General features: G+C 44.2%; 1 long non-coding RNA gene across 1 annotated transcript; it reads left to right on the forward strand.

The window, feature by feature from the left end:
- Nucleotides 1-39071: 39071 nt before the first annotated feature.
- Nucleotides 39072-58827, forward strand: LOC116973973. Its single transcript, XR_004412226.1, has 3 exons — nt 39072-39107; nt 41187-41189; nt 58817-58827. It is a non-coding gene; the product is annotated as an uncharacterized LOC116973973 (long non-coding RNA).
- Nucleotides 58828-72089: the final 13262 nt, after the last annotated feature.

A 72089-nucleotide genomic window follows, 5' to 3' on the forward strand; every position in this document is an offset into this window, starting at 1 on the left:
TGTATGTGATGGCTGGTAACGTGGAAGGTGAGGACAAGGGGGATTCTGTTCTTGTTACGAGTGGGGGGATGGGGAGTGAGAACGAAGGTGCGGGATATAGAGGCGACCCTGGTGAGAGCCCCTGTTCCTTAAAGAATGAGGACATCTCCGATGCCCTGGTTTGGAACACCTCATTCTGGGTGCAGATGCGGCGTAGATGGCGGAATTGGGAGTAGGGGATAGAGTCCTTACAGGAAGCAGGGTGGGAAGAAGTGTAATCCACATAGCCATGGGAGTCAGTGGGATTGTAGTAGATGTCGGTCAGTAGTCTGTTACCTGCTATGGAGATAGTGAGGTCTAGAAGCAGTAGGGATATGTCGGAAATGATCCAGGTGAGTTTGAGTGCTGGATGGAAGTTAGTGGTGAAGTTTAGGTGTGAGGAGAAGTTTCGTAGTGAGGTATCGTCGAGGAGAGGGGATTAGTCGAGGTGCAGGTGTGCAGGTGAGGAGAGGTGAGGAGAAGTGGATGTCTGACCTCAGGAAGGAAGACCGAGGTGCTGCTGAAGTAGACGAGACCACTGCCTTCTATGGCAGACAATTCCACAAGTTCACAACTCTGGATGAAAACGTTTTTCTCATCTCGGTACTAGGCAAAGAGACATTTCAGGGAAATGTTTAGCTGTTTGAGGCCAATTATTGAAACATATAAGATTATTAAGGGTTTGGACACAGTTGAGGCAGGAAACTTGCTTCCAATGTGGGGAGAGTCCAGAACCAGGGGCCACAGTTTAAGAATAAGGGGTAGGCTATTTAGAACGGAGATGAGGAAATACTTTATCACACAGAGTTATGAATCTGTGGAATTCTCTGCCTCAGAAGGCAGTGGAGGCCAATTCTCTGGTGGCTTTTAAGAGAGAGATAGATAGAGCTCTTAAAGATAGCAGAGTTGGGGGATATGGGGAGAAGGGAGGAATGGGGTACTGATTGTGGATGATCAGCCATGATCACAGTGAACTGGCATACTTCTGCACCTATTGTCTATTTTATGAAATATATATCTTTTGGGGGTTATTTTACTGCTTATGCGTTAGAAAAATTCTAAGCTTCAGTTATGTAAACTACCAGCAGAAAGCTTGAGATTCACTTTCAATTTATTGAAAATGCAGGAGCTTGTCCCCCAAACCCCCACCGGGAAGTGGCCCCTGGACCCCGCTGGGGGCCTAGCCAACCTCCTGGACCCCCAGCCAATACTTCCTACTTTTTTTCCGGAGGTGAATATTATGCTTGCAATCTGACCTTTCTGTCCTAGGCCTCCTCCATTGTCAGAGTGAGGCCAAGTGAAAATTGGAGGAACAGCATATTTCACTTGGGTAGTTTACACCCCAGCGGTATGAACATTGACTTCTCGAACTTGCCCTTGCTTTCTCAAATAGTCCTTGCTTTCCTTCTCTATCCCCTCCCCGTTCCCAGTTCTCCCACTAGTCTTACTGTCTCCGGAATTACACTCTATCTTTGTCCTGCCCACTCCCCTGACGTCAGTCTGAAGAAGGGTCTGGACCCGAAACGTCACCCCTTGCTTCTCTCCAGAGATGCTGCCTGACCCGTTGAGTTACTCCAGCATTTTGTGTCGTACCAAGGAGGTCTAACCTCTCTTTTATAACTACAGCCTCTAATGGAAATAGCATTTGGGTAAACCTCTTCTGCACAATTTCCAAAGCCTCTACATCCTTCCTGTAAGTCTGACGAAGGGTCTCCACCAGAAACGTCACCCATTCCTTTTCTCCAGAGATGCTTGCCTGTCCCACTGAGTTATGTCTATCTTCAGGAGATTTGTTTCCCTCCATCTGCGGAGCCTGCCCATGCAAAACCGCTGTTGACATTCAACTGACCAGTTTTCACACTGCAGTATTGATACCTGCACACTTGCCTGTTATGCAGTTTCTGTCAAACTTATTTACATATGTTTGAGCTCTGATATCCTTAACTCTTAAATATCCTGTTATCCACCAACACTGGAAAAGCAAGGGCAGTTTGCCAATTTAAGCGAAGTTCCGCATTAGTATAGTCTGACTTATTCCAGTGACGTTGAGCATGCACCATGTTCAGTATATCACCACAAGGCGATATGGTGGTGGAGCAGTACAGTTGCTGCCTTGCAGTTGCTGCCTTCTCAATGGCAGAGACCCAGATTCGATCCTGACGAAGGGTGCTGTCTGTACGATCTCCACGTGACCATGTGGGTTTTACCCGGGTCCTCTTGCTTCCTCACGCACTTCAAAGAAGTACAGGTTTGTAGGTTAATTTGGCTTGGGTAATAATTGTAAATTGTCCCTAGTCTGTAGGATAGTGATCGTGTATGGGGATCACAGGTCGGCGCGAACTCAGTGAGCTGAAGGGCCTGTTTCCGCACTGCATCTCTATACTAAAAGACTGTCATGATTTTTTTCAGTTAACCCCACATGAAGACCTGTACATTTAGATTATAGCAGGACTTTGAAAGTGCGCTATAGAGGGAAAGGATTGATTATGTCATTCTTTTTAAGTGTATTGAAAAGTGTATTTAAGTGTGTAGAATTAATTCTTGTGTATTGATTTCCATTTATTGCAAATAAGCAGAAAACAACATAATGCAACCCAAGTGTTGGACAAATTAAAGTTTGAAGAAGCCAAAGGAGGTCTAAATGAAAACGGAGCCATAAATGAAAGTTCGTTTGAGATGCCCATTTTTGATCACCTTGTTTGTGAATGTTGCGAACAAACATTTAGTGCCCTCACATCTGTGAAACCGATTTCCAGATCTATTTCCTGTAGCACTTCCCAATGTGCTTTAAAAGGTGGGGGAAAGAACTGTCCAACGTCATCGGACTCTCGGCAAACATTCTTAAGACAGAATTTGCTCAGGAGGCATGCTTCAGTTGGAACAAACACTTCTGACCAATTTTCTTCAGAAGAAATATGGCGAATGACTCCTAGTATTTCATGGACAAATACTGAAGATCAGTGTATTGTTACTAATAACTATTTAGACAAAAATCATTCAGATTCATCAAGAAGTAGCACCACATGGAAAGAAAATTCTGAATTGTTTCTCAGTAACAGTGTGCAAACAGCTAAACCTTACAGTAATGCATCATCAGTAAAAAAGCTATCTTGTGTTAATGCAAAGAGGCTGGCATCCCATTCGGCATTACAAACCCCAGTTTGTTCCTCATTTACTCCAGTGTCTACACCTGTGGGGTTTGAAATCATTTCATTGTGCAGTAGTGATGGAAGTACAGCGATGAAACAAATGGAATCATTAGCATTTTCTAATGATGTCCATCATTTGGAAGAAAAATATGCAGAGATGAAAAACACTGATTCTCACACATGTCCATTAGCTCAGGAATTTGCTTTACTCACACAAGAAAATATTGAAAAATTTGAGTTACTCCAACTCAGAAAGGATTTTCAAGGAAATCAGGTAATAACTGATAAAGATTGGCAAATGGAAAATGAGGTTTATCAAACAATGCCTTCTGAACAGAATGTTGCTCAGATGGCATTAGAAAGTCAGTGGGAATTGCCATGCATTAATAGGAAGTCACTTTCAATGATGGTGCCTCCAATATCACCACTACCAAAAATTGCTACTGATCCCACAATGAAGGAAATAAAAATGCCTAACCTTACTGAAAATGAGTTCAATCTGCAACAGAGGATTGGAATGCAGCAGTGGGGACCAGCATCAATCAAGAAAGTTAATTCTGCAGATTGGATTAATGCAAACATAATGAAATCTGAAGTACCAACCTTCAATAAAATGCAGGCCACTTCCCTGAAGTTGCATCTGGGAAAAAATGTGACTTGCAAATTGAATGGTTTCGTTCAACATTCTGCTGAAACACACAAACCCCCAGAAGTTCGACTTGAGGATGATTATGTTGAATTAGTTGAAATGAAAGCTCAAGGTGTTGAAAAATCACCATTATATCATAATCAAATGACTCACTTTGAAGTGAAACCAAGCAAAGATGAAGTAAACTCCTTTGAAGCCATGAGAAAAATTGGTACAGCCAGATTCAGTAAGCACAATGATTATCAGGAATCTCATTTGGGCAAGCAAATTCTACAGAAGGGATCAAAATTTTTGGGGATTAAACAACGATTTGAAGAGTTGCTTGGTTACCATTCGTCCCAAACCTTTAATAAACCTGATGTATTTCAGCAACATCAATATTCAGCACATCAGCCATCAAAAACAGAGTCTGAGCTGATGAATGAATCTGTTCTACAAGAAATTGGCATTGCAAATGAGAATATTGAATTTATTCAATTAACAAAAACTGAAAACATGCCACAGCTGAACTGTGGAGTACTGGAAACAAATATGAAAGCATCCACAAAACTAAATTGTATTTCTGAGACCATGGAGCCTAAAGGGGGACTCACGGTACAAACTGATGTACTATCTAAAACAAATGAAAAAGAAAAAATCTATCAAGCTATTGCAAGACACGAGTCTATGACTCCAAATGTCATAGATATGCATACAGATACAATTCAGTATATTATGAATGAATCTGAAATGTTTATTGCTGAGAAACAGGTCAAAATTCCGGCTCGTGTTCAAGGATCAATTAACAGAGTTGATAAGCAGTACAAAATGTCTTCAGTTAGGTTTAGCTCTTCTGACATGAATCAGAGGCAAAGACCTGGAAGTTTACCATTTATTAAGAAGGATGCTATAAAATACTTAGAGATGGACTTTAAGAACAGACTTACGGCTAATTTCTGGGAAAATCCAAATAATATTGAAAAATCAACAAGACCATTAACTTCAGAAGGAGCCAGCTTAACTATGGGAAGGGATGTCCAAATAGCGCCAATTGTTGTGGAGTCAGCTTTCATTGATGAAAAAATGAGAAATTGTTTTGAATGGTATATCACACAACGAAAGCATCAAAACCGATGGGGTTTATCCTCAAGTTTTGAGAGACCTACAGAGATACTAATTTCACCTTTTCTAAAATGTATTCCTTCGCAGCTAATTGATAGTGTTGTTATTACAAATGAATTGCCATTCATAACTGAAGAACATAAAAATATGATCGAAAGAAATGTGAAGGAGAAAATCGCAAGTAATAACTTGCAACTCCAGCAATCTTTAGATTACATTGTTGATGCACCACTGCAGTCAGAAAGCCTGGAACAGAATGATTCATTGTTGAAGAACACTGACACGCCATATCTTTTAAAAACAATTCCTCATCAGGAAGATGATATTAAGGGACTTGAAAAATTCTTCCCAACTCATGATGGTGGGATGAGGAATGAAGAGATAAACAAATTGAAAGAACTATGTGTTGTCACCACATTAAAGCTAAAAGAGAAAAGACAATTACATTTCTGCTTAACAAAACAGCATGTGGAAATTATATCAGATTGTTTACCAAATGTGGTCATGGAATCATATGAACAATACTATCACCCAGTGGCAAAGAAATGTTTACCCAAGTTGATCAATGTTGGGAAAGGATATAAAAAACCAAGACCTTTGTATATACCTTTTATGAAACGTGATGTTATCGACCGTTTGGAAATTAGCTTAAGACAAAAACTTATTTTGAGTTTGTGGGGATCTCCAAATTCATTTGAAAAATCATTGGAGACAACAATCCCAAAAGCACCACCTGTACCTTCCCCGTGCAAAGTAAGAGCAGCTAAAATAGACCCCATTGGTATCAAAATAGATTTCATTGAAAAACAAACTATAAACCATTTGGAAAGGCACATTGCGCAAACAAAATCTGAATTTAATTGTGTTATACCAACAGAAATTCAAAGATCAAGAGATATAATCATGCCACCTGCCCCAGTATTGATGGATTCTGAACTAAAGTTACAATCTTATGTACACTCAGTTATGAATGATAGTTCAGTTAGAATAATAAATGATGAGCATAAAAAAGCATTGGAGGCCAATTTAAAGAAGAAGATAATCAATCATAAACGTGGTCTCCTTCCTAATTTTGTTCAGAAGTCTTTAATTGATGTTATGGATTCTCATTCGTTGAAAGATCCCATTGAATCATCGGACATCATAAAAGAAAGAAATATATTAGCCGGTAACTTGGAGAGTTATAAGAGGATATTAAGAGAAGATAACAGGAAGAGTTCTGCATCAACCAAAGTATTTAAAGATAAACTAGAAATGTGCAGCAGAAAACAGTGCTTAGAAATTAACATGGATTCTCTTCCAGAAATAGTAAAAGAGGCGTACAAAGTCGCATATTGTTTAGAATCAAAATATACATTACCAAAATTAATTTCTATTGGAAGAGGTTATACGAAATCACGACCAAAATTTCTGCTATTTATTGAACGCGATTTAATTGACTGTTTGGAGCTGAACTTGAAGCATAAACAGATTTCCCATCTGTGGAAAGTTGAAACCTTGCATGAAAGATCATTAGGAATGATTTTTAAGGAACAAAGCATTTTGCCATCCAACATGATAATTGTTAAGGAAGTAGTACCTGTTGCTCTAAAAACATATTTCATTTCTAATCATACCCGTTCACTTTTAGAGTGGCACATTACACAGAAAAAGCTTCAACACATCTGGAGTGTGCCATTACATATTCAGAGATCCCAACAAGCATTCAGTCCACCTGCTCCAAAACTTATTGCTTCACAACTGAAACCACAGCCTGATTTTGATGTAAATATTATACCAATTGAACATTCATTTTTATGTGCTGAAAGTAAGAAAAGATTGGAGTTGAATGTACTGAAAAGGATAATAAATAATCATTGGGGTCTTCCAAAGTTTGTTCATTTGTCATTGGAGAGCTTTATTCCTCACGCTCCATTTGTCAGACCACAATTAGTGGAAGAAAAGAAATCATTGGTTAATTGTAACTTTAAAACTGTTTGTTTGTCAAGCAAGCTTCTGCGACCGAAGGGCGGAAAAATTACTACTCCACAATGTGAACAAACTATCAAATTTGTGAAGGCAATTAAAAAAAGAATCCTGCCTATATTTGATTACGATAAATCAAAACATAAAGATAAATTAGATATGTGTTTATTTAAACAACGTCTAGAACTAAAACTGAACCACTTGCCCTCAATTGTACAAGAGCTCTATGAAAATACGTATCCCTCAGAACCAAAACAAAGCTTATCAAAACTTCTCACACTCAGTGAAAGTCTTAAAAAAACAAGGCCAGAGTATATCCCATTTTTTGAACGTGATGCTATTGAACACTTAGAAATGAATTTGAAGAATAAACATATTTCACACCTTTGGGGATTTCACAGTTTACATGAGAAGTCAATGGAATTTATGATTCCTAAAGCTCCACCTGTCCTTCCAGCAATCAAAGCAAATAGAGCCCAAATGGAGGCTGTACCAATGGAAGCTGGTTTTATTGGCAGAGACATCAGAGATAAATTGGAATGGCATATAATTCAAAAGAAACTTCAGCACAATTGGGGCTTACCATTTCATTATCAGAACTCAGTGGAAGCATTAATTCCAGCTGCTCCAAAGGTGCTTTCATCGCAGTTAAACTTGCAATTTGATTTCATTATACTTAATGCACCATGTGAATTATCATTTGTTGATATTGAAATTATTAAAAAATTAGAGTTAAATATAAGGAAAAAGATCATCAATCAAAGATGGGGACTTCCAACCCTTATTCAATCATCTTTAGAAGTTTTTATAGCTCCTGCACCACAAATGAATATCATTAAGCTCCCAGAACCTGTGACTAATAAAAAGTTAAAGGCTAATCACATTGAAATTAAAGAGCCTTGTAAAAATGAAAATCCACAGAAAACATTAGTGCAACTAAAAAGAAACAAGTTGATCTCAGCATCATATGAGAGAACGAGAAGGAATTCAAAAACAACAAGAGCAGAGGGGATGTTTGTTTTTGCTCAACTCAAACAAGAGGATAAACATAAATTGGATATCTGCTTGACTAAACAATGTCTAGAAATTCACATGAACAGTATTCCAGAAATAGTGATGAAGTTTTATAAAATCACCTATCTCCCAATATCAAAAAAATCATTACCGCACCATATTGTGTCTAGAAGTGATTTCAAAAAGCCAAGACCAGTATATATATCTTTTATTGAACAAGATCTTATTGATCAACTGGAACTTAATTTAATACACAAACAGATTAACCATCTCTGGAGACTTGCAACTCTGTATAGTGAATCTTTGGAAATGCTGATTCCTTCAGGACCACCTGTACCTCCATCAATCAAAGCAAGTGGAGCTCAAATAGAACCTGTAGGTAGAGAAATTATTTTTTCTACTGAAGTTCGAAAAGATCTTCACTTGCACGTAATACGGAAGAAGCTTCAGCACAATGAGGGCTTGCCATTGCACATTCAAAAATCTGAAAACATATTTATTCCATCTGCTCCAAAACTAATGTCGAAGTTAAATCGCCAGCCTTATTTTGACATTATCTTTATCCCATCTGAACTGACATTCCTAAATGAAGAACATAAACGAATATTGGAGTTCAATGTAAAGAAAAGGATTGTAAATCAGAAATGGGGCCTTCCCAAGGTTATTTTGTCATCTTTGTGTAATTTTATGGCTCCAGCTCCATCCATGAAGGATGTCATTCTGCAAGACAAAATAATCAAAAACAAGAATAATGTAGGCAGCACTCTCATTAAAAAAAAAAGCAGTAGAATGTTTCATCACAATAGATTTCCACAATATATTCAAGAAAAATATTTGTTACACCAGAATATAAGAGATAGTAACAACAAAACATCAAACAAAATTGAGGTCTTTTTAGGTCTCAAACCAGAGCATAAGGATCAGTTAGATGTATGCATAGCGAAGCAAAGCCTGGAAGTTAAAATGTACTATTCGCCAAAGCTGGTAAAAGTGTTCTACAAAAATACCTATGCTCCACCATCAAAAAAACGTCTTCCAAGATTAATCGCATGCAATGAAGGATTCAAAAAGCCAAGATTAATGTATACCACTTTTGTTGAACTGGATGCTGTAGATCGTTTAGAATTGAATTTAAAACACAAACAAATTAACCATCTTTGGGCATTTGACACAGCGTATGAAATGTCAGTCAAAATGATAATTCCCAAAGGACCTAATGCATACCCAATGATTAGATCAAAAGGACATCATATTCAACCAGTAGGTGTGGAAACAGCTTTCATTGAAGTGGAGACAAGAAACGCAATGGAATGGCACATCAGGCAGAGAAAACTTGAGAATACCTTGGATTTACCATTACACATTTTGAAATCCATAGATATGTGGATTCCTACTGCTCCAAAACTGATTTCGGGTCAGTCAAACCAGCATTATTTTAATACCGTGGCTATTATAGCGGGAGAGCCAGATTTCATAAGTTCTGAACATAGAAAACGTTTGGAACTGAACACAAAGAAAAAGATCATAAATCAGAAATGGGGACTTCCAAATCTTATTCAGTTATCCCTGAAAACCTTTATGGCTCCACCTCTACCTTTGGAAGATTGTGCTCTAAAATCTAAAATCATGAAAGAAGTTAAAACATTTCCTGATGTTGATGTCGACTTTAATTCCAAAATGATCAGCAGAGACGAGAAAGGAAAGTTAGCTTCACTAACTTATCAAAAAGTTTCAAAAAATACAACCATTAGGAAAATAAGTGCATTTCCAGATTTTGTCAAGTTCGAGAAAGAATATAAGTATAAAGTAAATAGCTGCTTGTTAATGCAAATTATCAATACTAAACTACATTGGTTACCTGACATTGCACAGGAATTTTATAAAAATTATTATCCTGCTGTTTTGAAAAAGACATTACCAAAACCATTTGTTGTAAATGAAGGATTTAAAAAACAAAGACCATGGTGCTTACCTTTTGTTGAGCAAAATGCCATTTATCAATTGGAGCTGAATTTAAAGCACAAACAGATTATCCATCTTTGGAAACTTGAAACTCTATATGATAAATCTATCAAAATGATGATTCTTAAAGGTCCACCACTGGCTCCAGCAATCAAAGCAAATGAAACTAAAATAGAATCTGAGGGTTCGGAAAGTTCTTCCATTGCTTATAATATTAGAGACGGACTGGAGTGGCATATCACACAGAAAAAACTGCAACAAAATTGGGGCTTACCACTGCATATTGAAATATCACTACAATGCTTTATTCCATTGGCCCCCAAACTGATTCCATCCCAACTAAATCTTAAACCTAGCTTTAGGATAATGGTTGCTCTAAATGAACTGCCATTTCTGATTAAAGAACACAAGAAATTATTGGAACTCAATATAAGAAAGAAGATAATAAATCACAAATGGGGTCTCCCAACACTTATTCAGTCTTCATTAAAAAATTTCATGGGCCTTAATGGCTTGAGAAATGATCGAGTGCTTCAGTCAGAAATCACGATTTTCAGAAATGTTGGGCTCAGCAAAATTAAAATCCCATCGCAGATTACCAAAACAAGAACATTACCGTTACAACATAAAAAGGATAGCCAAAATGCAAAGCCATGTAAAATAAAATTAGCAGATATTTTTGACTCCCTTAAACAAGAAAGTATTAATAAATTAGATGTGTGCTTAAGGAAATTGCATCTAGAAATTCAACTGCATTGTTTGCCAGAAATGGTAAAGCAATTGTATAAGGAAAATTATCCTTCCATATCAAATACACTATTAGAGAAGATGATTGTACCTGGTGAAGAACGCAAAAAACCACGTTCCTTGTATATAGTTTTTATTGAACAAGATGCAGTTGATCGCCTCGAACTGAATTTAAAACATCAACTGATTTTCTCTCTTTGGGGTCTTGCTACTCCATATGAAAAATCAATAGACATTATGATTGCTAAAGGCCCACCTGTGCCTCCAGCGGTCAAATCACAGAGAGCTAATATAGTACCTATGGGAATGGAAACACTTTTCATTGCTGAGAGAGTGAGGGAGAATCTTGAAAGGCAAGTTATACGGGAAAAACTTCAAAAAACCTGGGACTTACCTTTATATGTTCAAAGATCAGAAGAAGCATATATTCCCATTGCTCCAAAACTTGTACTATCCGAGCTAAAACCACAGCCTACATTTTCAGTCATTATTGTTCCAAATGAACTTGCATTTCTTCATGATCATCAAAAGAAATTATTGGAGATGAATACAAGGAAAAAGATCATAAATTGCAAGTTTGGTCTTCCCACACTTATCCAGTCATCTTTGAATATGTTTACAGCTGTTTCTTCAGATTTGTGCAGTCTCACCAATATGGACAATAATGAAAGTAAAACGATTCTTCAACATTCATCTCCTACCATCAAATGTGGGAAATTATCCACAATAAAAGATAAAATTTGTGATAAAAGCGAGAAATCTAAAAAAATTGATAATGATCTTTTATGTACTCGCCTCAAACCCGAGAGGAAGAACATCCTTCTAGAGACTTGTGTATTAAAGTCGTGTCTAGAAATTAAGATTGGGTACATTCCTGAAATGGTAAGTAAGTCCTATGAAAACACCTGTTCTGCACAGTCAAACAAGCCTCTGCCAAAGCTTATTGCACTTGGCAGAGGGTTTAAAAAAACAAGACCATATTACTTACATTTTATTGAGCAAGATGTTGCTGATCACTTGGAGTTGAATTTAAGGCACAAACAAATTAGCCATCTCTGGAAATTTTCAAATTTATATGACAAATCAAAAGAAAGAATGATTTCTGAAGGACCACCTGTTCCTCCAGCATTCAAGGGAAGTGAAGCTTTAATATACCCAGAGCATTTGGAAATAGGTTTCATTGATGATGAAGTTAAGGACAATCTAGAATGGCACGTTACACAGAAAAAACTTCAGCATCACTTTGGATTACCATTACTTACAAAGATATCACAAGGAGCTTTTATACCATCTGCTCCAAAGCTAATTCCATCACAGTTGAAACCACAACTTGGTTATACTTTAGTTTTTGCTTCACCTGAACTGTCCTTCCTCAGCTCCGAACAGAGAAAATGTCTTGAGTTGATCACAAGGAAGAGAATCATTAATTACAAATGGGGACTGCCCAAAGCTATTCAATCGTCTTTGAATAGTTTTATGGCTTCACTTTCTCTGCAGTCAGAAATGATGGAAAGAAATGAGGAATTGTTCTGTATTTCACATACAAAAAATAAAAAAGTAGATATTGCTATGAATAGATTTTTACAACCTAAAAATGCAGAGTTGTCATCAAATCAAAATCAGAAATGCAGCGGCATTCTGAAACCCAACAGCATGAGAGAGGGGAGTTTTTCTGCTAAACTCGACCCAGAATATAAAGATAGGCTAGAATTATGTTTAATAAAGCAATGTCTTGACATAAAAAATGGTCATTTGTCAACTGCAGTGTATAAGATGTACGAAACAGCTTTCTGTCCAATTTCAAAGAAGCCATTTCCAAAACCAATTGCACCAGGGAAAGGATTTAAAAAGCTGAGATCATTGTACATACCTTTTATTGAACAAGATGCTGTTGATTGCTTGGAATTGAACTTAAAGCATAAACATCTTACTCATCTCTGCGGAATTACAACACTTTTTAAAGAATCAGTAGCATTGTTGGTCCCCAAAGGACCACCAACCCCTCCAGCAATCAAGGCAAGTGGAGCTCAAATAGAGCATGTAGGTATGGAAACAACATTCATTGACAGTGAAATTACAGAGAGTCTAGAATGGCATATTGTACGGAGGAAACTTCAGCACATCTGGGACAGTCCACTTCATATTCAAATTTCGCAAGAAAGATTTATACCAGCAGCACCGAAATTAATCGCATCTCAGCTAAAACCTCAGATCAGTTTTGCTTTCATCCTTGTCCCAGCAGAGCTGATTTTCCTTACTGACGGACACAGGAAAGTACTGGAACTGAATATGAAGAAACGGATTGTAAATCGCAAATGGAATCTCCCAAAGTCTGTCCAGTCATCTGTGAGTCATTTTATACCTGATGCCCCGCAAATGAAGGATTTAGTACCACAGCCTCAAAACCAACCAACTCCAATTATCATGATGTCTCCTCCTGTAGGCCGTGTTCTTTGCATGAAAAATGAGAGGCTGCTGTCATCAAAATTACAAAAAAACAAAATCGTGCAAGAGAATCACAAAGTCCCTTTTAATAACTTTAAGGCTGAATGTGAAGATGTTGTAAATCTCTGCTTAGTAAAGCAAAGCTTAGAAATTAAAATGGACCATCTACCTGATCTAGTAAAGGATTCATACAGTGCTATCTATGCTCAGGCATCAGAGAAAACTTTAACAAAGTCTATTTTACCAGGCCAAAGACTTAAAAAACAGAGATCATCATATATGCCTTTTACTGTACAGGCAATGATTGATTGTTTGGAATTGAACTTAAAGCACAAACAGATTATTCATCAATGGGGATTCCAAAGCCTTCATGAAGAATCATTAGAAATGATGAATCCTAAAGGACCACCATTACCTCCAATAATCAAAGCGCGTGGAGGTCAAATAGAACATGTAGGTATGGAAATAATCTTCATTGAAAGTAAAACAAGGGAAAGGCTGGAATGGCAAATAAAACAGAAAACACTTCAGTACATTTGGGGCTTACCAATACATATTCAAAGCTCATTAGAAATGTTCATTCCTGTTGCTCCAAAACTGATTTTATCACAGTTAACTGCAAAGCCTGACTTTGCAGTAGTTGTTGTTTCATCTGAAGCTGCTTTTCTGAGTGATGAATATAAGCAAATACTGGATCGAAATATAAAGAAAAGGATCATAAATCGCAAATGGGGTCTTCCAAAAGTTATTTCTGCATCATTATTTCAATTTATGGCCACTCCAATTGGCAAAGGCTTCATTCTACCATCTAAAGATATTAGTGAATCCAACATAACATATAGCAATAATCTAGATAAGAGTTATGAAATATTTTCACAGGGTACAAATTTGCGGCTCAAAGGGGGAACATTGCTTCCGCAATATGAGAACGCTGAGATGACCTTGCATAAAGTCGAAGAGATAATTACCAATTTACACCTTATGCCAGAGTGCAAACATAATCTGAATATGAATTTGACAAAGCAGTGCCTGGAAAGTAAAATGAATTGCATTCCTAAACTGGTAAAGGATTTATACAAAATTACCTATTCTCTCGTGTCAAAGAAACAATTCCCAAAGTTTATTGTACCTGGCAGAGGATTAAATAAAACAAGATCAGCATATATTCCTTTTGTTGAGCAATATGCTGTTGATCGGATAGACATGAACTTGAAACACCGCCAACTTTTATATCTTTGGGGACTTCAAACAATATCTGAAAAGTCAATGGAAATGATGATTTCCAAAGCACCACCACTGCCTCCATTGATTAAGACTGGCAGAGTTGGAATCAATCATTTCTGGATAGGAACATGCTCTTTTTCTGATGAGGTTACCAAGTTTTTAGACTGGCACATTTTGCAGAAAAAAATGCAGCATATGTGGGCTTCCCCATCACAGTTTCAAAAGTCAGATGAGGCATTTATTCCTCTTGCTCCAAAGCTGACATTAACCCATCTTAATCCTCAGCCCAAATTTAAAATAAAAATTGCAACAGTTGAGTTATCATTTGTAAATAATGAACATAAGAAGGTACTAGAGATGTATACAAAGAAGAAGATTATAAATCATAGGTGGGGACTTCCCAAAGTTATTGAGTCATCCTTAAATGAATTCATGGCACCACCACCTTTAATAAAGGACACAGCAACACTGTTTCAGATTAAGGAAAAATGCAGAACAAGATTCAGAAGCAAAGGCCTATCAAAGAATCATAAAATGATTTCTGCTAAGTGCACATCTCATCTTAGCAAAGGAGAGGAAAGTACTTTAGATAGTCAATGCTTGAAGGAAAATGTTAGAATGAAATCAAGCGAAATATCTGTTATTGATGAACTTTTACCAGAAAATAGAAACAAGCTAAACATGTGCCTGATGAATCAAAACGTATCTAATAAATTAGATTGTGTACCTGAGCTTGTAACAGAGCTATACCAACAAACGTACCATTTTGTATTGATGAAACCATTAGCAAAACTCACAACAGCTGGCAAAGGATTTAAAAGAGCAAGATTATCACATATTATGTTTGCTGAACAGGATATTATTAATAGCTTAGAGATGAATTTAAAGCTTAAAAAGCTTAATAATCTCTGGGGTACGGCAACAACATTTGACATGTCAATAGAGAGGATGATCCCTGAAGCGCCACCTTTGTTTCCAGCAATAAAAGCAATAGGAGCTAACATAGAGCACGTGGGTATAGAATTAACCTTCCAATCTGCTGAAACCATTGATATGTTGGAATGGCATATCAAAACAAAGAAATGTCAGCATAATTTGGGCATACCATTGCACATTCAAAGATCAATAGACACCTTCATTCTACCTCCTCCAAAACTAGTACTATCCCAATTTACTCAGTATTCCAACTTTGATATTGCCTTATTTGTAAATGATCTAATATTTATAAATGAAGAACATAAGGAAGCATTAGAAACAAATATCAACAATCAGGTCATAAATCACAGCCAGGGTATTCCGAATATTATACAAGCCTCTTTGAATAGTTTTATAACTCCTGCTCCAACAATTATAAAAGACATACAACTCTTAAGCACTGGCGAAAGAAGCGCAATAGAACTGGAACAATATGAATTGAGCAAAATTAATATAATTGAACTTGCTGACCATAACTTAATGACAAGCACAAGTTGTAGAGATGTTGATGAATGTAGCAATGTTGATTGTATGGAAGAATCTTTTGCTTGTCCAAAACTGGAATCTAATGATAAACAGGCGGTGCCTCTGACAAAGCAACCTTCACAAATGAAGTCATTGGACAAACGTATCCGCGCAACCTCAAGTAAGCATTTTCTGAATTTGAATGATCTTTATACCAGATTCAAAAAGCAAAATTTAAAGAACAAATGCTATGATCATCATCTTGAGATAGATTATTCCATTGCTTCATCTAGTTACACACCAACTACTATGAAAACTGTTGACTCTGTAACTGGGACACCAGACGTGAAGTTGTCTGATTTGGCATGTAATCCAGTGACAATTGGAGGACTCTCTGTAGGTCCAACAGTAATAGGAGAAAACCTGGCGTCATCACCCTCAACAATGCAAGAAGACTTGTCCAATTATCAGAAACGAAATAAGGAGCCTGTTTTATTGACACCTCCTGGTCCTAATGCAGATTGTGAAGAAATGTTATTAAAAAATGCAATGAATATTGAGCATGACGAGTCACTTTCTAAACGATTGACTGAGGAAGCAAAAATTCATGTTCAGCAAGATGAAGAACATGGAATTGTTAAACTAACTCCAGGTTTTGTTAATGATCCGAATGAAAAAGAAAACATGCAAGTTGATTTATCAGGAATGATCTGCTCACAGCCACCACTAGTAGCACTTTGTAAATCCTTGCCGAAAAGAACATCTATGGCACCTCAGATTCCCGATGATGGAAATTACTTAAGTGTTTCTGATGAAGAACTACACAATGCTTTTTATGAAAGCCTTAATAAATCATACCATACTTCTAAAATCCCTGTTGTAAAGAAAAAATGTAGGAAAACCTATCAAAATCGCTTTTCAAATCAATCCCAACCAGAGAAGACTTTGGTAAAGCCGAAGACTACATTTTCCCAGCAAATTTGTCAGAAACCAAGAACATTTAAACATAAAGAAGAAGGGAGGAATTCTGAGTTAGGCAGCGGAAGCATTCTTTTTGTTGAGCCAACTGAAGAACTGCAGGATACAAATATGAATACCTGCGATTCAGACACAGATCATAAAGAGACATCATTAACACAAGAAAGTGCTCAGAATTATAAAGATCATAAGCAGTCTTCACAAAGTTCCAAACTCCAAAGTCCAGGATGTCAACATGTGTTGCCAATTGAGGATCCTCCATTTGCAGTAAAACAAGACTTTGAAGGTATTGCAAATACTTTTTTCTTTGTAAGATGATAGAGTTTTGTAAATAGAATTGTCACTAAAATATTTTACTTTTACTTTCAATTCCTCTTAAAAGTAATTTAAGAATGTTGGTGGTTATGTATAACCAATTAAACAAAACTGGTACTTTTTCCATATAACAAGCGATTTTTGATATTTGATACACATAACCTGCTTCAATTTGTAAATGTAAATGTCTCAGATGTCATCTTTGAAATAAAATTTTGATTTGTAAAATATAAATATGATAATGTTATTCTATATCATTGTCAACTGGTCCAAACTTTGCTTAGCTCAGGTGCATTTGCAGGGAGAGTTTGGCATTTTTACCCTGTAATATCTACACATCTAAAAATGTCTGTTTCAAATATACTCACCAGCTGAGCCTCCACAACACTATGAGTAGCAAAATGCAAAAATTTGCTATCTTCCTGATGAATAAATAAATATCTTCTCATCTCAGTCCTGAATTACCAACTCCTAAGTCAAAGGTGTAGCCATTGGCACTCATATTGGCCTCAGCTATGCCTACCTTTTTGTTGGTTACGTTGAACAGTCTTTGTTCCAAACGTAGCCTGGCACCATTCCTCAACTCTTTTGATGACTGCATCAGGGCTGCCTCCTGCACCTGCACAGAGCTCATCAACTTTATCAACTTCTACCCTGCCCTCAAATTCACTTAGACTCCGTTTTACATATCTCTCCCTTTCTCGAGCTCTCTGTCTCCATCGCAGGAGACAGACTATTTTGACTACAAACCCCACTGACCGTTGCAAATATCATGACTGCACCTCCTTTGCACCCTGGCTCTTACAATCCCATACTCTCAATTGTTTTGCCTCCACCATATCTGCTGCCTAGAATTGGCTCTTCACTCAAGAACAATTTCTTCAGTAAACATGCTTTTTCTCCTGCAGTTGTGGATGAATCCCTCACCCATGTTTCCTCTGTCCCACAGTCTAGCTCTCGCTACCTCTCTCCCTCGACGGAACAGGGATGGAGTTCCCCTGGTTCTAACCTTTCACCGCACCAGCTTCTGTATCCAGCACATTTTTTTACATTTCCTCCATCTTCAGCAAGATCCCACTACCAGTCACATCTTTCCTTCCCTCACCCCTTTCCACTCTCCACAGAGAACACTTCTTTCACAACTCCTTGTTTCACTCATCCTTTCCTAATGAAACCACCCCTCCTCAGATAGTTTTTCCTGTAACCTCAGGAGATTGGCCAGGGCCTGTGGGATGTCCCGCTTCCTAATCATTTTAACTTTCCATTCCCATCCTGACCATTCTCGCCTGGGACCCCTCCTTTGCCAAACTCAAACTAGAAAAATAGCACCTCATATTCAACTTGGGTAGCTTACAACCCAACATAATGAATATTGAATTCTCCAATTATATATAATACGACTAACCCCTATTTCCCCTTCCTCCCCCATCCTTGACTCTGTTACGCACACATTTCTCCCACTATCCCACCCACCCCCGTGTCCTTCCAGCCATATCCCTCCTCTGGATTTACATTTCCCATCGTTCCATTTGTCTCCTTTTCATCTATAGCCTTTGTCTACCCATCTGCCACGCAGGCTTTTTTAGTTGCCAGGCCTTGTCCCCCCCCCTCTACCTCTTTTTCAGCTTTCTCCCCCAGAAACATCACCTAGCCATTCTATTTGACTTTGTGTCCATATCGTGGAACTTCCTACCCAATGGAATTTTGTACAAGAATGCCTGTAGAGATTCAAGAACGCAGCTCACAACCACTACTTGGAAATTAATCAAGGGCTAATCTTGTTAACAATGCACTCATTCTGAAAATCAGGCACACCTTGCCCAGGAAATAATTAATTTTGTTCCCAGCTCAGCATTCTGCAATTCCCTATCTTATAATACAGTGGTAGGTCAAGAAGGTTTTTTTCCACCACCTCTTGAAAGGCAATAAAAGATGGTTATTAAAAGCTGGCCTTCATATTCCATGATTGAATACTATAACAGGTATTCCCATCCTACCACAATTGTCAACTTGCCTTCTGTTGCTACCAATCTCAGCTTGATCACAATTGCGGAATACAAACTCAAAATGTCACAATTCTAAACTATATATATCCAGTCAGTACCAAAAACTTACATTTGTTAATTCATAATCCATACCTGTTCTTGGAACCAGTCTTGTGCATGCTGCTATCTATTCTATTGCTCTTCAAATGTGCACCCCATTAGATGCAGGAATAGCTGTTAGTTTAAGGCTACTATCTTGGAGTTAGGAAGACTATGCATGGACTTTGAAGGCTTATATCAATATGGCTAGATGGCCTAATCTTGTAATGCATTGTGTCTTTGTCCTAGGTTAGTTAACTGGCATACAGCAGAAAAGGCTGTGATGGAATGGCAATATTGGTATTGGAAATTGTGTTAACCTGAAAGAAGGCAACCAATTCTTATTCCATAGAGTTGCTGCATCTGCAGTTCTAATCTGCAGGAGGATGGATTGCTGGAGCATTGTGACATTCTCAAAATCCCCTTTGAATAATGGTATCTTGAGACATAATGACAGCAATCTGAGGTTGCTTGCTGGAGGCCAGTTTTAATACAAAACTGGGATATATTAGATATCTTTGCAATTGTTCTGAGATGTTTGATAAACTTACAGCATGGCATTCATTTCCATCTGGCAATTCCCATGATGTTGACTATAAAAGCCATCTCCTTTGCTGTCACTAGCACAGAGAACAGGACAGAAACAAGCTCTTTGTAATGACCATGATGTCAATCTAATTAATCCCATCTTTTAGTGTAGTTTAGAGATACAGTATGGAAACAGGCCCTTCTGCTCGCTGAGTCTGCACCGACCAACTATCTCTAGTACACTACTTCCAATTACTACACCAGGGACAATTTACAGATGCCAATTAACCTTACAAACCTGCAACTCTTTGGAATGTGGAAGGAAACCTGAGCAGCCGGAGAAAACCCACATGGTCACAGGGAGAATGTACAAACTCTGTACAGACAACACCCACAGTCAAGATCGTTGCATGCAAGGTCTCTGGAACTGTAAGCCAGCAACTCTACTGCTGCTCCACTGTGCTGCACCTGTCTGTATCCCTCTATTCCCTGCCTATTCATGTGTATGTATAAATGTCTTAAATATTGCTGCTATCACATCCTCAGGCACCTGTTACTCTAAAAAAAATATTCTTGACATTTCCAGCGCCAAAAAAAGACTGACTATATACCTGTGCAAATGCAATACCTCACACTTGTTAAGATTAAATTCCATCTTCCCGCCAAATTTCCAGCTTGACAACCTTCGTCATTATCCATGCTCCACATTATTTTGTGCCATCTACATATACACTAATCAGTGTATACAATATACAGACTACCTTACATATTAAACCGTATTATATCTATATATATATATCTATATATATATATATATATATATATATATATATATATATATGTATATGTATATATGTATATATATATATAAGGTACACACAAATGCTGGAGAAACTCAGCGGGTGCAGCAGCATCTATGGAGCGAAGGAAAGAAGGAAACACTTGCAGAACACTACTGGTCACTGACTTCCAGTCAGAAAACCACACCTTCACCATTATCCTCTGCCTAGCGTGACCATACCACATCGTATCTAGTTTACCAACTCACTGTGGATCCCAATTAACTTAATTTTCTGGCCCAGCCTACCACGAAGGGACCATGCCAAATACATTACTAAAGTCAATTACTAAAGTAGACAACATCCACTGCCCTACTGTCATTAACCAAATTTGTCACGTTCTCAAAAATATTCAATCAAATTTGTGAGACAGGATCTTTCACACATAAAGCCACGGTGAATCCCTAATAAGGGTACATTTGGTCGAATGCAAATATATCCCGTCCTTAAGAATTTGCTCCAATATCACTACCAATAAAGTTCATGAGCCTATAATTTTCTGGTTTCTCCATGTTGCCTTTCTTAAACAAAGGCACAACACTGGCTGTTCTCCAGTTATCTGAGTTTTATGGTCTGTGGCTACAAATATCTCAATCAAGGTCCCAGCACCTCCTCCATTGCCTCTCTTAGTATCCTGAGATAGAATCCATCAGGTTCTGAAGACTTATCCACCTTAATGTTTTTCAAACTGCTGCCTTTTTCGCTGAGTCACTCCAGAAAAAAAAAAATGCTGCGTCCTGCTGAGTTACTCCAGCATTCTGTGTCTACCTTTAATGTTTTTCAAGATATCTATCTCCCACTCCTTCTTAATATTGACATGCACTCAAATATCAACATTCTTTACTCTCATCCAGGTGCTTCTCGTTGGTGAATACCGATGCAAAGTATTTAAGATATTACCCACTTCCTCTGGCTCCAGACCTAGATTCCCTCTTTTTCCATGAGTGGACCTACATTTACATTTAGTAACCAGGGGTCAAGGAAAGAGCGTTCACATCGCGGCCCTGTTTCCACCAATCTTTCCACCACCACGCACAAGAAGCACAAGACATGCAAATGTCGAGAGGTGTGTTCAGCTCTGGCTAAACAACTTCTAATCTTGTGTGTGCTCAATAAGAAGATTTAATACGCATATTAAATGCCTTGGAATACCCCATAACCCTACTTGGTAAGGGCACATCATGGCTCCTTATAGGCCTTCTTAATCTATTGTTTAATTTCTTTACCGCTTTTATATTCTTCAAAGGACTTTTCTGACTTCAGCTTCTGAACCGTATTTTTTTTTTGCCCAAATTTACAACATCTTGTCATCCAAGGTTCCTAAACATTCCCATCTTTAATCTTCACGAGAAAATGCTGGTCCATGCCTTTAAACAATCCCCACATGGATTTCCCCCCCCAACTGCTGCTCTTAATCTCTACCCTCCCCAGTTCTTGTCTAATACTGTTGTAATTAATCTTCCCCCAATTTTGCCCCGAAGTCCAGCATACACAGAACGATCTTATAATATGTTAGAAAAATGTTCTGCCACTATAACTTCAAGCTCATTTCCAAGCACAAGGTCTAGAACGGCACCCATATGGACCCGTATGGGCGATCTACATATCTTTTCAAGAAAACATCCTATTTGCATCTAACCGATTCTGCCTATCTAAGCCCCTGGCACCCTCAAGGCCAGATCTGCTTCCAACTATCCTATTATAATGACTTCCACAACCCTACCTTGCTTGTGCAATAACTTCTATTGGTAGGTGGAGGCAATGAGCAACATATCTTTAAAGGTGCAAGAAAGGCTTCCATCATCACCAGTTCACTTGAGCATGGACAAGTTTACACAAAATTGAGTTTGTATGTATACCCTAATACAATAACCTCCATTTAGCATTGGCTGAGCATAAAAAATTACGATCATGTGTAGAAGCAAAGACATCTATCGTGTATGCTGCTGCAAGTCAAAAGGGCAGTTAAATTGTGTATCATAACCCCACTTCACTTCCATTCCTATCTATTTGTTTTAGATTTCAGACCTTTAATTTAATGGTGTATTTGATGTTCCTTTGTAATCCTTTAGAGTATTTAGATGCAAAATAGAATATAACCAGTATACCCTGTTATGAAATACACACGCATGTTTGACTTTCCTTGATCGTCGTAATATAGAATTAAATTAATATTAGTAGTCTTTCCAGAACTTAAGGTAAAAAAAATTGGTACACTTATCTAAGCACAGGGCGAAACAGTGGCACAGTGGTAGAGTTGTTGCGTTACAGCGCCAGAGACCCAGGTTTTATCCTGACTACGGGTGCTGTATGGAATTTGTACGTTCTCCCTGTGACCTGCGTGGGTTTACTCTGGGAGCTCTGGTTTCTTCACACATTCCTAAGACATACAGGCTTGTAAGTTAAATGGCTTGGTAAAATTAAAATTGTCATTAGTGTGTGGGATAGTTAGTGTGCGGAGATTGCTGCGGACTCAGTGGGCTGAAGGGTCTGTTTCCATGCTATATCTCTAAACTAAACATATTGTGCATTAATTTGAATTGAATGATAAATGTTGACATAATGGTTTTCTTTTAATCTGTTTTTTTCTGTTTTTAGTCTATTACCAGTGTGAGAGTCCATTATTAACACGTGATGTACACTAGGACAACAAACAGGAAAAGGTACTGTGAATAATATATGTTAAGCAATCAGCATGAATTACTCTTTGTTTGCCAAATTGAAAACTAGTTTTTCTTGTATTGCAGGTTCATCAGCAGGATAACTTCAGTCAAGACGTTGATGAAGCAATTACCAGATTGCCTGCTGATATGAAATTGTTACATTAGATGTAACATTACAAAGTGTAACATTACACTTGCTTAAATAAACATCATTCAAGCAAAGTGAATAATTCATGATAGTTGTGCAATTAAGTGTAAAACATAAATGTACATTTGGAGACAGGATGTGAGTGGGAACATTTGGAGGTCAGCAATACAACATTTGCTGATTACATACACTGATTGCAAAGTGGGACTTTACCGTAGTTAGAAATTAGATTTGCCACATGTGTACTTCCAGTTGTGCATTCAACTGATGCATTCACTATGTTCATGTTATAGGAGGGGAATTTTTGTCCATTATTGCTGATTGTCCACTATAAACGAGTGTGGTGGGGGGGGGGGGGGGGGGGTAAAGTCAAACCCAAGGCCCAGAGGGAAGAAATGCGGCTTTGGGGGGGATGCTCCCAGAAGGACGCAGAGAAGCCAGGTGGCATGTCCCCGCAGCCGGACTCGGACGGATCGTCAAGAGAGGACCCAGTATTGGCCGAGGAAGACATCGATGGTCAAGGAAGTGGACGGGTGCCGGCGGTCCAGGACGGGCTGGAGGTCAAGGACAGGCGGTCCAGGTAGAAAGCGGGCACCGGTGGTCGAGGTCACAAGCGCCGGTGGAGGATGCTGGAGCTCTGATGTGCCAAGAACAAAGGGGTACAATTGGGGACTAAATGGAATATTTTTAAACTTTTTCGACACCCTATATGTGGCGACTCTTTGAATACCATGTGTATGCAAAAAAAAAGCATCTCACTGTGACTTGCCACATGTAATAATAATAAAGTATCATTAATTCATTCAAACAAGCAGTAATTCACCGGTCCCGCATTGGGAAGGATAATTAAAGTGTTTGGCAACCGGGTGATCAGGTTCCTCCCTCATATCCTCCCATGGACCCCAGCATACTTCCAGTGAGGCAGAGATTCACGTGCATGTCCTCCATCGACTGGATTTGGTGTTCCGATTGTTGCCACCTTTACATCGGTGAGACTGAGCAAAGGTGTTCAGCGAAAAACGATCGCCCAGTCTACGTTTGGTCTCACCGATGTATAAGAGTACACACCTTGAACAACGGATGCAGTAGATGAGGTTGGAGGAGGTGCAAGTGAAAGGACTGCCTGGGTCCTTAGTCAGAGTCGAGGGAGGAGGCATTAGACTTTATTTCTATGGATGGAGCTTAGAAATAAGAAAGGTGCAAGCATTATATAGGCCCCACAATAGCAACCAGGAGAAAGATGAAAAAATATGTAGATGTTACCGAAAGATGCCAAAGCAACAGGATGGTCTTCGTGGGTGATTTTAACTTTCCCAATATTGACTGGGACTTGCTCAATGACATATGCTTAGATAGGGCAGAATTTATGAGGTGTATCCATGAGTGTGCCTTGAAACAGTGTGTAGTTGTAGTTCCTGAGTTCACCCTCAGGAATGCCGATCTAACTTCTGCAACAGTGACCCTGGGAAAACTCGGGGCCTCCTGCTCAAAGCGAACATGGAATGCAGTTTCCCTGTAGTTCATCAGGAAAGGCTGCACTATCACCAGTGATGCTGCGTGACTGCTTTGCAGCTGGTATAGTGTTCAGTCCTTGCCAGTCTGAGGGTGTCCGAATTATGTTACTGCAACTAAGGTATTGTCTCTTGTCATTCATGATGGCTTGGCAAAGATCATAGCGATCTGTTTTGTGCCGCTCGAGATCGTTTCCCTTTACATAGGGAATGTACCTCACATTTCATCCATGGTTTCCATTTGTGGTTGGTGGACCGGTTGCGCCATGGCTGAAGGAGCGCAAGTGTTCGGTGAAACAATCGCCTAGAGTATGGTAAGCCCTGTGGGGTGAGGCTTGGATAGAGTGGATATGGAGAGGATGTTTCTACTCGTGGGAGAGTCTAGGACTAGGTGTCATAGCCTCAGAACTAAAGGATGTTATTTTAGGAAGGAGATGAGGAATTTCTTTTGTCAGAGGGTGGTGAATCTGTGGAATTCATTGCCACAGAAGGCTGTCAGTGGATATATTTAAGGCAGAGATAGATAGATTCTTGATTAGTACAGGCGTGAGAGGTTATGGGGAGAATGCAGGAGAATGGGGTGAGGAGGGAGAGTTATAGCAGCCATGATAAAATGACTGAGTAGACTTGATGGATCGAATGGCCTAATTATGCTCATCACATGATGTAATGCTTGGTATCCCTGATGTAAAGCAGTCCACAACTGGTACACCAACTGCAGACGAGGAGATGCACGTGAATCTGTAAATACGCTCTGCTACAGCTTACCCCCCAGTCTAGTTCAGTCAAAAACCACTGAGTCAAGCACTGGAACAACTAAACTTTATCTTTGGATTGAACAGCAAATTCCCCTATACGATACCTAAACCACCGCGGGTTTGATCCATGTCTCTGCCTGGCCAAGCCCTTCAGCCTCGTGCAAGCAGAAACACTCCAAAAGGTCACGCAGTGCCAAGCGCTCTTCCAGAAGATCGACACCGATCTAAGATGGAGAAACCTTTTATAGGCGTACGAACCTTGAGGGGCCGAACTACATAGGGGTGGTCTCTTTACAGTCCAATGAAATATATTAAATGCATCAATACATTATTGACCAATAACAGAGTCTCCCATACATTGTTTCTAGGAGAAGCTTCTGGAATGAAGCTAACTTAACTTGAATAATGCAACATTTACCCTAGAACTCAAACAAACCTGCCAGGGCTTAACACTTTGGCCAATCAACAAACAGCAGGCAACTGTCTTGCAACATTATTTTCAATATTTACAATTCTGTTGCAGCGGTCCAATCAACTTCATGCATTTACAATTCTTTGGAGGTCTTCTGCAAAAATCTCATTCATTCTGTCAATTGAAGAGATACTCATACATTTCTTATCTGCAACATTGATCTGGGACCTAGACTTACTGGCACCAATCAGCAGCTTGTCTTGTTATGTACAGAGACACAGACTTGACCAAAATGGCCTTACAATGCATGAATCCTTTACTAAATTTTGGTTCTATTCCTGCTCTGTTTTGGCCAGTGTAGATTAACCCTTATTAATTCATGTCATTTATAACCTTCACTACACATATGTGCATGCCACCCTTTACATGGTATTACGGTACTACACAAAGACTTTCTCTCTCGCTCGGGCACTGTAGTCAGTAAAGCCAGACGCGAGCAGCTGGCTGTTTGAATGTTCCTTAATGGAATAAAGTTGGATTTCACCATGTGTGTTTTTCATATGGGTCGCCGATAAACATGGTTGTCAGAGTCTTGAATTACGTCTGCAACCATTTTGCCTGAATTTATTTGAGCTTTTTTTTTTACATCGAATTATGGATAGTTCCTTACGCAGACCAGATCCTTTGGTGTTGGACAGTGAGCTTGCTGAACGGTGGCGCATCTTCGAGGTGGAATTCAGGATTTTCATTGTTGCTGCCCACCTGCAGCTGCACCCCATACCGTTGCGTCAATTCTCCTCAATGTGGCGGGCACAGAGGTGCCCTGCGGGCACAGGATTTCCACTACACCCCAGAACGTACCGATCCGGTAACATGTTGTGACCCCAGCAGAGACCCGGTCTGTCTCCTCCGAAAGTTCTGAGACCTGTGCGAACTTCGAACCAACGTTATCATGGAGCATCATGAGTTTTTTTCCTGCTGCCAATAAGAGGGCGAATCGGTTGAATTCTACATTGGTGCCCTTAAGATCATTACATCCAGATGCCACTTCCAAGACCGCGACGTGCTCATCCGTGGCAGACTAGTATATGGCATCCTGAATGATAAGGTGAGAAATCAATTACTCTGTGATGAGGAGCTTACACTTGATAAGGTTGAATGTGGCTGCCGGGTTGCAGAATACACTGATACTCATACCAAAGCCTTGGGACCGGGGCCACACTCTGCCTATGACGTCTGTGCCTTCTATAGGTCCCCACGACAAACATTAACCCCTCAACAATTGCCTAAACCCCCAGGGAGGGTAACTGATCATCTAGTTAATAACTGGTAATCGCAGTGGCTCACACCCGAAATTCCGTGAGCAATGCCTCGCTTATGGCAAATCTTGTCACTATTGTAAAAAGAAAGGCCACTTTATCCGGTACTGCCGTGCCCATGCCTACAGGGCCCAGTCACAACAATCTATGCACTTGAACCCACACTCTCCCACGAGGCGCTGATTGAAACAGCAGAACCACAACCGCAGCACCTGCAAGAAGTCAGCCAAAAAATACATTCTTGTATTCCCGATTCTGTGGCTACAGACTGATCCCATGACAATGCTCAGTATCAACAACACCAAGGTTGCTGCTAAGATAGATACGGGGGCGAGATGTAAAGTGATCTCTCTGGTAGACTTCCAAAAAATTCACAACAACGAAACTTAGAAACATAGAAAATAGGTGCAGGAGGATGCTATTCGGCCCTTCGAGCCAGCACCGCCATTCATTGTGACCATGGCTGATCGTCCCCTATCAATAACCCGTGCCTACCTTTTCCCCATATCCCTTGACTCCACTAGCCCCTAGAGCTCTATCTAACTCTCTCTTAAATCCATCCAGTGACTTGGCCTCCACTGCCTTCTGTGGCAGGGAATTCCATAAATTCACAACTCTGGGTGAAAATGTTTTTTCTCACCTCAGTCTTAAATGACCTTCCCTTTATTCTAAGACTGGCCCCTGGTTCTGGACTCGCCCAACATTGGGAACATTTTCCTGCATCTAGCTTGTCCAGTCCTTTATAATTTTATGTTTCTATAAGATAACCCCTCATCCTTCTAAACTCCAGTATATACAAGCCTAGTCTTTTCAATCTTTCCTCATATGATGGTCATGCCATCCCAGGGATCAATCTCGTGAACCTACGCTGCACTGCCTCAATCACAAGGATGTCCTTCCTCAAATTAGGAGACCAAAACTATACACAATACTCTAGATGTGGTCTCACCAGAGCCCTATACAACTGCAGAAGAACCTCTTCTATACTGAAATCCTCTTGTTATGAAGGCCAAAACATAACAAAAGAAAACAAACTCGGTTACATCCATTTGATGGGGGGGAATTGCAACCAGTTGGTACGGTTACATGACAATGCCATCTAGCGTCTCAAGTTTACAACTTGGAATTGTTCCACGTAATAGGGGAAGTGTCCCTCCTTCTGGGCAATGATGCATGCATGAGCCTCGTATTCTTCGGAAAAACTGTATCAGCTGTCGACCTCTCAAAGTCCTACCCAACAACTACTCGAACAATACAAATATCTTTTTGACAATCAGCTGGGCAAGCTTCCCACCGAATACAGCACTAACCGACAAGGAAGTTATACCTGTCGTTCGTTCTCACAAAATCCCGCACACAATGAAAGACCGTGTCAAAGCTGAATTAGACAATGGAATAACTGGGTGTTATAGCACCTGTCAATGCCCCCCTCCTGGGTCTCCACCATGGTTGCAGCAGTCAAGAAGAACAAGGACAAAATAAGGATCTGCATTAACCTTACGGATTTAAACACTGCCATCAAACGGCCCCACCACCCAAAGCGGACGGTGGAAGAAGTCGCTGCCAACCTGGGTAAAGCCACAGTTTTTTCTGTCCGAGATGCAAAGAATCTAGTCCATGCATCCTCCATGTTAACCACATTTGCGACGCCCTTCGGACGCTACCGATTTTTACGAATGCCATTTGGCACCAATTTGTCTACCCATGTTACATAATTGTGGATGACATCCTGGTGCAATGCACAAGAACATGACTCAAACCTGAAACAGGTCCTAGATCGTGCCAGGGAAGTAAATCTCAAACTCAACCCTCTCAAGTGCAGATTTCGGGTCGACGAAGTGACTTATGTGGGCCACGTGTTCACCAACAACGGACTTAAGCCAGACCCGTCTAAAACCATTGCCATCAACGAAATGCCAGCACCTACAGATGTGACTGCTCTACAACGATTCTTAGGCATGGTAAACTACCTGGAATAATTCATCCCAACCTTCAGCGAGCCATCAGCCCCGCTGCGACAACTGACCCACAAGGATACGCACTGGTCCTGGCACCAACACCAGCAAAGGGCATTTGAAACCCTCAAACCCGTTACATGGTATTATGGTACTACACAAAGACTCTCTCTCTCTCTCTCTCGCTCGGGTACTCTAGTCAGTAAAGCCAGACGCGAACACCTGGCTGTTTGAATGTTACTGTTTACTTAATGGAATTTCACCATGCATGTGTTTTTCATATGGGTCGCCGATAAACAGCCAGGATTTACAAAGCCCTCTCTTGGAAGGACTGCTTGGGTCCCTGGGTGGATATGAGGGAAGAGCTACAGGGACAGGTGTGACATCTGCTGCAACTGCAGAGGAAAGTTCCTGGTGGGGTGAAAGGTAAAGACCAGGGAAACTCTAAGCTTGTTCTGACTACTGGGAGGGGAACTGAGAGCGGAACTTCAGGACACAGAGGAGACATGGGTGAGGGATCCATCAATGTTAGCGGGTAGAGGGGAGGGAAACCATGTTTACTAAACAAGGAGAACATCTTGGATGTTCAAGAATGGAAAGCCTTATCAGATGCGGTGGAGATGGAGACATTTAGAGTAAGGGATAGCATCTTTGGTAGAGGCAGGGTGGGAGGTGTAGCCCAGATAACAGAGTCGGTGGGTTTGTGGTATAGATCAGTCAACAGTGTGTCCCCTGTGATGAAGAATAGGGATTAACAGGTCCCTTTCAGAATGGCAGGCGGTGACTAGTGGGGTACCGCAAGGCTCGGTGCTGGGACTGCAGCTATTTACATTATACATCAATGATTTGGATGAAGGGATTCAAAGTAACAGCAAATTTGCAGATGACACAAAGCTGGGTGGCAGTGTGAACTGTGAGGAGGATGCCATGAGAATGCAGGGTGACTTGGACATGTTGGGGGAGTGGGCAAATGCAAGGCAGATGAGGTTTAACGTGGATAAATGTAAGGTTATCCACTTTGGTATAAAAAACAGGAAGGCAGATTACTATCTAAATGGCGTCAAGTTGGGATAGGGGAAGTATAACGGGATCTGGGGGTCCTAGTTCATCAGTCTGTTAAAGTAAGCATGCGGGTATAGCAGGCAGTGAAGAAAGCATATGGCATGTTGGCCTTTATAACAAGAGGAGTCGAGTATAGGAGCAAAGATGTCCTGCAGTTGTACAGAGCCATGATCACATTGAATGGTGGTGCTGGCTCGAAGGCCCGAATGGCCTACTCCTGCACCTATTGTCCATTGTCTATTGAAGACCGATCAAGGGAAGAGAGGTGTCCGAGAGAATTTGAGGACTGGGTGGAAGCTAGTAATAAAGTTGATGAAATGAACGAGTTCTGCAAGGGGCCAGAGGCAGCCCCAATACAATAGACATTAGGTGCAGTGGTAGACCATTCGTCCCTTCGAGCCAGCACCGCCATTCAATGTGATCATGGCTGATCATCAACAATACAGTTGTTGAAGTATGCAGTTGGTGTGAAGAAGGGTCTCGACCCGAAACGTCACCCATTCCTTCCCTCCAGAGATGCTGAGTTACTCCAGCATTTTGTGTCTATCTTGAGTTGTGCAGACTTGGGGAATGTTGCCGGAGGCAGCCCAATATCAGTCACACATTCCCATCTCCACTCCTTTCTGTCTTTTGCAGAGACCGCTCCCTCCACAACTCCTTTGTTCGCATCCTTTCCCACCCAATGCACCCCCTACCCCAGGTACTTCTCCCCCCCCCCGTAACCTGCAGGATATCTAACACCTGTCCCTATACCCCCTCCCTCATATCCATCCAGGGACCACAGCATACATCCAGTGAGCCAGACGTTCACGTGCATGTCCTCAATCTACTGGATTTGATGTTCCGAATGTTGCCACCTTGACATCGGCGAGACCAAGCATTAATTTGTCAAAAACTTGTACTCAGTCTGCCATGGCCTGCTGAATGGCCCGGTTGCGAACAACTTTAACTCCCCTTCCCATTCCCATACTGACTTCTGTCCTGGGGCTCCTCCACTCCAGGAGTGAAGTAGCACGTAAACTGGAGGAACAGCACCTCATTTTCTGCTTGTGTAACTTACCATTTAATTATGAATATTGAATTCTCCAATTTTAGGTGACTAACCTACAAACCCCCCTTTTTAATTCTATCTATCTATCTATCTATCTATCTATCTATCTATCTATCTATCTATCTATCTATCTATCTATCTATCTATCTATCTATCTATCTATCTATCTATCTATCTATCTATCTATCTATCTATCTATCTATCTATCTATCTATCTATCTATCTGTCTGTCTATCTGTCTGTCTATCTGTCTCTCTGTCTCTCTGTCTCTCTGTCTCTCTGTCTCTCTGTCTGTAGATAGATTATTTATTTCTCTCTCTCCCTCTCCCTCTCCCTCTCCCTCTCCCTCTCCCTCTCCCTCTCCCTCTCCCTCTCCCTCTCCCTCTCCCTCTCCCTCTCCCTCCCCCTCTCGCTCCCTCCCTCCCTCTCTCTCGCTCCCCCTCCCTCCCTCCCTCCCTCCCTCCCTCCCTCCCACCCTCTCTCCCTCCTCTCTCTCTCTCTCTCTCTCTCTCCCTCTCTCCCTCTCTCTCTCTCTCTCTCTCTCTCTCTCTCTCTCTCTCTCTCTCTCTCTCTCTCTCTCTCTCTCTCTCTGTGATTTAAAGTGTACTGTAGATGAACAGACCCACACCTTGCAATTTTACATTGTTAAAGCAAATTCAGAGACTGCTCGGTATCAATGCATGCCACGATCTAGGCCTGGTCTTTGGACGCACTGTCCACAAACTATGCCTCACTGATGATCCCCCTCAGCCACTACTCTCTCAATGCAAAGACCTGTTTAATGATGAACTTAGCAAGTTACCTGTCAAATATCGCATTACTGCTGATCATAAAGTCACACGCGTGATTCGAGCGCCACATCGTGTCCCGCATGCCATGCTTGACAGAATACACACTGAACTCAAACGCATGGTCTCAATAGGTGTTATTGCTGAGGTAACTGACCCGTCCGACTGGGTTTCCACCATGGTCGTTGCAACTAAGAAAAACAAGGAGGAGATCCATATCTGCATCAAACTCAGAGATCTTAACACTACCATCAAGCACCCACATTACCCAATGCGAACCACAGAAGATGTCGCTGCACAGATTGGCAATGCAGCAGTATTCTCGGTGCTGGATGCCAAAAGCTCCTTTTGGCAGATTCCACTAGACCCAAACTCGTCCAACCTCACTACGTTCGGCACACCCTTTGGCCGCTTCAAATATTTAAAAATGCCTTTCGGCATCAACTCTGCCAGTGAAGTCTTCTAGCGCACTATGGAACAATTGTTTGCAGAGTACCCGTGCGACATAATTGGTCACAGGTTTCGAGATCCTGAGGTCACTTACATTGGACATATTTCTACCAGCGACGGCCTCAGACCAGATCCTCTGAAAACTGCAGCTATCAACGAACTGCCGGTTCCTACTGATGTCGTGAGTTTACAATGATTCCTCGGTATGGTTAACTATCTGGGAAAATGTATTCTCCAACCTCAGTGACATATCGCCCCCTCCCCCCCCCACGCGAGAACTGACACACAAGGACGTGGCATGGTCCTGGTACCCGCAGCACCAAAGGGCTTTTGACCATCTTAAACTGCAGCTGGCTAGCGCACCTACACTCTCCTATTTTGATCTGGAGTTACCGGTAACGCTCACCTGCGATGCATCCTAGTATGGGCTAGGCTAGTGCAGACCACTACTGACGGCAATTTCAAGCTCGTGTCATATGCATCCCGTACACTAACTGATACTCAACAGCGCTACACCCAGATCGAAAAAGAACTGCTCACAGTGGTTTTCACCTGCATTAAATTCAAGGACTTCATCTTTGGTAAAACCGTGACCGTCGAGACTGACCACCAGCCGCTGGTCACCATTTTGAACAAACCGATCCACGCTGCCCCAGCACGACTACAGCGAATGATGATGCAACTGCAGCAATTTGATTTCAACATCATCTATAAGAATGGTAAATACATGTTCATAGCAGACACGCTATCCAGAGCCCCGTGCAGAACCAACGAACAAAACAAAATCTCCAAACAGGACAAAATCTCAGTCATGAATGTCTCGTTTGTGCCAACTGATCGTTTAAGCAGCCTAGCTGAACACACAGCTGCTGATGAGATGTTACAATTGCTGTCTACAGTCATCTGGCGTGGCTAGCCCAACAAGCAGTCCAACACCCCACCCGAAATACGCACCTACTTCCTGGTTCGTGACGTATAAGTGCTACTGGACGGAATCATAGTCAAGGGGCCAGAAGGCCGTGGTTCCAGCCGCCCTCCGGGACGAATACTATAACGACATCCACAGGGGCCACCCCGGCATGAAGGCAACCCTCCAAAGGGTGCAAAACAGGTTTTACTGGCCCGGTATAACCAAATACATACGCGAAAGAAACGTGCGCTGTCTGCAAAAGCCTGACGCCACATCAGCAGAAGCAGCCTTTACTGCCGCAACCAGTCCCTCCTCTCCCAGGCCCGTACGAAGCTTTCCAAAAAGGGGGTTGGCATGACAGGATTACAAAAAATTGAACGTGAAATAGTGTGCGCGCTGCGCACATCATGAGCGCAAAGCGTGAAGTCCCTCGATGTCAGGGTCCAGGACTAGCTTAAGGGCCCTGGAAGCTTTGGGGTTTTAGATGCTCTCTGATGCATTCTGAGCCTTATTTTGGAGCATTTTTGCACCAAATTTATGACCAATATTTCTGAAATTAACAGGAATCTGAGAGGTAGCTTTTTCACACAAAGGGTGCTGGGGGTATGGAACGAGCTGCCAGAGGAGGTAGTTAAGGCTGGGACTATCCTAATGTTTAAGAGGCATTTGGACACGTACATGGATAGGACTTATTTAGATGGATATATGGGCCAAACGTGTGTGAGGGACTAGTGTAGATGGGACATGTTGGTCGGTGTGGGCAAGTTGGGCTGAAGGACCTGTTTCCACACTGCATAATTTTATGACTAAAAAGTTAAGAAGAAAAATGAATGTAGATAAGTAGAGCAGATTTGAAAGAGGAGTGAAATGTAAAGGCAGAGAGAGGTTTATGGGTGGAAAGGAACATAGGAAAGAAGGGTGGAGAGTGGGCTTGGGCAGATGGGTGAAGGGAAAATAGACACAAAGTGCTGGAGTAACTCAGTGGGTCAGGCAGCATCTGCGGAGAATATGAATAGGCGACGTTTCACAGAGTGCTGGAGTAACTCAGCGGGTCAGGCAGCATCTCTGGAGAACATGGATAGATGACATGTCACAGAGTGCTGGAGTAACTCAGTGAGTCCGGCAGCATCTCTAGAGATTATATTTTGGGTCAAGCGTTCTTCAGTAATATTCATGATGTGGCATGCATAGACATTCCTGAATGTTACCCAAACCATCGTGAGCTACTTTGTTATGGTGCTTGCCCTCTCCTATAATGTCTCTGCTGCCTTGGGTGATGCAGGACAGGACACGAGCTTTGGGACATGGTGTGAAGCAGTTGCAGTCTGTCCCAGCCTGGTAAAAACCTGGATGGAGTGGATGTGGATAGGATGTTTCCACTAGTGGGAGAGTCTAGGGCCAGTGGCCACAGTCTCGGAATTAAAAGACATTCCTTTAGGAAGGAGATGAGCAGGAATTTCTTAAGTCAGTGGGTAGTGAACTGTGGAATTCATTGCCACAGACAGCTGTGGAGGTCAAGTCAATGGACATTTTCCAGGCGGAGATTGATAGATTCTTGATTGATACGGGTGTCAGAGGTAATGGGGAGAAGGCAGGAGAATGTGTTTGAGAGGGAAAGATAGATAGAGCCATAGAGTGATCCAGTGTGGAAACAGGCCCTTCGGCCCAGCATGCCCCATCTGCACTAGTCCCACCTGCCCACGTTTGATCCATATCCCTCCGAACCTGTCCTATCCATGTACCTGGCTAACTGTTTCTTAAATGTTACGATAGTCCCCGCCTCAACTATCTCCTCTGGCAACTTGTTCCATAGACCTACCATCCTTTGTGTGAAAAACATACCCCTCGGATTCCTATTAAATCTTTTGCCATTCAACTTATGCCCTCTGCTCCTCGATTCACCTACTTTGGGCAAAAGACTCAACCATAATTATTATAATCATGATTTTATACACCTCTATTAGATCATCCCTCATCCTCCTGTGCTCCATGAAATAAAGTCCCACCCTACTCAACCTCTCCCTATAGCTCTGGCCCTCTAGTGCTGGCAACATCCTCGTAAATCTTCACTGTACCCTTTGCAGTTTGATGACATCTTTCCTATAACATGGTGCCCAGAACTGAATACAATACTCTGAATGCGGCCTCACCATCTTCTTATGCAACTGCAACATGACCTCCCAACCTCCATACTCAGCCTGACTCGCTGAGTTACTCCAGCACTCTGTGAAACGTCACATAACAGGGCAAGATTAGCAAGTTTGCTGATGATACAGATGTGAGTGGGAAAGGGTCCACTCTTTTCATTACTGGAATCTTGCCTTAAGTAGATGTGAGGTGGTGAATGGGAAGGAGAGGGTGCAGGGTCCATTCTTTACAGACTGGGTTCTGGCTGTGTTTGGGAGGGGGTACCAGGGTTACGTTTCTGATTTCAAACCTGCAGTAAAACTCATTCAGGTAGTTCGTCAGCTGACGATTGTTCAAAGAGCGGGGGGCTTTCCTCTTATATTTCTTGCATGCCCTTCCAAACTGAAGAGGAGTCACTAGCTGAGAACTTGCTCCTCAACTTCTCAGAGTACCTTTCCTTGGCAGCTCCGATTCCTCTTCTCAGCTCTTTATCGATTAAGCTATCTTTTAACTCTTTAACGATTAGGCTATCGGCTTGACGCATATTTCCCCCCCCCCCCCCCTCACGATGTCGAAATGGAAATGTTACATCTGTATATATTGATCCCATTAAAATGTATATTTATGTCACAAACTATGGAATTCATATTTTTTGCATTATTATCAAGGAAAAGAAAGCAGTTCCAATTGTTTGATATTATTTGATATTGTTTAAAATTATTCATATGGAGGAGAAAATATAATAGCATTAATTTTGCAATCTCACTAAAGATAATCCCCCTTTCCCTCTTCCCTCCCCCATCTCTCTCCCTCCTCCCTTCCCCCCTCTCTCTCCCCCTCCCACATCCCCCCCTCTTTCTGGTGGGGGGGACGAAGATGAAGGTGACGTGGGCCCAGCAGGGGTGGCGTGGGCCCAGGGGGGGGTCAGCGGGGGTGGTGTAGGCCCAGCAGGGGTGGCTTAGGCCCAGTGGGGGTGGCTTGGGCCCAGTGGGGGTGGGTTGGGCCCAGCGGGGGTGGCGTGGGCCCAGCGGGGGTGGCGTGGGCCCAGCGGGGGTGGCGTGGGCCCAGCGGGGGTGGCGTGGGCCCAGCGGGGGTGGCGTGGGCCCAGCGGGGGTGGCTTGGGCCCAGCGGGGGTGGCTTGGGCCCAGTGGGGGTAGGTTGGGCCCAGCGGGGGTGGCGTGGGCCCAGTGGGGGTGGCGTGGGCCCAGCGGGGGTGGCGTGGGCCCAGCGGGGGTGGCGTGGGCCCAGCGGGGGTGGCTTGGGCCCAGCGGGAGTGGCTTGGGCCCAGTGGGGGTAGGTTGGGCCCAGCGCGGGTGGCGTGGGCCCAGCGGGGGTGGCGTGGGCCCAAGCGGGGGTGGCTTGGGCCCAGCGGGGGTGGCGTGGGCCCAGCGGGGGTGGCTTGGGCCCAGTGGGGGTGGCTTGGGCCCAGCGGGGGTGGCTTGGGCCCAGCGGGGGTGGCTTGGGCCCAGCGGGGATGGCGTGGGCCCAGCGGGGGTGGCGTGGGCCCAGCGGGGGTGGCGTGGGCCCAGCGGGTTTGGCGTGGGCCCAGCGGGGGTGGCTTGGGCCCAGCGGGGTTGGCTTGGGCCCAGTGGGGGTAGGTTGGGCCCAGCGGGGGTGGCGTGGGCCCAGTGGGGGTGGCGTGGGCCCAAGCGGGGGTGGCGTGGGCCCAAGCGGGGGTGGCTTGGGCCCAGTGGGGGTGGCGTGGGCCCAAGCGGGGGTGGCTTGGGCCCAGCGGGGGTGGCGTGGGCCCAGCGGGGGTGGCGTGGGCCTAGCGGGGGTGGCTTGGGCCCAGTGGGGGTGGGTTGGGCCCAGCGGGGGTGGCGTGGGCCCAGCGGGGGTGGCGTGGGCCCAGCGGGGGTGGCGTGGGCCCAGCGGGGGTGGCTTGGGCCCAGCGGGGGTGGCTTGGGCCCAGTGGGGGTAGGGTGGGCCCAGCGGGGGTGGCGTGGGCCCAGCGGGGGTGGCGTGGGCCCAAGCGGGGGTGGCTTGGGCCCAGCGGGGGTGGCGTGGGCCCAGCGGGGGTGGCTTGGGCCCAGTGGGGGTGGCTTGGGCCCAGCGGGGGTGGCTTGGGCCCAGCGGGGGTGGCTTGGGCCCAGTGGGGATGGCGTGGGCTCTGCGGGGGTGGCGTGGGCCCAGCGGGGGTGGCTTGCGCCCAGTGGGGGTGGCGTGGGCTCAGTGGGAGTGGCGTGGGCCCAGCGGGGGTGGCGTGGGCCCAGCAGGGGGGAAGATGGCTTGGGCCCAGCGGCGAGGGGAGCGGGCCCCGCCGCAGCGGCGTCTGGTGTTGGGGTTACAGCCGCTGGGTTCAGATTCAGCTACTCCCGCCCAGCGATGGGAGGACGGTCTCCTGGTCGCCAGGCAAGCCGTTGGTGAGGCTCCGACGCCACGGATGGAGACGCTGGACCGGGCGGGCAGACACCGCTCCCTGCATTTTTCACCCACCATCCTCATCTTTGGACACCCTGTGCGTAGCGGAGAGGGTAGGGCTGAAGATGTCCTGGTTGGGTTGCTCCTGGGCCTGGCCAAGCTGGCCATCTGCGAGTCAAGGCGCCAGACGGTGGAGGGCATTACCCGAGCCGGCTGCCTGCCCCTTCTCCGGTGATACGTCCGTGCCCGTGGGGGGGGGGGGGCAAATATGCGTCAAGCCGATAGCCTAATCGTTAAAGAGTTAAAAGATAGCCTAAGGCGGTTAGAAAGGGAATACGCCCTGTCCACAGGCACCCTGAGGGAGTTCCGGGACCGCTGGGCTCCGCAGGGTGTAGAATGCATCCTCAATAAGTATTGTATCATAATTGTATAATAGTTTATTATGGATAAATGTTTGTATTGTATTATGGTGGTGGGTTCTGGCTTGTTTTATTGTAGTGTAAATATTATTTTTTAATAATTGAATACATTTTTTTGATTAAAAAAGAAGAAAAAAAAATAAAAAAAGCTTTTAAAACCTTTGCTAAACGATGGGACTTTCAACACGTTACCAGTAGTCCCGGGTTCCCGCAGTCCCACGGACTCATCGAACGTGCCATTCGGAGTGCAAAACAACTCATGGAACAATCATACCTTGCCAAATCTGACGTATACCAACTCAATCTACGGAACATTGCATGGGATCCAATACTAGGTTCTCCAGCCCAACGATTGATGTCTCGCCAAACCCCTGCTCCCCTGCCTGTCTCCCAGCAGCTGTTGCAGCCACGAGTTCGTTCTCCACCTGCGGTTCAGAAACAATTGCAAATTAAACGTGACACGCAGAAGCGGTTCTTCGACAAGTCCAGCAAACCACTTAAACCTCTTACATGTGGACAAGTGGTTCCTCTGCAGACCGACAAGGGCCATGCACAAGTGGGACACATCCACGGCCCTGTCAAAGAAACATGTTCATACCTGGTCGAAGTGGACGGAGTCATCTACAGACACAACCGTCAACACATCCTTCCGGTGAAGGAACCGCGTCCTGCAACTCCATATCCTGATGCCCCGCGCCTCGTGCTCACTCCCACAGTTAGTCCAGTTTCCCCACCACCAAACGTTCCTACCGCGGTCTCCCCGTGTAGTTTGGCTCACCCATTTCGTCTCCCACTGTGCCTGTCGAGTCGCTGGTTGTTTCCCCACTCCCTTCCCTGGTCTTTTCTCCTGTGAAAGGAGGTGAGGCGGTCTCGTACTGCATGAGGGCCAGACGGGTTTGAAGGCCACCCGTTAGATATGGTGATTTTGTTTAACATTGCTAGTATGTTCTTAACATTCTGCTTATATTGCTTAGCTACCGGTGTTTCTTTATTTCTACAAGAAGTGATGTAGAATGGCTATTGCATGCTAGCCAATCATGGTATTTGTTAGTAATAACTCCACCTAGTACGTGCTTTATAATGTCAAGAGCTCGCCAGTAAATGTAGCAGCTCGGAGCTGTAACGTACTGCAGCTCCTATGCTGTAAGTGATTTAATAAATATGTGTTGTATCTTAATGTGTGTTCGGGTCACATCATTACAGGTGGTATCATAGAAACATAGAAACATAGAAAATAGGTGCAGGATGAGACTATTCGGCCCTTCGAGCCAGCACCGCCATTCATTGTGATCATGGCTGATCGTCCCCTATCAATAACCCGTGCCTGCCCTTCATCGATAGGGAAGATGGTTATCAAAAATTACAACAGGCTCTTAATCAATGTGTGTAGAAAGAACGGAGGTACACATAAATGCTGGAGAAACTCAGCGGGTGCAGCAGCATCTATGGAGCAAAGGAAACAGGCAACGCTTCAGGCCAAAACCCTTCTTCAGACTGATGGGGGGTGGGGGAGGCGGGGAGAAGAAAGGAAAAAGGAGGAGGAGGAGCCCGAGGGCTGTGGGAGAGGCAGGAAGGGGAGGAGACAGCAAGGGCTAATAGAATTGTGAGAATTCAATGTTCATGCCAACAGGATGCAGACTCCCCAAGCGGAATATGAGGTGCTGTTCCTCCAATTTCCGGTGTTGCTCACTCTGGCCGTGGAGGAGGCCCAGGACAGAGAGGTCAGATACGGAATGGGAGGGGGCATTGAAGTGCTGAGCCACCAGGAGGTCAGGACGGTTAATGCTTACCGAGCGGAGGTGTTCGGCGAAACGAACGCCAAGCCAACGCTTTGTCTCACCAACTGCAGATACTGGTTTATACCAAAAATAACAAAGTACTGGAGTAACTCAGCGGGCAGGCTACATCTCTGGAGAAAATGGCTGAGTGACATTTCGAGTGGGACCCCTTCATCTAACTGCGCTGTTGGGCAAGTGGACTGAGGAATGGTTAATGGAGATTAATGCAGATAAGTGTGGATTGTTGCAATTTGGGAAGTCAAACCAGGGCAGGACCTTCACGATAAATGGCAGGGCACTGGGTGGTGTTGAGCGGGGGGATCATGGAGCAGGTATATAGCTCCTTTGAAAGAGGCATCAGAGGTAGATAGGGTGATCAAGAGGCATTTGGTACATTGGCCTTCATTGATCAGGGTATTGAATCTAGAACTTCGGATGTTATCGTTGTGCAAAATGTTGGTATTGTGTTCAGTTTTAGTCTCCCTTCTAAAGGAAAGATGGAGAGTTTGGGCAGATAACTTTATTCCTTGGTGCACGGGAGTATGAGGTGTGATCTTATAGATGAGCGGAATCAATAATAATAATAATAAATACTTTATTGATCCCCTCAGGGAAATTCAGATGTCCAGAAGCTCCCAACCAACAAACCCACAGATTCAAAACGAACGCAGACAGAAAATACATAGAATACAATGTGGACACTACCTGAGAGCAATAAATACTTAAAAAGACCAATAATTAACAGTTAAAAATTAATAATTGCAAAATGCATCCCCCTACAGCCTAGCGGTCCGAATTATAAAATCTAATGGCTTCAGGGGTGAAGGATCTCCTGAACCGCTCCGTTCTACAGGGCAGGGAGAGGAGCCGGTTGTTGTTCCGAGTGCTCTTTTGACTCTCCAGAATTATATGGAGGGGTTGCCCGGGGTTTTTCAGGATGACCTGCACCTTGTGCCTCATACGCCTCTCAAGCACCTCCATCCCAGAGTCTACTCTCCCCTCCAGCACTGAGCTAGCTCGTTTAACCAGTTTGACCAGCTTCCTATTGTTTTTTGCACTAATGCTGTTGCCCCAGCAGACAACAGCGTAGAAAGTAACGCTTGCAACCACTGTGTTGTAAAACATGTGCAGCATATCCTTACACACATTGAAGGATTTGAGCCTTCTGAGGAAAAAGAGTCTGCTCTGGCCTTTTTTGTAGAGGGAGTCAGAGTTGACAGACCAGTCCAGTTTGTTGTCAAGGTGCACTCCAAGTTATTTATATGTCTGCACCACCTCAATGTCAGCCCCTGCAGCGTTGACCGGCTGAAGGGGGAGCTTGGACCTGCCAAAGTTAACCACCATCTCTTTAGTCTTTGTTGTGTTCAGGGTGAGACAGTTCTCTTCACTCCAGGCACAAAAGGCACTGGGCTACATGTACAGTCTTTTATCCAAAGTGGGGGAATCAAGAACCAGTGCAAAGGTTTAAGGTGAGAGGGGAAATATTTAATAGGAATCTGAGGGGCAACTTTCTTTTACACGGGCAGGTGGAACTCTAGTATAGATGCGGCATCTTGGTGGACATGGGCAAGTTGGGCTGAAGGGCCTGTTTCTGTGCTATGTTGGGGAAGAGTAGTGCCCACTGTGTATGTGGGCTCATGGAACAGATTTCCTTCACTGTCCTTTGACAAAATTAGTAAATGCGTGTTTTGTAAATTCTGTCAAGGTGTAAAGAATCGGCCATTATTTAAATGCCTAAGGCACACATTGAGCATGGGAGCAGTCCTGAACAGGTTTGGTGAATTAACTATATTTGTCTTCTTTCTTTGCAACAAAAGTACCAATAATCATGGTCAACACTGAAACCCCTGTCTCAGGGTGTGAGTCAACCCACGAGTGATCCCGAGTTTAAAACAAATCAAACTCGTAATCACGTAGAATTAAAGTAACGGGAACGTCGGAACTCGTAACGCTAACGGCAGGTACTCGAGAAACTTATTAGCTCGTGAAAACCTTTCAACATGATGAAAGATTTCCATGAGTCAAATTTACCCTTGAAGTAAAAATGTTAAACTTTTAAACTCGTTATAAGAACGTAGTAGCCCGTGAATTTACCGTAGTGACTCGTGAGTCTACCGTGGGCACTCTTTAACTCAGCTAGACAGGCAGCATCACTGGAGAGAAGGAATGGGTGACGGGATGATGTTTCCAAAATTCTGCTGCGTCTTTGTGTTACTCCAGCACTGTGTGTTTACTTTTTGTCAACCAGCATCTGCCCTTTCTTGTGTATGACATTATTTGTATCCGTTGCAATTGATTGGCGCTCCCGTCAGTTTCCCAGGGGGTCGAGACAGGACTGGATTTATGAAACTGCATTGGGAAACACTCCGAGACAACCCAAGGTGTTTCAAAGATTCGTATCATCTGTATATATTTTTTTAATTTTGGGGATACATTGCCGAAACAGGCCCGGACCAGCGATCCTCACACTTTAACACTATCCTACACAAACTAGGGACAATTTACAATTATACCAAGCTAATTAACCTATAAACCTGTACGTCTTTGGAGTGTGGGAGGAAACCAAAGATTTCCGAGGAAACTCACGCAGGTCACAGGGAGAACGTACAAACTCCGTACAGACAGCACCCGCAGTCAGGATCGAACCTGGGTCTCTGGTGCTGTGGGGCAGCAACTCTACCATTGTGCCACCATGCCGCCCCTAACCATATTCCTATAACATAATGGTAACTTGTGGATTTTACACCTTTGAAACAATTCATCATTGATCAATGTTGTGATTAATCATTGGTCAACAGCGTTTCATCTTTGTTTTTGCTATGTTATCTTTAACCTGCTGCTTCATGTCACTAGAAAGCCATTCTTCTGTTTTACCTACAAACGGGTGCAATAAAATACATTATTTTATGATCAGTTTTATTGCCAATGTTTATTTTACATTTAGCTGGCTGTGCTGTAGGATCTAAACACTTGATTCCTCCTCTGCCTCACTAAGCTTCTTGGCATCTTTAAATCACATTGATCCACTCTCTGTATCTTCTCTTGCAGCTATTCTATATGTAAGCTCTTGGGTTAAACATATGACAAACTACTCATCTTCTTTATAATTTATGGAATTTTCTTCATCAAATTCCCGTACATGCCTAAGTAAGCCATATGAATTATACAATCTAATCAAACTTCTGGTAGTAATTGATGTCTGTTTATCTCACTTCCGACCTGCTTGACGAACATCAGTCTTCAAATTATATTGCTTTCTATTATACTGTATGCCAATGTAAAAAATCATAGCATTTACAATCAATAACTGTGCAAATATGTATGCAGGTGATATAATAGTAAGATTAAATGAGAACTTACCAGTTTGAAGTTTGATCTGTATTTTATGAGGAGTTACGATGAGGGATTACGTGTAGAACCCATCCAGCACGCATGCACGACATACTTCAAAGCAGCAGTGTGGAATCACAGAAAGACACAATAATTGAAATAAAAATAGTAAAGAAAAGGAGAACTTAAATACCAGATGATCTCTATAATTGAGGGTGGGAGCGGAGGGCACGTAATCCCTCATCGTAACTCCTCATAAAATACAGATCAAACTTCAAACTGGTAAGTTCTCGTTTAATCTTACTATTTTACTTCGGAGTCACGTGAGTGACTACGTGAAGATTTTAAAGCTCTGTGATTTCAAACCATGTGACAGTTCATACTTCATTCACTGCCGAAGTCGTTCGAGGGAGGAAGTATGTTATCGTAATCAACCATGAATCTGTTTGTAAAAACAATAATGGTGTTTATTAAACAATAACAAAAAACAAATTGCTCCCCCGGGCTTAAATTATATATTTGCAGATTCTAATATTTTTTCTGCAAATGATGCAGGTTCTGCCAACGGCTTATTATAAAAAGTTTGAAATGTTCTTTCCCCAGACCACCCCCGCTGTAGCCAGGATGCGGTCCATTGGCACGTCCATTCTCTTAGCCGCCGACGTGGATGCTGCCCTGGTGGAGTGAGATTTATACACGTTAGTTTTTACACCAGCAGCTTTCAGCACCTGCTTGAGCCATCTTGAAATGGGTTGACTCGTCACCCCACCATGAGGTTTCTTGTGGCTGACCCATAAGGCTTTTTCTCTACCTCGAGGGATTCTTGTCGTGTCAATATAGCTCAGTAAGTGGGTCATGGCACATAACCGTGGTTCTGGTGGGTAAGCCCGGAATTCCATGACTGGGTTTGATGTTCCTGGCCTGCTCTGTTTGACCAGCCCCTGGATAGTAAATGAGACATGGTCTGATGTTACAACCATGTTGTCTAATCGTAATAGATGAAGTGACTGGACTCTTTGTGCTGACACAAGTGCCATCAGCATGACCGTCTTCAAAGTTAATTGTTCCAGGGTGAGGGACCTAGCTGGTGACCATCCCCTAAGGTATGTCAGGACCACACTGACATCCCAGATTTGGGTGTACCTAGGTCTGGGGGGATTGGAGTTAAATATGCCTCTCATGAGCTTGATCACCAGCGGGTGGGATCCCATGGCCTGTTGTCCTGGTGCCTGAATCAAATAGGCTGAGAGAGCACTTCTGGCTGTATTAATGGCGCTGTAGCTGAGTCCTTCATTGTGGTGAAGGCCTGCCAGGAACTCAAGTACATTGGTTACAGTTGTAATTGAGTATGTGGTTCCTGTGTCCGAACAGTATTTTTCCCACTTCTTGATACTTGACAAGTATTGTTTCCTTGTGGATACGCGGTGGGATGCTGTCATAGTGTTGATGGTGTTTTCTGACAATCCCAGGCCCAGCAAAATCTGCAACCCAGGAGTTTAAGTTTATCGTGGCATGGGTGGCTTATGCCTGATACTGGGTGAGTTAGCAATTCTGGGCTACTGGGGAAAGTCATTGGGGTCTCGACGAACATGTCGAGGAGCACTGGGAACCATGGCTGTGTAGGCCAGTCGGGTACTATCAAAATACCTGAAGCAGAGTCCATTTGTATTTTGCGTAGTACCCGACTGATGAGCAGAAGGGAGGAAATGCATAAAAGAAGAATTTTCCCCAGTCCAGCGCGAACGCATCTATCGCTGCTGCCTAAGGGTCTGGTTCCCAAGTGACATACATAGGAACCTGGTGATTTAGTCTGGATGCAAATAGATCGATATCTGGCGTGCCATATTGCTTTGTAATTTTAGCAAATACTTTGGGATTTAACATCCATTCGGTGTTATCATTGAATTTGCGTGACCTGTTGTCTGCCACTGTATTTAGCTTACCTGGTAGGTAAGTTGCTGATAGCCAAATATGTCTGTCGACACACCATTGCCAGATTGTGTTGACCAATTTGTCACATGATATCGATTTTATGCCACCCATATGGTTAATATAGGCCACCACCGTGGTATTATCTATTTGTAAACGAACATGGAAGTGATGCATATTTGTTGAATATGCTTTTAATCCATAAAATGCACCCAACATTTCCAGATAATTTATGCCCAGTGTATGTAGTAACGATGACTATAGGTTAGTCCATCTACCACCTGTGCTGGATATGGAATTAGTTGCTCCCAGCCTTGAGCACTGGCATCTGTTTGAATAATTAACGTAGGGTTAATGATGGTGATAGGGCTGGAACTATGCCAAATGTTCCCTACCCACCACTGTAACTCTGATATTGCTTCAGTGGGTAATTTCATGACTCGGTCAAAGTGACCTGCATGTCGTTTTAACGCCTGCACTTTTGCTCTTTGTAAGTTTTGATAGTGCAGAGGTCCAAATTGTGTAGCTGGAAATGCTGCTACCATCTTTCCAATTACTCTCGCCACTTGTCGAATGGTTGGTCGATCGTTGACCATTAAATTGTTACATGTTTGTGCCAATTCTGCTGCTTTGTCTTTTGGCAAAGTTACAGACATGTGGACTAAGTTAATTGTGAATCCCAGATAGTCCATGGTTGTGGATGGCGTCAACTTAGATTTATCTGGATGTAAGACAAATCCCAAGGTTTGAAATAATTGTTTGGTAGCTGATACAGCTGATATAGCCAATTCCAAGGTTTTGCCTACTATTAAGATATCATCAAGATATGCCATGACAATATGTTTCTGTTTTCTTAATATTGCCAAGGCTGGTTTTAGTATCTTGGTGAATAATCTTGGGGCTGATGTTAACTGATGTTAACTCCCTATGGCAACGCTTTAAACTGCCATAGTTGCCCCATCCAGGTAAATTTCAGGTATCTGCGATGATCCTTTTGAATGGGTACTGAATGGTAAGCATCTTTAAGGTCGATGCTTGCCATGAAGTATCCTTTGGAAATCAGTTGTTTGGCAGTTACAAACGTTTCCATTTTGAAATGTATATACTTAACAAACATATTTAGTGGTTAAGTCAATGATGATGCGACATCCACCATCTTTTTTAGGTTTAGTGAATATATTTGAGACAAATTCCAAGGGTCCATGTTTGTTTTTTTCAATGATACCCTTTGTAATTAGCCTCACCAGTTCAGCTTGGCCCTCTCGTTTTTCTTTAACTGAGAGGGAAAAGACCCTTTGGGGTGTATGCTGAACTGGTGGCATGTTTTCTTGAGCAAATTCTATTTTGTATCCACGAATGCTGTTGAGTATATATTTGTCATTCGTAATAGACCTCCATGCTTGCACAAACAGGTGTAATCTCCCCCCTGTTAGTATAGAACCCCCACTTTTTATATGCTGGTAGGAGCCAGACCCACCTACCTCCATGGTTACGGGTGTTTCTTCTGTTTCTTTGTCGGACGATGTGTTGCTGGTTGGGGGTGGCGCATTTTCCATGGGGTCCGCTCTGGGCCCTGGCCTAAAAAAGGATTCCGGGGTAATGTGCGGACCCCGAGCTTTCACCAGTCCCATAGGGTTGACGTAGACTGGTGGACGCAGTGGGGTACTGCCGCTTGGGTTTTGTGGCTTTGCTTTTTTGGAGAGGTCCCTGCCGAAGAGCAGGATTTGTGGCTCTGTGGCCGGCATTTTGCACAACCCTGCGAATTTCGGGTTGAGGGCAGGTCTTATCTCCTTACGGAGGTTGTTGATTTTGAATTGGGTATTGCACAGCAGTGCCAATGTATCCTGCTGATTCGTGGTCATTTCCACCCCATCCACGGAACGAGCATAGGAAGTGATGGCTGACGTCAGGAGCCTGAGGATCTACTGTAGTTTTAGTTCTTGGTTGCGGATATTTGGCCCAACGTGCCCCCAGATTTGGCTGTTGACGGCCGGCATGTTGAGCGAGGCGCAATTCTCTGGGGCCGAATACAGCTCTAGGGCCTCATTAACTACCTGCTCTTGTAGGGGCTTGAAGGACAGGTAATTAATGCTGGCCACCAGTTATGGCTTTAATGGCCGTCCTGCTCGTGGAGCTGCCACGTAGCGGTTGACCACACCCAGCAGCTCTTCCTGGTCCTGTACCCCAAGCGTACTCTCTACATCTTCGGCCAGTGAGCCCTCTTCTTGACCAGCCCAGGCCTGGTCGCCAACACTGCCCTCGGTTGAGGGGGAAGCGATGGCCAGTGCGTTGTGAGGCACTGTGGCGGGAGTGCCTGAACTCCCTTGGCGAGACTGCTCCAGCTCCCGAAGCAAGTCTCGCTGGAGCATTTGCTCCATGAGCCGCTCTACGCAGCTCAGGCGACTGTCTCTGCCCTGCTCGGGCGGTGAGACGTCCCTGTCCGAGGAGTCGGATACCACTGGCCGGTTAGTCTTCCGTGCCGATTTACATCCAGCCCGCTGCTCAGGCTGCGCTAGCGGGACTGGGCTCGGCTCGGTGTCGGGGATGGCGGATCGCAGGGTGTGCGGTCCTACCGCCTCTTGCCCCCCCACTAATGGAACGCTCCTCTGTTGGAGCACGGGGGGCGATCTTCTTTGCTTGCCTTGATTTGCTCATATTCCTGGTGAGACAAAACAAAGCAACTCTTTTCGGAAAAAACGACCTCAGAATAAACTTACCTGACGGTCCGTCTTTTTTAAGCTGTAGCGGGAGCGCCCTGTACTCCCGTTCGTCGCTGTGCCCTGCGTGAACGCTCATGTCGCGCATGCGTGCTGGACGGCGCTTCCCCCTCCTGGTGAATGCTATGTACTTACCTTTCTCTGTTTCTATCCCAAGTACAGGCCTCGTGGCTGTGAGTCTGGAATCGAGGGGTTAAAGGCTCCTGTACCCGATTGGCCCAGCTGCGTCAGGTGACGGGTGACTCATCTGAAGTATAAATACCAGAGCTTCCCAGGATTCATCTCTTCGTCGTAGACTCTGACTGATGAGCAGACTGTTGGTGTGGCCGAGGAAAGCCTGACCACATGGCATAGAACTTTGTGTATTTTCACCATTCCTTGTTAACAGATATTGAATTGGGACGGATAAGGGCTGACCTTAGAGTTTTTGTGTATTTTGGTTTCAGGGTTGTAACTCTTTGGGCAGGTTTTGGAATCTCCGGTTCGACGGCCCATGGCGTGGCTGGCTGGAGCATTGTTAAATTGTTTGTCGGTTTATCCATATCCCTGACTGGGTTGTTTAAATCAGGTTTGAGTTTTGTGTTCCAATGAATAATTAAAACTGTTTTTTGAACCTGAACCTGGTTTTTGACTTGTGTTACGTGGCTCTGAAGTACTTGCATTCGGGAGTCGTAACAAAATGGGGGCTCGTCCTAAGTTTTGAGGACCCTAGACGTTTTTAGAGGGGTTTTTTGGTAGGCTTCTGGACTGAGGAAGTCTGTGTGTTGTAAGGGAATTTTTTCTTCCCTGTTTGTGGTAGCATTAGTGCCCAGGTTTTAGCTGGTGGTTTGGGGCTACATTAGAAATGGAATTTAAGGTGAAAGAATTTGTTGAGGCTCCTAGTCGGGAGTTGTTTGATAGATGTACGAAGGAGCATTTGATTTTGCTGGCTGAGAACTATGCCGTGACTGTTGACAAGCATTCAAAGAAACACTCCATTAAATCGGAGTTGTGGGCTGCGTTGGTGGAGGCTGGGGTTTTGCCTGGTGGTGCAGACAGTCCCCCACCTTCTGTTCAGCCAGTTCAGAACATGGAGGCCATCATTAAACTGAAGGAGATGGAGCTTGAGTCACAGAGAATTGCCTCTTTGTTAAAAGAGAAAGAGCTCATGCATGTTCTTGAAATGAAACGGCTTGAGGAGGAAACCAAAAGGGCTGAATTTCAGTTGCGGGCAAAAGAAATAGATAATTCCCGGGTTTCTTCTAAGGAACGGGAGTTTGATATGAGCAAGAACATCCACCTGGTTCCCCCGTTTCGTGAGGAGGATGTGGACAAGTATTTCACAGTGTTTGAACGGGTGGCTTTGTCCTTGAAGTGGCCTAGGGACGTGTGGACCTTGCTATTGCAGTGTGTCCTTGTGGGTAAAGCACGGGAGGTGTACTCGTCTTTATCTGTTGAAAGCAGTCTGGACTATGAGTGTGTTAAGTCTACAGTATTAAGGGCTTATGAATTAGTTCCAGAGGCGTACCGGCAGAAGTTCCGGCGCTTTAGGAAGTTTGATAGTCAGACTTATGTGGAGTTTGCTAGGGAGAAGGAGGCACTTTTTGACAGGTGGTGCGCTTCTCAAGGAGTGAAGGATTTTGAGCTACTGCGGGCCTTGATGATTATGGAAGACTTTAAGAACTGTTTCCCTGAGAGGGTTACTACTTACCTTAATGAGCAGAAGGTGAATGAGGTGTCTAAGGCTGCGGTGTTGGCAGATGAGTATGTATTGACTCATAAATCTGATTTTGTTGGGCGATCCTATAGTTTTGGTGCACGGCCGGTTGATCGTGGTGGAGTCGCCGGTGGCAGTGTCAAAGCTGTTTCTGTGCCTGCAAGTGGCAGCACGTTGATACAGGGGGAGGTCCGAGCTGATAAGGTTGACGGAAATGTAAGGACTGATGAAGGTCCTGTGTGCTACTATTGTAGAAGGAGAGGGCACATGTTAAAGTCGTGTCCCGTTCTGAAGCAGAAAAATGCAAAGCCTGTGGCTTTGGTGGGAACACAGAAGGCACCTGTCGTACCTGAGGTGCCTGAGTCTGATGAGTGTAGGAATTATTCTGCGTTCATCATGAATGGTTTTGTTTCTCTAGAGGATGGGGGTGATAGAGTTCAAGTATCCATCTTGCGTGATACTGGTGCTACTCAGTCCTTTATATTGGATGGTGTACTGCTGTTTTCTGGGGAATCATCGGTTGGGTCAAGTGTCCCAGTGGTAGGATTCGGGATGGATGACATGGTAGTGCCTTTGCATACCGTGAGTCTCGAGTCCGAGTTGGTTTCCGGCCGGGTAACTGTTGGGTTACGGCCGTGTTTTCCCGTTGGGGGAGTTTCTGTGATTTTGGGGAATTACTTGGCAGGAGGTAGAGTTTTAGTTACTCCTGAGGTGACGGCTGTTCCGATGGTGCAGAATCCTGATAGATTGGCTATGCAGCATCCAAAGGTCTTCGCAGCTTGTGCTGTCACGAGGGCTATGGCTAAGAGCCAGGCGAAGTTTGAGGATGTGGTGGACCTGAGTGAGAGCATTTTTGGGGATCAGGATGATAGATCCTGTGTTGTGAAGGGTGTTTCTCCATCTCAAGATGGGATAGTGTCTGGAAATGTGCCGGTGTCACTGTCACGTGACCGGCTGGTTGAGGAGCAAAAGAGTGATCCAGGTTTATCTGACCTGTTCGACTGCGCAGTGCCTGAGGGGGATATGGATTCCACAGCAAAGGGGTATTTTCTAAGGGATGGCTTACTGATGCGAAAGTGGTCTCCCTTGGATATATCTGGGCATGATGATTGGAGCGTGGTTGATCAGATTGTGATGCCTCGTCGGTATAGGGACGAGATACTCTGTTTGGCTCATGATGGTCCTCTGGGTGGACATTTGGGGGTCAATAAGACGTATGACCGCATCTTACGGAATTTTTTTTGGCCAGGGTTGAAAAAGGACGTGAAACAGCACTGCAGGTGTTGTCACATTTGCCAGGTGGCAGGAAAGCCGAACCAATCGATTGTTCCTGCGCCTTTATATCCAATCCCTGTGGTCGGTGAGCCGTTTGAGCGGATTCTAGTTGATTGTGTGGGCCCTCTACCTTGGACAAGGATGGGCAACAAGTTTTTATTAACAATTATGTGTGCGACTACCCGCTTTCCGGAGGTGGTCCCTTTGCGTAGAATTACTGCCCCTGCAATTGTTAAGTCTCTCACTAAGTTTTTTTCGTTGTTCGGTTTGCCCAAGGTTGTGCAAAGTGACCAAGGTACCAACTTCATGTCGAAGGTTTTTAGTCAGGTAATGAAGTTGTTAGATATTAAGCATTGTTACTCCAGTGCGCATCATCCTGAGAGCCAGGGAGCTCTCGAGAGGTTTCACCAGACTTTGAAATCTATGTTGAGGACTTACTGCCTGGAGTTTGAAAAAGACGGTGATGAGGGGGTTCATCTAGTTATGTTTGCGGTGCGTGAGGTCGTGCAGGAGTCTTTAGGGTTCAGTCCTGCTGACCTGGTGTTCGCGCATACTGTACGTGGTCCGTTGAGGCTCCTGATGAAACAGTACCATGAGCAGGAGCCTGTGGAGGTTGATGGGTCGGAGCTATGTCCTTCTAAGCCTGTTTTGGCTGCAGTGGTGCTGCCCCCTGACACGGGTGGTGATGTGGGGGAGGCACGGTTGTCTGTGGCAGTAACGCAGGGAAAGCTGAGTAACTCTGAGGCTTTGGAGACGCTTCCCTTGCGGTTGTCTCATTTGACCGGCATATCCGTGGCAAGGATGATGTATTGGCTGATGCATTGTCGCGCCAGTGATGTCTGTGTTACTGAATAGTTGCTGAAATTTGGTGGTGTTTTTTTAGTTCATTTTCAGAAACTTATTCAGTATCTTTGGGTGGGGGTGTTAGGCGCTTCCCCCTCCTGGTGAATGCTATGTACTTACCTTTCTCTGTTTCTATCCCAAGTACAGGCCTCGTGGCTGTGAGTCTGGAATCGAGGGGTTAAAGGCTCCTGTACCCGATTGGCCCAGCTGCGTCAGGTGACGGGTGACTCATCTGAAGTATAAATACCAGAGCTTCCCAGGATTCATCTCTTCGTCGTAGACTCTGACTGATGAGCAGACTGTTGGTGTGGCCGAGGAAAGCCTGACCACATGGCATAGAACTTTGTGTATTTTCACCATTCCTTGTTAACAGATATTGAATTGGGACGGATAAGGGCTGACCTTAGAGTTTTTGTGTATTTTGGTTTCAGGGTTGTAACTCTTTGGGCAGGTTTTGGAATCTCCGGTTCGACAGCCCATGGCGTGGCTGGCTGGAGCATTGTTAAATTGTTTGTCGGTTTATCCATATCCCTGACTGGGTTGTTTAAATCAGGTTTGAGTTTTGTGTTCCAATGAATAATTAAAACTGTTTTTTGAACCTGAACCTGGTTTTTGACTTGTGTTACGTGGCTCTGAAGTACTTGCATTCGGGAGTCGTAACAGTCACCCACATGACTCCGAAGTAAAATCATAATCCATGGGTATTCAGCATTCAGTCCACAGTTCCAGGCCCTTACCACAATGTACATTTTTTCAAAATGTCCTCTACTTATCCACCACACTTCTGAATATTAGACTTCTCAGACCATTCATGAACGACCATCTCACCCTCCATCAATGCTTTTCAATCAGCATGAACGTGTTGGATTGACAGAAATTTAGTTGCAATATATCTCAATATCTCATATGAATCAATTCGTAGCATGATAGTTTACTGTTATCAGATGTTCATCCGACAGTATCTTCTCTCTGATAATGATCTGAGACCCTGGATTGTGATATTGTGACCAGGTAGTGTACACTTCTGACCATTCTTTCCATACCATTTAACAGAGGTAGTGACATACTTTTTTCTTGTGTTAGAACAACACTCATAAAGGAGAAATTAATTTTTACATTAATTACAATATTCAATATTATAATGAATATATCCTCAAAGAGGCTCTTTTGCATTTATTATATCGTCTGGGCAGGCCCATTGAGTTATTCCTTGATGATAGCAACCCGACCTGATGCCCTTTGGTTCTTGATTAATTATTAAAACATGGTCAAGTGCATTGTGTACTGTTATCAAAGCTCACTGTTTATATTGTCCAATATTAAGCACCTAGTATAAGAAAAAGACTTATTCTTCAGATTATGTGGAACATGGAGAACCACTCAATAATCTATTGGAAACAACTACAGATGCTGGTTTACACCAAAGATACACATGCAGTTTAATATGGATAATTGTCAGGTTATACACTTTCGTGGCATAAACAGGGAGGCAGATTATTATCTGAATGGTGTCAAGTTGTGAAAAGGGGAAGTACAACGAGATCTGGGTGTCCTTGTTCATCAGTCACTGAAAGTAAGCTTGCAGGTGCAGCAGCCAGTGAAGAAAGCTAATGGCATGTTGTCCTTCATAACAAGAGAAGTTGATTATAGGAGCAAAGAGGTCCTTCTGCAGTTGTACAGGGCCCTAGTGAGACCACACCTGGAGTATTGTGTCATTTCTGACATGTGCCTGACGTGATCTATATCATTTTCCACAGAATTTCTAACCATTATGATAATATGACTGCAGATTATATTATGAGCCTGCAGGTGGTAGTATTCCATGCTCTTGCACTCTTTATTATCAACAATGAATCCAACCTATCTAAAAGCCATGTTATCAGGAATGGCAACTAATTGCCCACATATCTACTTCTTGGATCCCTGCAATAAACCATAAATAGTAAATCAAAAAGATATTGACACAATGTTATTTGGTTTTGAGTTCCAGGAAATGGAATCGGTGAACATGTAATCTTCTATTTACAATTCATAATGATGTGCAACTTGGAGGGTAGCCTGTATGGTGTGGTGTTCTAATGCACCTTTTGAACTTTAACCAGTCATGTTGAATAACCATTTTTACCCTTCTTCAAATCATGTTTTCAGTAATGCTCATCATGCTCTGCTCACAAATTTATATCCCTGTCTTCAGATCAATATTTTATTTCCAAGACTTCTTGCATTTAGTCCTAAACAACCCACTAACATATTGTTAAAGAAAACTTTAAAACACACCAGTCCAGGCAATCAAGACTTTTATTCAAGAGCATCTAATACAGCGATGCTGGGAGCAATCTAATAGGTTGCTCATCGAACAAAGATTCACCTGCTCCTTATATACAGAATCTCCCTTAGATGTGTTGTTTGTTGTTGCAGGCACAAGCATGTTTCCTTCTTCATAATAGTCTTATCTATATAATTAAAAGTCTCATCTTGACCACTTCCTCTTTGCGCTGTTTTTTGATTTTAGAAAGAGTGCTACCATATATGGTTGTGATTTTTGGCCATCTTACTCACAGTCCTCCTCCGCTGATCAGGCCTAGAGATTTTTTCCCATCGATGAAGAATAAAAGAGTTATGAGTGTTTAAAAAACCTTGAGATCCTCTCGACTGCCAATCACCGGGGGTGGGGGGGGGGGGGGGGGGGGGGGCAGGACTATAAAAGCCCGGATGCCTGGATGTGACAGTCTATCTGCAAGATCGCTAGGGAGAGGCCACGACTCTCATTCTAAGCTGGGAATCAACAGAACTGTGAGTGCAATGTACTTGAATAAATGATTTGTTAGCCCTTAATATAAATGAAATGCGTTGTTTGGCCTGCTGCCCCGTCTGTACTTGACACTGCAATGCTTTATTTATTAGATCCGACTGTGTTTGGTTCAAAAGTCCCGCTCATTTTGTCACTTCCGCTTAGTGGACAGGTCACGCTGATTGTTTAATTTCCGGTGAGTGCAGAGGTCACGCTGAATGTGGAAGTGCTGCTAACTGCGGAAGGCCCACAGTGGAGAGCCGTGTGAGTATTGAATAAAGTTTACTGTCATATATATGTTGTATGTGTGAGTGTGTGTGTGTGTGTGTGTGTGTGTGTGTGTGTGTGTGTGTGTGAGAGAGTGTGTGTGAGTGTGTGTGTGTGTGTGTGTGAGTGAATGTGAGTGTGTGTGTCTGTGTGTGTGTATCTGTGTATGTGTGTGTCTGTGTGTGTGTCTGTGTGTGTGTGTGTCTGTGTGTCTGTGTGTGTGTATGTATGTGTGTGTGTCTGTGCGTGTGTGTATCTGTGTGTGTGTGTGAGCGTGTATGTGAACGTGTGTGTGTGTGTGTGTGTGAGTGTCTGTGTGTGTGTGTCTGTGTGTGTGTGTGTATGTGTGTGTGTGTGTGTGTGTGTGAGTGTCAGTGTATGTGTGTGTCTGTGTCTGTTGTGTGTCAGTTTGTGTGTGTGTTTGTGTGTGTGTGTGTGTGTGTGTGTGTGTGTGTGTGTGTGTGTGTGTGTGTGTGTGTGTGTGTGTGTGTGTCTGTGGGTGTCTGTGTGTGGGAGTCCGTGACTGTGTGTGTGTGTGTCTGTGTGTGTGTGAATGTGTTTGTGAGTGTGTGGGTGTCTGTGAGTGTCTGTGTGTGGGTGTGTGAGTGTCTGTGTGTGTGAGAGTGTCTGTGTGAGAGTGTCTGTGTGTGTGGCTGTGTGTGTGTGTCGTGTATGTGTCTGTATGTGTGTCTGTGTGTGTATCTGTGTAGAATAGAATAGAATGCCTTTTATTGTCATTCAGACAAGGTTTGAACAAAATTTCATTCCTAGTCATGACATGACAAAAAAAATCCAAGACCCACACTTAACACAATTTACACAAACATCCATCACAGTGAATCTCCAACACCTCCTCACTGTGATGGAAGGCGATAAGAACCTTGTCTTATCTCTTCCCTTGGTTCTTCTCCCACGGTCCAGCAGTCCAACTGCAGCATCGAGGCGACTGGGGCTCCCGTTGTTAAAGCCCACGGCGGGTGATGGTAAGTCCCGCGGCCGTTTAAGCCACACCGGGCGATGTTAGGCCCTTTTCCGAGTCATTTAAACCCCGTGATTCCGGTGGGAGAAGTTGCCGTTGCGGGAGCTCCGAAAAGTGGTCTCCCACCAGGGACCTGCGAGCTCCCGATGTTCCTGTCCATCTGGCCTGCGGCCGGAGCCTCAGAAGCTCCGAAGTCGCATTGCAGCCGCGCGCCACCACAGCTCTCCCTGTTCTGAAGTCGGCCAGCTCTGCGACGGCGAGTCCACAGGCTCCGCGACTGGAGCCCTCAGGTTGGAGGCCGCCGCAGGCTCCACGATGTTAGGCCCAACGACACCGGCGTCCCGACAGGGAAAAGGTCGGGTCCCCATACAGGGAAGAGATTAAACGGTTCCCCCCCCCCCCCTCCCCCCCACATTTACACAGATAAAAAATAATAAAAATTGGAACCAAAAACATACATCTAACGAGACAAAAATAAAAAAAGAAGACAGACGTACTGCAGTCGAGCCGCTGCCGTTATGCACCGCCACACTCCACTCCACTCCACTGTGTGTGTGTGTGTGTGTGTGTGTCCATGTGTGTGTGTGTGTGTGTGTGTGTGTGTGTGTGTGTGTGTCCATGTGTGTGTGTGTGTGTGTGTGTCCATGTGTGTGTGTGTGTGTGTGTGTCCATGTGTGTGTGTGTGTGTGTGTGTGTGTGTGTGTGTGTGTGTGTGTGTGTGTGTGTGTGTGTGTGTGTGTGTGTGTGTGTGTGTGTGTGTGTGTGTGTCCATGTGTGTGTGTGTGTCTGTGTCTTGCAACTCATTCACTCACACGCATTTTTTCCTCCAACTTTCAATATAATTTCTCTACATTAAGACTTCAGCTCATTTATTTGGTCGCAATGATTGACAAGGGCAGGGCAGTTTATACATGAACTTTAAAAAAGGTATTTGGTAAGGTCTGCATGGTAGGCTGTCCTGAAATTTACAGTAGATTACATGGCATCCAGGATGAATTTACCAATTAGAAACAAAATTAGGAAGCCGCCCGAAGGCTCATCAGTTGATGGGACCGGGGAAATAAGGATATTTGGCCCATACCCTTTAACCTTTTTTAGCTTCTTATCTTTATCAAGGATAAAGAAGGGTAAGGGTAAGAAAGGTGTGCTTGGAGTGTGGGGATGTAGGTGAGGCACCAAACAAGCATTTTGCATCTGGTTTCACCAAGGAGAAGGACATGGAGGACACTGAGATCAGTGTGGAGAATACTAATATGCAAAGGCATTATGAGATTAAAAAGGAGAAGGAATTGGGGGGTCTTGAAGAACATGAAGGAGGATAAATACCCATGGCCTGATGGGATCTATCCAAGATTATTGAAAAAAGCTTGAGGGAATAGCGGGAGCCTTGAGAACCATCTTTGCATCTTCTCTAGCCATAGGGGAGGTCCCGAGGGACTGGAGAGTAGCCACTGTTGTTATATTGTTTAAGAAGTAAAATGCAGGGATTTATAGGTCATTGTGCCTCAAGTCAGTGGTAGAGAAGTTATTGACGAGGATTCTTTGGGATAGGATTTACTCCCATTTGGAAGAGGATGGGTGAATTTGGTACACACAACATGGCTTTGTACACTGTAGGTCGTTTCTTACAAACAAGAGTTTTATAAGGAAGTGACAAATGTGACCTATGTAGGTATGGCCGTAGATGCAGTCTACATGGATTTTAGTAGGGAATTTGATGGTGGAACTGATGAAGTTGTAGGCTGCGGATGGCAGATCACCAGAGGTGATAAAATCAGACCTGGTCCTGCAGATAATAGCCTGGTGCTGATCCATGCAGTCATGGTCAAAGGGTAGATAAGAGGAGGCGTCCGAGTGCCGGCGTCTGGCCTCAGCACATTAGAGTTCAGTCCACAAGGCTACCATGTCATGCCCCTTGTTGGCAGGTTTGATGATAATGTCGAGATTGTTGCAGAGTGAGCGGGGGGCTTGGCGTTTTGAGGGGGTGGGATTAGAGTAGTTAAGAGGAGTCGAAAGGTCAAGACAGTTGATATCTCACCGGCAGTTAGAGATAAAAAGGTCCAGAGAGGGTAGATGGCCGTCTGAGGGAGTACAATAGGAGATGGGAGAAGGAGTCATCACTGAGTCTTCCCATAGAAGAAGGCACAGAGGTGGAGGCGATAGAAGATAAGCTCTATATCATAGCGAACGTGGATCTCATTGCGGTGGGCGCGGAGGGGTTCAAAGGTAAGGCTTCTGTTGCAGACAGACCATCCTGTATCGAAAAAGGGAGGAAATGGTGAAAACATGACAGGTAGAGGGCTGGGGTCAGAGGGGTAATAGGAGGCTTGGACAAAGTACGGTGGGGGGATGATGGGGGTTAAGTGAGGAGGGGGGCTGTGAGCGGTGGTGTATGGGTGAGGGGTGGTTGGGGTAACATGGTTGAAAGAGGGAAGAGGGCAGCAGGGCCCAGTGGCATTATTATTGAGGTTACCTGTTGGAGTAACAGGGGGAGCAGTTGGACCCAGGAGAGTGGGCAGGAGAGTCAGGCCAGGTAGTGTTGGAGCCCACAGCTTGGAGGCTCTTGGCTTGGAGCTGAGTCTGGAACTCAGCTGAATCGCCCAATCGCGCCTGTATTTGGAGGTATTCGCTTCAGGGAGAGTTTGGAGAGCCTTGAATTGTTTTCTCCGGAACACCAGGTGGTTATGGAGAGTAATGATAGAAGTATATAAAATTATGAGAGACATTGAGAGGGTAGACAGTCAGAACCTTTTTCCCAGGATGGAAATATCTAATACTAGAAAGATCTAATACCAGCTCACCTATAGCTTTAAGGTGAGAAAGACAAAGTTTTAATGAGATGTGCAGAACAATTTTTTTACTCAGAGGGTGGTGAGTGCCTAGTTTTAGTTTTGTTTATTATTGTCACGTGTACTAATGTACGGTGAAAAGCTATTATGTTGAATGCTCTCCGGTCAACAAAAAGACTGTATGTGATTACAATCAAACCATCCAAAGAGTAAAGATACAGGATAAAGGACATCACATTTAGTGAAAGACTAGACCAGGTGCGGACCCGTTGGGCCCGTCCCCAAGGCATATTCCACCACTCACCCATAGCCACCAACTGCGCAGGCACAGCTGAGAGATTCCCGTTGTGACGCCAGAGATCCCCGTTGTGACGCGAGTCATGGCAACCCTCCCCAAACTGCGCCTCGCCATCCCTCTTCCTACCCCTATTCTCCTCCATTCCCCCTCATCCCCCAGCACTCCCTCTACCTCCTGTTCACCCTCCCTCTCCTTTCCCCTCTCCACCTCCTCTCCCCCACTTCCTCCCTCACTTCTCCCTCCCTCTCCTTTCCCCTACCCTCAGTCACTCCCTCTCTCCCTTCATAACCCCTCTCCCTACACCCTTCCTCTCCCTCTATCACACTGCTCCCCCACTCCTCACCTCCCTCCTATCCCACTCTCCCTCCTCTCCACCCCCCTTGCCCTCCTCTCCCTCTGTCCCACTTTACTCAGAGAGTGGTGCATGCCTAGTTTTAGTTTTGTTTATTATTGTCACGTGTACTAATGTACTTAAAAAGCTTTTTTGTTAAATGCTAACAAAAGACTGTATGTGATTACTATCAACACATCCAAAGAGTAAAGATACAGGATAAAGGACATCACATTTAGTGAAAGATGAAGTCCGATAAAGCCTAGGTGTAGGTGGAAGCAGATATGACAGTGGCATTTAAAAGACATAGGGATAGGCATATGAATATGCAGGGAATGCAGGGAAATGGTTAAGGTGCAGTCCGATGAGAGTTGCTCTTGTCATCATGTTCAGCACAGACAATATGAGCTGAAGGGCCTGTCCTGTGCTGTTCTATATTGTATGTTGTATGTACCCACTGTATAATAAACCTACCCTTCAGATCTCCTTTGAATTTCCCCCTAGTCACATTCATTTTGTGCCCTATAGATCTGGCTTCGCCTGCCATGGGAAAAAGGTTCTAACTATCTATGTGTAGGAAGGAACTGCAGATGCTGGTTTAAACCGAAGATAGACATAAAATGCTGGAGTGACTCAGCGGGACAAACAGCATCTCTGGTGAGAAGGAATGGGTGATGTTTCAGGTCGAGACACTCTTTCTGAAGAAATGCTGCCTGTCCCGCATTTTGTATCTATGTAAGGGAAGCATTTCCTTTTTCTCTATATCACCGTCTGTATCTCTCGTTTCCCTTTCCTCTGACTCTCAGTCTAAAGAAGGGTCTTCACCCGAAACGTCGTCTATTCCTTTTCTCCAGAGATGCTCTCTGGCCCGTTGAGTTGCTTCAGATTTTTGTCTCTAACTATCTATCATTTCTATGCTCCTCACAATTTTACAAACCTCTGTAATGTCATCCCTCACGTATGTTCCAGTGAGAATAAGGACAAAGGACATTTATTGTCACATACACCAATTGGTGCAGTGAAATTTGAGTTACCATGCAGCACACAAATAAGATAAACACAACACTATAGAATTTAACATTAAACATTAAAAACATCCCCCACATCAACGTTTCCCACTGTGAGGGTAGGCCACAAAGTTCAGTCCTCTTCCTCTGTTCACCCATGGTCGGGCCCTATTTGAGGCCTCCGCATTCGCCGCTACGGACGGCCCAATGTTTCAGGCCTTCTCGTCGGATGATGGTGCTCCGGCGTCGGAAGAACACTCTCAGCGGCTTGGAGTTCCCAAACGGCCGCTTCCTACCGGAGACCATGGCTCCCGAAGTCCACAGGCCACGTTGGGCGGAGCTCCAACAATGGCGACATCGGCGAAACATCCCAGGCCTCCACGATGATAAAGTCAGTGCCGCCTGCGGCTGGAGGCTCTGCAGACCTCAGCTCCATGGTGTTAAAAGCAGCAGTCCCAGCACTCCGGAGCTTCCAACACGAAGATCCCGGTAAGGCATCGCCCGCTCCGCCATGGCACTTCAATGCTGCGCCACTGCTGAAGCTGAAGCTCTAGCCGGTCTCCAACAGGAAAGCCAATCCAGATGGTAGGGTGCGAGGAGGGGGCGAAGATGCGGCTTGGAGGAAGGACGCATCCTCGACCAGATAGCGACTGGAAAAAACTGTTTCCCTCTTCCCTCCTCCCCCCCCCCATCCCCCACATAAAAAGACCAAAGGGCCTCCAAAACAAAACTTTTTGACAAACTAAAAATAAAAAAACGGTGAAGGACAAACAGCTGCAGGCGAGGCTGCCACACTCGATGGCGCCACGACTCGGACCCATCCTATTCTATCTTTCCTTAGAACATCAGGCCTCCATTCCAGGGAATGTCCTGGTAAATCACTTCTGCACTCTTTCGACTGCTATCAGTTCCTTATGGAAGTGCAGCAACCACAACTCTACACATTATCTCCCAGCCTCCAACGTACCCAGTCTATCCAATCTCAACTTTTAAGTAAGGACCTCCATTCCAAGCAACATCCTCGTGTCCTCCCATGGTCTACAGTGGCAGTGAATTTATTTGAGTGGCACGGTAAGCAGTACTTGGTGCTCGTGGATTCGTATTCAGGGTGGTTTGACATTGATTTTCTCACCAGCCCCACTTCCAGCGGCGTGATTTCGAAATTATCTCGTCATTTTTCAATCCATGAATCTCCAGGCAAGCTGCTGACTGACAATGGCAGCCAGTTCACCAGCCAACAATTCAGCGAATTTGCCAGACGATGGAATTTTTACCACATCACCAGCAGCGCTGAGTATCCACAGTCTAATGGGCTTGTTGAACGGGCTGTCTGTGGTGCAAAACAACTCATGGAGCGCTTTCACAGGGTCAAATCTGACGTATTCCTGGATTTGCTCAACTTACGCAACATTTCCCGTGACCCTGCCTTGCGTTCCCCTGCTCAACGATTATTGTCAAGGCAGACCCGTACCCTGTTGCCCGTCACAGAACAAACGTTGATCCAACATGCCTTTCCACCTAAGGATATTCAAACCAGGTTACGACAGAAGCGTGACATTCAAAAAAAGTGGTTCGACAAGACGAGCAGGCCTCTGCCGCCATTGACCAAAGGACAAGTGGTCCGCTTACAGACTGACAAAGGCCATGACCGTGTTGGGGTGATTTCTGGTCTAGCTTCGGAGCCACGCTCGTACATTGTTAGAACCGATGGCGGCATCTACCGACGAAATGAACAACATCTTCTGCCTGTGAAGGAACCAATCCATCCTCCTTATTATCTGGATCGTACAAGTTCATTTCAATCTGCATCTGGTGACCCTCGCATGCTCTTGCCAGCACAACAATCCATGCCTGTGACAGTTCCTCTGTCTGTCCCATCTTCGCCTGTGCCACAGTTTCCTGCTTCGACCCCTGAGGCGTTGGTCCACTCCCCCACGGTGGAGAAATCATCAACTCTGTCCCCAGAGAAGAGGAATGGAGATGGCCTCTATCGAACACGTGCCGGTCGTGTTTGCAGGCCGGTCGTGAAGTATCCGGACTATGACTTTACATACATCTGCCATCGGTTGTGATTTTTGCTTTGCTTAGTTATGGGTATACAGTGTTATTGATTCTTTAAGAGGGGGATGTAGATTAGTGGCTCATGTTATGAGTCATGCTTTTGTAGTTACGCCCACGCTAGCGTCGCGGTCTGTTGCACTCTTAATTATGAAGTTAACTCTCAAGTGAGAGCTTGTAGTTGTTTATTCTAAATAAACAGTGTATAACCTGACAAGGTGTGAGGTCTTTATTATTACAAGGACTCGAAACCAACAGTGACCAAAAAGTTGATGAAGGCAGAGCTGTAAACGTTGTATACATGGATTTCAGTAAGGCAGTCAACAAGGTTCCGCATGGTAGGCTGCTCTGGAAGGTTAGATTCCGTGAGATTCAAGGAGAGATATCTGAATGGACAGCTAATTGGCTTCATGGAAGGAAGCAGAGGGTGATGGTGGAAGGTTGCTTCTCGGACTGGAGGCCTGTGACTATTAGTGTGCCTCATGGTTCGATCTGGGCCCATTGCTGTTTGTCATCTATATCAATGATTTGGATGAGAACATACATGGAATGGTTAACAGGTTTGCAGATGACACAAAAGTGGGTGATATTGTAGATAGTGAAGATGGTTGCCAAAAATTGCACCAGGATCTTGATCGGTTGGGCAGGTGGGCTGAGGAATGGTTGATGGCATTTAATACAGAGAAAAGTGAGCAGTTTAGGTGTTGCATTTTAGGAGCACTAACATGGCCAGAACTCGAGGGCCCGAGTGGTTGGAGGGAGGGGTTGAGCAGGCTAGGACTCTATTCAATGGAGCGCAGGAGGATGAGGGGTGATCTTCTAGAGGTGTACAAAATCATAACAGTAATAGATCGGGCAGAGTCTCGTGCCCAGAGTGGGGGAATTGAGAACCAGAGGACATAGGTTTAAGGTGAGGGGGGAAGATTTAATAGGAACCTGAGGGGTAACGTTTTCACACAAAGTGTGATGGGTGGATGGAACAAACTGCCATAGGAGGTAGTTGAGGCAGGTACTATCACTATGTTTAAGAAACATTTAAACAGTTACATGGATAAGACAAGTTTAGATCAAATGCAGGCAGGTGGGACAAGTGTACCTGGGACATGTAAGCCAGTGTGGGCAAGTTGGGCCGAAGGGCCTGTTTCCATTCTTGTAAGACTCTTATGTGTGGGACAAGCTTTTTACACTAGTGTTGTGGGGGCCTGGAACCCTTTGCAGGGGTGGTGGTGGAGGCAGATACGATAGTGGTGTTTAAGAGGCTTTTGGATAGACATATGAATGTGCAGGGAATAGAGGGATATGGATCATGTGCAGGCAGATTGAATCATTTCAGCTGGGCATCATGTGGGCCATTGTGAGCTATAGGGCCCATTGCAGTGTTGCACTGTTCTACGTTCTATAAAATGCACTAATGTTATTTACTACTACACCAATTTTTGTGCCATCAGCTTGTTTGCTAATCAGTCCACCTACATTCTCAGATGTTGTACACATGGACTTTAAATCTATGAATTCAGCAAGGTCCCCCCAAATACGATGATTTTAAAGATTAAGTCACGTGGGATCCATGGTGAATTGATAGGTTGAATTTTAACTTGGCTTGGTCATAGAGGACAGAGGTATTATTGTGACTGGAGTTCTATGTTCACTTGTGTTTCACACTTAGCGCTGGGACCTCTGTTTATAATTTTATATCAATGATTTGGGTGAAAATGTAGGCAGTCGGATTCATACATTTGTAGATGATATAAGAATGGGTAGATTGTAGATAGTGAGGAAGTTTGTCAAAGGGTACATTGGGATATAGATCAGTTGAAACTCTGGGAGGGTAAATGGCAGATGGGGTTTAATCCAGAAAACTCTGAGGATGTACATTTTGAGAGGTCCAATGCAAGAGGCAAATATATTGCAAATGGCAGGACCTTTAGGAGCATGGATGTACAGTAGGATTTTGGTGTGCATGTTACTCTAATAGTGGCAACACAAATGGACAGCGTGCATTTTATGTCATGTTTTTTTTTTACACAGAGTGTGGTAGATGCCTGAAGTCCATTGCCAGGTAAAGAGGGAGAAGCAGATACGATAGCCATGAAGGTAAGTATTTGGCCTGATCTGGCTGGAAATAGGTGGATATCAACTTTGTTCTGCCAAACAGGATTAGTTTAGTGTGGAATCATGGATGGTGCAGCCATTATGCACCAAAGTGCCTGTTCTTGTGCTAAATTAAGGGCCTGTCCCACATAGGCGATTTTTTCGGCGACTACAGGTGACTAGGTTGTCGCCACATGGTTGCGGGGTGACGCCTGTATGGTCGTGAGTTGTCTCCTCAAGTCGCTTAAAGAGTCGTAACATTTGTCTTGTCGCCGCTGGATTTTGAAATGTTCAAAACCTTTTGGTGACTGTGGGCTTCACGTAGCTTGTCTTCTCCAGTCGTAGGTGCTGTCGTAGGTTGTCACCAGGATGCCGTAGGTTGTCACCAGGATGTCGTAGGTTGTCGCCGGGTGATGACTTTGGCTAATTCCATTGGCGACTATCTACGTCAACCGGCGACAGGTACTGGCGACTGAATTGCCTTCAGTTGTCTTCAGTTGTCGCCAACAGGGTCGTGGCTTGTCGTAGCTTGTCGCGGGTGGACGTAGGTTGACTTTGGTTGTTGTAAGTGTCGTCGTAGGTTGTCGTAGGTGTGTCGCAGGTGGACGTCCTAAGTTGCGAAGAATTGGATCACCGGTTGTCGTAGCTTGACGTCGATTAGGTGGTAGGTTGTCGTAGGGGGATCCAGTCGCCGGTTTTTCGGCGACCTGCTATGATTGTGACTGTCGCTGGCAGTCATGGAAAAAATCGCCTGTGGGACAGGCCCTTCATCCTTTGTTCTGAATTCTATGTTCTATATTAAGTTGATATTTTAACTCTTTTTGTCTCTCCAAATTTCTGCAAATTGTCTTTTGATTTTAGTTTAAAACTTCCATTACCAGACAAATTAATACTTAATCCTTTTATTTCTAAACACATTTTTAGTTTAGTTTAGTTTAGAGATACAGCGCGGCAACCATTCGGCCCACCTAGTCTACCCCGACCAGCGATCCCCGCATATTAACACCGTCCCACACAGACCAGGGACAATTTACATTTATACCAAGCCAATTAACCTGCAATTAACCACATTTTTGGAGTGTGGAAGCAAACCGAAGATCGTGGCGAACATACAAACTCTGCACAGACAGCACCCATAGTCAGGATCGAACCCGGGTCTCTAGCGCTGTAGGTGCTGTCAGCAACTCATCACTGCTTAATTAAATACTTGTTTATTAAATTATGTTTAATAAAATACTTAATTAGTTCTACCTCTAGTGTCTGTGCAAATGTTTCTATAAGTTTTATATAAAAATTGTAAATTCCTTTGTGAAAGTTCTCTGTTTTGTTCTTTCAATTTAGCTTCAGGGGTTCTCCAGAAGTTCAAAGCCACATGAATGATAATTGGATCAATTTTCACAAAAGGCTGTAGAGCTGCATCTTCATTTAAATACAGCTTGTTAGTATAGTAAGAGGCAACAGCTCAGCCATACGTGGAACTGTGAATGTAAAAGGATTTTGAACAAAGACATTATGTCATGATCAAGCAACGTGTTTCTATTTAATAGGGCTGGTCATGCGTAATATGTGATTGAATCATTAAAGCAGATCACGACCTCTGCTAATCGGGCCATGAACTGCAACGCTATCTTAATCTGCCTGCTTATGGCCCACCACACAATTCTGATGCGAGACACTTTTGCTGATGTCAATATAGTCAAAAATGTTAGTGAAAGATGAAACAATATGATAATGATTTGTTGCAGCAGCAATTTTATGCTTAAATATTTATAAATATACCAATTTCTCTCAACACCATTAGTTTCTGCTTTCTTTTTTTAATAATTAGCATTTTAATCAGTTTTACTTACTTCCATCCCTGGAGCATAAGAGGATGGTCGGTGATCTGAAAGAGGTGTACAAGATCATGAGGGGAATAGATCGGGCAAATGCACAGAGCCCTTTACCCAGAGTGGGGGAATCAAGAACCAGAGAACATAGGTTTTAAGGTGAGAAGAGTAAGATTTAATAGCAACCTGGAGGACAATATTTTACACACAAAGTTTGGTGGGTATATGGAACGAGCTGCCAGAGGAAGTAGTTGAGGCAGGCACTATCACAAAATGTAAGACATTTGGACAAGAACATGGACAGGAAAGGTTTAGAAGGATGTAGGCCAAACGCATGCAGGTGGTATTAGTGTAGATGGAACATGTTGGGCGGCATGGGCAAGTTGGGCCGAAGGGCCTGTTTCCATGCTGTGTGACTATGACTCTATGGAAGGTCAGCGCATTGGATTGTATCCACAGAAGAATTGACTACAGCAATCTATCTTTGCCCCATGAAACCCTTGCTTTCCCTCTCTCTCTGCCACTCCCCTACCCTAGTTCTCTGACTAGTTTCACTGACCGTGTGATGAATTTTACTGATTAATCTCCTTATCACCTTCCTCTTAGTTAAAAATGCACCATTCTACATTTCCTTGATCATCGTCTGCTTTGATCTGTTGTTTTCACACCTTACCCCTCCATATCTCTAGCCTCCCTCTCCCCTGACTCTCAGTGTGAAGAAGGATCTCGACCCGGAACGTCACCCATTCCTTCTATCCAGAGATGCTGCCTGTCCAGCTGAGTTACTCCTGCATTCTGTGTCTATCTTTGGTTTAAACCAGCATGTGCGGTTCCTTCCTACACATTGCCATAAATAATCTCTATGGATTAGTTTAAAAGTTATAGGTCATTGCAGTAATGCTGAAAAGTCAGATTTTCAAGCTCGACTGTCACTTGGTCATGAGTATCTTGGTCAACAAATTCTTCAATTTTTCTTGTATCTTGAACATCTTAGCCCTAAAATTATCTCTTAAACTCTGTGACTGCATCAAAATAGTTAATCACTTCAACTGAATATATTAAGATTGTAAATTGGTCTGGCATTCCTCTTTTGCTTACAGCCTATACAAGGCCGTTTCTCTCCCTCCTTTTGGAAAATCTGACCACGCTGCCATTTTCCTGCTGCCGGAGTATAAACAATGGATAGTACGGGAAGCGGCAGTGACGAAGGATGTAAAGCGGTGGTCTGACCAGTCAAAGGCCATGCTGCAGGATGCACTGAGCGATGTCGACTGGAATATGTTTCAATCAAGTTCCAGAGACGTCAGTGAGTTCGCGGAAGCGGTCACAGACTTCATTGTAACAATAGCCGATAACATCGTCCCCACGGTAAGGGTTAGCATCTTTCCTAATCAAAAACCCTGGGTGGACAGGTCCATTCACGTTGCCTTGAATGCCCGCACTGCTGCTTACAACTCCGGCCTTGCATCTGGCAATATGGATGACTACAAGGCAGAGTCCTACAGGCTGCAAAGGGAGGTGACGGACGCAAGAAGGAGGCACAAGGACAGGATGGAGTCGCAGATGGAGCAGCGGGACACCAGACGCCTTTGGCAGGGGCTACGGACTATAACTAACTACCGGAGCAGCCCCCCCTCAACCGAGAGTGCTGGTACTTCCCGAGCTGATGACCTGAACTCTTTTTACGCACGATTCAAGATGGACAACATCACCCCTAGCTCGCTGGTTAACAACAACACTGCCAGCGCGCTGACTAGCGAGGCTGGAGGGAGGTCCACCGCTGGGGATGTGCACATATTCTCAGTGACCGAGCATGACGTAAGGAGGGCCTTGACGCATGTGAACACGAGGAAAGTTGTAGGCCCAGATGGTATATCAGGGTGAGTACTAAAGACTTGTGCTACCCGGCTTGCTCCAGTGCTCAACACAATATTCAACCTCTCACTGGCCAAGTCCATTCTCCCTGCCTGCCTCAAAAGATCCTTCATTGTACCAGTGCCAAAGAATGTCTCTCCAGCTTGCTTGAATGACTACGGACTGGTGGCCCACACCTCGGTAGTCATGAAGTGCTTCGAGAGGCTGATCAAGAACCACATTTGCGCCTTCCTCCCTCGCAACATGGACCCGCTGCAGTTCGCATACCGTCCGAACAGATCCACGGATGAAGCGGTCTCCCGGGTTCTGCACACCACCCTCTCTCACCTTGACAGCCAGAAGGGGGGCTATGTGAGGATGCTGTTCATTGATTTCAGTTCAGCTTTCAATAGAAACATAGAAACATAGAAATTAGGTGCAGGAGTAGGCCATTCGGCCCTTCGAGCCTGCACCGCCATTCAATATGATCATGGCTGATCATCCAACTCAGTATCCCGTACCTGCCTTCTCTCCATACCCTCTGACCCCCTTAGCCACAAGGGCCACATCTAACTCCCTCTTAAAAATAACCAATGAACTGGCCTCGACTACCCTCTGTGGCAGGGAGTTCCAGAGATTCACCACTCTCTGTGTGAAAAAAGTTCTTCTCATCTCGGTTTTAAAGGATTTCCCCCTTATCCTTAAGCTGTGACCCCTTGTCCTGGACTTCCCCAACATCGGGAGCAATCTTCCTGCATCTAGCCTGTCCAACCCCTTAAGAATTTTGTAAGTTTCTATAAGATCCCCTCTCAATCTCCTAAATTCTAGAGAGTATAAACCAAGTCTATCCAGTCTTTCTTCATAAGACAGTCCTGACATCCCAGGAATCAGTCTGGTGAACCTTCTCTGCACTCCCTCTATGGCAATAATGTCCTTCCTCAGATTTGGAGACCAAAACTGTACGCAATACTCCAGGTGTGGTCTCACCAAGACCCTGTACAACTGCAGTAGAACCTCCCTGCTCCTATACTCAAATCCTTTTGCTATGAAAGCTAACATACCATTCGCTTTCTTCACTGCCTGCTGCACCTGCATGCCCACTTTCAATGACTGGTGTACCATGACACCCAGGTCTCGCTGCATCTCCCCTTTTCCTAGTCGGCCACCATTTAGATAATAGTCTGTTTTCCTGTTTTTGCCACCAAAATGGATAACCTCACATTTATCCACATTATACTGCATCTGCCAAACATTTGCCCACTCACCCAGCCTATCCAAGTCACCTTGCAGTCTCTTAGCATCCTCCTCACAGCTAACACTGCCCCCCAGCTTAGTGTCATCCGCAAACTTGGAGATATTGCCTTCAATTCCCTCATCCAGATCATTAATATATATTGTAAATAGCTGGGGTCCCAGCACTGAGCCTTGCGGTACCCCACTAGTCACTGCCTGCCATTGTGAAAAGGACCCGTTTACTCCTACTCTTTGCTTCCTGTTTGCCAGCCAGTTCTCTATCCACATCAATACTGAACCCCCAATGCCGTGTGCTTTAAGTTTGTAAACTAATCTCTTATGTGGGACCTTGTCGATAGCCTTCTGGAAGTCCAGATACACCACATCCACTGGTTCTCCCCTATCCACGCTACTAGTTACATCCTCGAAAAATTCTATAAGATTCGTCAGACATGATTTACCTTTTGTAAATGCATGCTGACTTTGTCCAATGATTTCACCACTTTCCAAATGTGCTGCTATCCCATCTTTAATAACTGACTCTAGCAGTTTCCCCACTACCGATGTTAGACTAACTGGTCTGTAATTCCCAGTTTTCTCTCTCCCTCCCTTCTTAAAAAGTGGGGTTACGTTTGCTACCCGCCAATCCTCAGGAACTACTCCAGAGTCTAAAGAGTTTTGAAAGATTATTACTAATGCATCCACTATTTCTGGAGCTACTTCCTTAAGTACTCTGGGATGCAGCCTATCTGGCCCTGGGGATTTATCGGCCTTTAATCCATTTAATTTACCCAACACCACTTCCCGGCTAACCTGGATTTCACTCAATTCCTCCAACTCCTTTGACCCGCGGTCCCCTGCTATTTCCGGCAGACTGCAAGGGACCTACATTTGTTTTAACTAATCTCTTTCTTTTCACATATCTATAAAAACTTTTGCAGTCAGTTTTTATGTTCCCTGCCAGTTTTCTTTCATAATCTATTTTTCCTTTCCTAATTAAGCCCTTTGTCCTCCTCTGCTGGTCTCTGAATTTCTCCCAGTCCTCCGGTATGCTGCTTTTTCTGGCTAATTTGTACGCATCATCCTTCGCTTTGATACTATCCCTGATTTCCCTTGTTATCCACGGATGCACTACCTTCCCTGATTTATTCTTTTGCCAAACTGGGATGAACAATTTTTGTAGTTCATCCATGCAGTCTTTAAATGTCTTCCATTGCATATCCACCGTCAACCCTTTTAGTATTAATTGCCAGTCAATCTTGGCCAATTCACGTCTCATACCCTCAAAGTTACCTTTCTTTAAGTTCAGAACCATTGTTTCTGAATTAACAATGTCACTCTCCATCCTAATGAAGAACTCAACCATATTATGGTCACTCTTGCCCAAGGGGGCACGTACAACAAGACTGCTAACTAACCCTTCCTCATTACTCAATACCCAGTCTAAAATAGCCTGCTCTCTCGTTGGTTCCTCTACATGTTGATTTAGATAACTATCCCGCATACATTCCAAAAAATCCTCTTCCTCAGCACCCCTGCCAATTTGATTCACCCAATCTATATGTAGATTGAAGTCACCCATTATAACGGTTTTGCCTTTGTCGCACGCATTTCTAATTTCCTGTTTGATACCATCTCCAACTTCACTACTACTGTTAGGTGGCCTGTACACAACACCCACCAGCGTTTTCTGCCCCTTAGTGTTTCGCAGCTCTACCCATACCGATTCCACATCCTGTAAACTAATGTCCTTCCTTTCCATTGCGTTAATCTCCTCTCTAATCAGCAACGCTACCCCACCTCCTTTTCCTTTCTCTCTATCCCTCCTGAATATTGAATATCCCTGGATGTTCAGCTCCCAGCCTTGGTCACCCTGGAGCCATGTCTCCGTGATCCCAACTATATCATAGTCATTAATAGCTATCTGCACATTCAACTCATCCACCTTATTACGAATACCATAGTCCCCACCAGACTTGCTGAGAAGCTGCTGGAACTGGGACTGAACACTCCCCTGTGTGCCTGAGTCCTGAACTTTCTCACCCCCAGGCCCCAGGTGGTCAAGATGGGGAGACATACATCCAACCCCCTCACCCTGAACACAGGATCCCCCAGGGTTGCGTCCTTAGCACCCTACTGTTCTCCCTGTACACACATGACTGTGTGGCCAGGTTCAGTTCCAACTCCATCATCAAGTTTGCTGATGACACTGGTGGTGGGCCTGATGTCTGATAACAATGAGAAGGCCTACCGGGAGGAGGTGGCTGATCTGTCCCTCTGGTGTCAGGACAACAGCCTCCTCTTGAATGTCACAAAAACTAAGGAGCTGATTGTGCGCTTTAAAAGGGCTCAACATCCAAGGACGTACACACCACTGGAGATGAATGGGACAACTGTGGATAGGGTGAGCAGCTTTAAATACCTGGGAGTCCACATCACAGAGGATCTGACATGGACAACATACACTGCCGCACTGGTGAGTAAGGCAAGGCAGTGCCTTTACCACCTCAGGCAGCTGAGGAAATTCAGAATCTCTATGAGGATCCTTCAGTGCTTCTACTCTGGGGCTGTAGAAAGCATCTGGTCCGGTAACATCTCAATC

This window comes from Amblyraja radiata, chromosome 6 (genome assembly GCF_010909765.2).
Source record: "Amblyraja radiata isolate CabotCenter1 chromosome 6, sAmbRad1.1.pri, whole genome shotgun sequence".
NCBI classification, from domain to species: Eukaryota; Metazoa; Chordata; class Chondrichthyes; order Rajiformes; family Rajidae; genus Amblyraja; species Amblyraja radiata.